Genomic DNA, 72,089 nt, shown 5'->3' on the forward strand with positions numbered 1-72,089 from the left:
AAAACATGGAGAAATATGTATATAGCTCAATGAATAAACTAGACACTTACTTCATTATCTGGAGCCGATGGATAGAGCTAGAAGAAGCTAGATCTTAGAAGTAACTATAGTATATCTTTCTATATCCCAGTTTCCCATCCCCCCCTTTTTTTTTTTTTGTCCCTTTTTCCTTATCTTCCCCCCCTCCCCCTCCTCTCTTTATCTATACACATTAGAATTCCTATCCTCTCCTACATATGCATATCCTCTCTAGACTAAGTAATTGAATACTACTCAACAAACAAAGGTTAAACTAATTTAGAAATGTCTACTTTAATACAGTATATTATATATTTAGGTCAATATGTAACTACAAGGTTCTCTTGAAAAATGCCTCGACACGAGAGACTGGAATAACAGTTACAATTGTTTTGTCGATATTAAAAATATATAAAAAGTTGTTTTTTTCTATCATATATAAATGGCTAACAGATATGAAACAGCTTTGAATTGTCTTACAGTACAGTGATTTCTTGTAAATGTAATATGCTACTGTTTGTGCCATATGTTTTGATTGTTATTGCAAAAAAAAACTTCAATAAAAAAGAAATTAAAAAAAAAAAAAAAAAGAAATACGCCAACCATAGGGCGATAAAATCCAATATTCTGTGAAAAGTGGTGCAGTGTACTAAATAAATGTTCTTTAGACCTTTTACTCCTGGTAATACAGGAAGTCACTGCACTACTATAACAAACTAAAACAGAAATACAATAGTATGAACTGCTTAAGCTGGAAATTATGCAACAGGATAAACAAGAAAACTGGCTGGATAAGCTGCAGACACAAATTACACAATATGAAAGAGACCTGATACAGTTTAAGAACAAAAAGCTGGCAACAGTAACAGAAGTCTACAGAGATAGACGCATCTACATCTGGCAATTATCATCACAGGATCGGCAGAGGATATACCAGGGACGTCAGAGGAGACAGAGATACAGAAAACCAACTACACTACAGACAATAGACACATCAGGTTCAGGTTCTGAGGGGGAGACCCCAAAACAAAGCACAATGAATGAACAGACCCGGGCAATAGGAGTGACTACTCGCTCAAAAAACGGGTCATGCAAAGACCACACCCCAGAAGGGGCGGCTACAAAGAAAAAGCCCCCATGTCCCCCCAACATATAGAGGACAACATAGTAGTGAACCTCAGTAACAGACAACTAACTAGTACTGAGGAATATGTGCTAAATAAGGGCCTAACCTTTATACCCACATGCAGCACAGATCACGGATTTGGACTGTACAGTATATAGACCTACAAAGATTTCAGAGGCAATTGAAACTTAAAGAAAAATTTGGCATAACAACAGATGAAGAATCTGCATATCCTAACTTTAAGAAAAAGTCCACATTTGAACCTCGAAGTCATAACGCGAGTATTCACACTTACCATAGATTAACCACAAAGGATATGACCAATCAGATTCAACAACAAAAAACTAAAGGGAATAACAACTTATCTAGAAAAGAATGTGAGGCCTTGCACAATCTGGCCAAAGACCCTTCTATCATCATATGGGAGGTGGATAAGGGCGGGGCTATAGTTCTCCAAAACTATAGTGACTACCAAGAAGAAGCCCTATCCCAACTAGAAGACCCCCAGACTTACCGTAAGCTACCTAGGGACCCTACGGGACATTTCAAGGACAAAATTGATAAATTCCTGGAACAGACCTACACAGAAGGTTATTTCACAAAACAAGAACTGGAATTCTTAAAGACACAACATCCAAGAATACCAGTGTTCTACACGGTCCCGAAGATTCACAAGAGGCTGGACCGGCCCCCGGGGCGACCGATTGTGTCAGCTATCCAATCCTTGCACCAACCGCTAGCAAAATTTATGGACTCATTTCTACAGCCTCTCGTTAGGCACATGAGTACCTTCCTATTGGACTCCAATATGCTGCTTACAATCATTGGCAATATGGGTCCTATATTAGCTACGGACATACTGGTAAAACTAGATGTTACCAGTCTATACACTGCAATCCCACATCATTTGGGACTAAGGGCTATAACAAGACAGCTTCAACGTTACCCATATGTGGGTCTACCAGCAGAAATATTGATAACATTACTTGAATTCTGCCTTACAATGAATTATTTCAAATTTGAACATCAGCTATACTTACAACTTATGGGCACAGCGATGGGGTCCAATGTGGCCCCATCCTATGCCAATTTATTTATGGCAGAGTTCGAAACAAGGGACACCGACCTCTTCCAGGATCCCAGAATATTGCTATTTAAGCGGTACATAGATGACTTGATCCTAATATGGCGTGGAACAGAAGAAGATCTACTTACATGGTTTAATCAACTCAACCAAATATCCACATACATCAAGTTCAAAATGAATCATAGTACCACAGCAATAGATTTTTTGGATCTACATCTATACAAAGAGGAAGATAACTTACAGTCCATGCTATACAAAAAAGATACGGACACAAACTCTTTATTGCATTATACCAGCTGCCATCCCCCTGCCTTAAAAAAGGCCTTGCCAAAATCCCAACTAATGAGAGTCATTAGGAACAATACACAGCAAAGGAATGTGGATACACAATTGGGGGAAATGAAAGAACGCTTCATTCAATGAGGATATCCAAAGACACAGCTCAAAAGAATTGAACAAGACCTTAGGTTGGAAAATAGGATTGTTAGAGAAGAAGTGATAAAACCAAGAATGACCTTCACAACAACTTATACTCAGGACAAACGGGGTTTGGTGACCAGTCTACAAAAAACCTGGGACATTCTGAGTACAGATACTACACTTCCCTTTAGACATCGAGCACCACCTAGGGTAGGCTACAAAAGGGCAAAGTCTCTCAAAGACTACCTGGTACACACAGACCCAGTACATAACTATGAAAAGAATAGTTTGCACAGGCAGGACACACGGTTAAAGACCTTAAATACACTCTCATTGATCATGTACCCCCCTCCCCTAGAGGAGGTGACAGGGGGAGAAGATTGCTACAACTTGAAGCTAAATGGACCTTTGAACTGCGTACTCTAACACCAGGGGGCCTGAACACTCACCTTGACTGGCGTAGCTACGTATGATTGGGCCACCTTTATTCTACTTCAAATTTTCTAATAGTAATTGGCCAACAGTTCCTAATTTTCTTATTGCCTCCATTATCAATTTGAGGAATTAATTTCCATTATTTAATGTAGATAACATCATCTCCCCATATCCCTAATATATCCTGACACTAGAGGAGGATCCAAGTTAATATACCATCTATGTGGCAAAAGTGTCCTTGTTCCTCACATATAGGTTACAACATATATATATATATTTTTCAAGCCCTAAATACAAACTATATTGGCTACATAGGAATATATTGGATATACCTAGCCAAAATATGTCCCCTTGTAGTCTGTCGTTGTTTTTAACACACAATAGTACACTTATTTCATATAATAAGTACTCCGCTATTACACTATTCACTAAAGATATACACTTAAATATACACTTATCCCCACACATTTGGCCTCTATTACCATATGGTATCTGATTAATAATGTATTGATGTTTATAAGCACCATTGTAACACTTGTCATGTATTTCACTATTGTTTATACTGCCTTACAGGAGCAGTCCGGGTGCTACTGGAACCAATGTGATGACGTCAGACGCCTAGGCGTCACTTCCGGGTTTCCGGTGCAGCAGCGGGGGGGGGGGGCAGTGGTGTCCAGGACAGCTCGTGGGCTATTTAGCCTCTGTCAGGTAAGTGCACGCTGCACTGTTTGTCATTTCAGGAGTCTGATGATGGGCATTACAGCCCGAAAAGTTTTACTCACATGAGATAAATAAAGCACAACTTTGACACAAGGCAAGTGCCTCTGTTCACTTGAACCACCAATTTATATATATATATATATATATATATATATATATATATAAAGAGGTATCAGCGCACATCCATTTTCCAAAGCACAACATATTTTTTACTGCTGCAAAAAATTGCCTGCAAATACATCAAGAGACAACTATTCTTTTTTAAATAATATTGGGAACTTAGTCACACAATATGGCCATATTCTGGTTAGCCAGTCACCACTTTCAAGGTGCCCCAATTCGACTGGTCCTACTCTACAGTCCTTTTGCCACAGAGGGCTGAAACATTCCTGCTTTTACTCTTCATAATAGAATGAGACTCCCTTGCTTTTTATTCACAACTCTATAACACTGTTATAAGCCCACAATATGGCCATATTCTGCTTAGCCAGTCACCACTTTCAAGGTGCCCCAATTCGACTGGTCCTACTCTACATTCCTGCTTTTACTCTTCATAATAGAATGAGACTCCCTGGCTTTTTATTCACAACTCTATAACACTGTTATGAGCACACCTGAACTTGGGTGGGGTGCTTAAACCAATGGGAGATGGTCAGTCTCCCTGGTAATTTTAAATACAAATACACAATTTGTTTTTTAGCACACCTTACAAAAATTTTAAATCCACATCTGGGAGTGCTGCCAATATGACCCAGTAATTACACAAACAAAGAGGTATCAGCGCACATCCATTTTCCAAAGCACAACATATTTTTTACCCAAGTTCAGGTGTGCTCATAACAGTGTTATAGAGTTGTGAATAAAAAGCCAGGGAGTCTCATTCTATTGTGAAGAGTGAAAGCAGGAATGTTTCAGCCCTCTGTGGCAAAAGGACTGTAGAGTAGGACCAGTCAAATTGGGGCACCTTGAAAGTGGTGACTGGCTAAGCAGAATATGGCCATATTGTGTGACTAAGTTCCCAAAATTATTTAAAAAAGAATAGTTGTCTCTTGATGTATTTGCAGGCAATTTTTTGCAGCAGTAAAAATATGTTGTGCTTTGGAAAATGGATGTGCGCTGATACCTCTTTGTTTGTGTAATTACTGGGTCATATTGGCAGCACTCCCAGATGTGGATTTAAACTTTTTGTAAGGTGTGCTAAAAAAACAAATTTTGTATTTGTATTTAAAATTACCAGGAAGAATGACCATCTCCCATTGGTTTAAGCAACCCACCCAAGTTAAGGTGTGCTCATAACAGTGTTATAGAGTTGTGAATAAAAAGCCAGGGAGTCTCATTCTATTATGAAGAGTAAAAGCAGGAATGTTTCAGCCCTCTGTGGCAAAAGGACTGTAGAGTAGGACCAGTCAAATTGGGGCGCCTTGAAAGTGGTGACTGGCTAAGCAGAATATGGCCATATTGTGTGACTAAGTTCCCAATATTATTTTAAAAAGAATAGTTGTCTCTTGATGTATTTGCAGGCAATTTTTTGCAGCAGTAAAAAATATGTTGTGCTTTGGAAAATGGATGTGCGCTGATAATTCTTTGTTTGTGTAATTACTCTGTCATATTGGCAGCACTCCCAGATGTGGATTTAAACTTTTTGTAAGGTGTGCTAAAAAACAAATTTTGTATTTGTATTTAAAATTACCAGGGAGACTGACCATCTCCCATTGGTTTAAGCACCCCACCCAAGTTCAGGTGTGCTCATAACAGTGTTATAGAGTTGTGAATAAAAAGCCAGGGAGTCTCATTCTATTATGAAGAGTAAAAGCAGGAATGTTTCAGCCCTCTGTGGCAAAAGGACTGTAGAGTAGGACCAGTCAAATTGGGGCACCTTGAAAGTGGTGACTGGCTAAGCAGAATATGGCCATATTGTGTGACTAAGTTCCCAATATTATTTAAAAAAGAATAGTTGTCTCTTGATGTATTTGCAGGCAATTTTTTGCAGCAGTAAAAATATGTTGTGCTTTGGAAAATGGATGTGCGCTGATACCTCTTTGTTTGTGTAATTACTGGGTCATATTGGCAGCACTCCCAGATGTGGATTTAAACTTTTTGTAAGGTGTGCTAAAAAAACAAATTTTGTATTTGTATTTAAAATTACCAGGAAGAATGACCATCTCCCATTGGTTTAAGCAACCCACCCAAGTTAAGGTGTGCTCATAACAGTGTTATAGAGTTGTGAATAAAAAGCCAGGGAGTCTCATTCTATTATGAAGAGTAAAAGCAGGAATGTTTCAGCCCTCTGTGGCAAAAGGACTGTAGAGTAGGACCAGTCAAATTGGGGCGCCTTGAAAGTGGTGACTGGCTAAGCAGAATATGGCCATATTGTGTGACTAAGTTCCCAATATTATTTTAAAAAGAATAGTTGTCTCTTGATGTATTTGCAGGCAATTTTTTGCAGCAGTAAAAAATATGTTGTGCTTTGGAAAATGGATGTGCGCTGATAATTCTTTGTTTGTGTAATTACTCTGTCATATTGGCAGCACTCCCAGATGTGGATTTAAACTTTTTGTAAGGTGTGCTAAAAAAACAAATTTTGTATTTGTATTTGTATTTAAAATTACCAGGGAGACTGACCATCTCCCATTGGTTTAAGCACCCCACCCAAGTTCAGGTGTGCTCATAACAGTGTTATAGAGTTGTGAATAAAAAGCCAGGGAGTCTCATTCTATTATGAAGAGTAAAAGCAGGAATGTTTCAGCCCTCTGTGGCAAAAAGACTGTAGAGTAGGACCAGTCGAATTGGGGCACCTTGAAAGTGGTGACTGGTTTAGCAGAATATGGCCATATTGTGTGACTAAGTTCCCAATATTATTTAAAAAAGAATAGTTGTCTCTTGATGTATTTGCAGGCAATTTTTTGCAGCAGTAAAAAATATGTTGTGCTTTGGAAAATGGATGTGCGCTGATACCTCTTTGTTTGTGTAATTACTGGGTCATATTGGCAGCACTCCCAGATGTGGATTTAAACTTTTTGTAAGGTGTGCTAAAAAAACAAATTTTGTATTTGTATATATATATATATATATATATATATATATATATATATATATATATGTATACACATACATACATACATACACACAGACACAAAATTTATTTCATTGCCTTACCTGTGTTGTAGAACAAATAATGACTACAAGGCAATGTGCATCGGGACTGTCTTTGGTCATATGAGGAGAAAATAGAAGATAAATGAAAATGTAATGTGACATTTTTATTAAAGCCCCAAGCTACTTACTAACTTTGCCTTAATCTACTTAGCAACCACTGTACAAAAACTGCATAATGATGGTGACAAAGCAAATGATCACAGGAGATACACAAAGTAGCACATACCAAGTGCTGTGCTGGAGTTTGCTATGCGTCCTGCTTTTGCTACTGTAATTGGTTGCCAGCTCACTAAACAATGTGTGACACTAACATGGTGATCACGTGCCACTTTAAACCCATGTACACATAACAATATTGTAACATGCACTACCATAACAGTTGATAAATTCATACTGAACCTTTGTGCCAGCAAGCAGATCTGATGAGTCTGCTACGTATTTTCTTAGGAACCAGGCAAGGGTGTGTCAATAAAAATATACAAAGAATAATTGGGAAAAAAATAGAAGCCAGATATAAATTTTGCTAAGTTGTGGCTCCCTGGTTCCTGGCAAATGTCAAAAACGATGTTATTCACCAGCATTAAAAATGCTATTTCTTTCCTATGAAATGCGATGAAAAACAATGCAATTTTCAAAAGACCAATATTCTTTTCTACACAGTAATAACTATTAGGGGAAAAACTGGTGCTTTAATATTATAAATTTACATTTCAAAAATGTACCCCACCTATTTGTTCTTAAACACAGGCTCCAAAAGCCTGAAGGCCAATTCTTATTGGTAAATTGGTATTGATTTTCATTAAAGTATACTGGAATAAAATCATTGTTAGCAAAGCTGAAACCTATTTGGGAACTATGTGATGGGTGATGGGTTTCATATTGTCCAAAATGTAAGTGTTCAAAAAAGATCTCGGAAAATCTAATGTCGAAGAATTAGCTATTTAAATATTTATATTTCTTAATTAAGTTGTACTGATATGAAGGTTTTTCCTTAGTGTCAGGCTCCTTCTCCTCTTGTAAATATCCCAGGTATATACACAAATGTTTTACCTTGAATGCCAGACCTATTTTAATGTGTTTCTGGGCCTGGATAACCATAATAACAGAAACCTGAGCTGAAGTTTTCCAGTCAAACAACAATTACTAGCAAGTTGTTTTAATCTTATTGGCTGATTTGAGTTTTCAAATCAACCAGTAGTATTAATAGCCACTCCTATTGGTTTATTTTAACAGAAAATAACAGCTGAAAAAGTCTATAAAAGCAGGAAAATTGCAGAGAAGAGCTAGGCCGTGGAGAGAGGCCCCAAGGAAAGGACACTGTGGAGCACTGGATAATTGCCTACTAATTTTTCAATAAGTTATGGGGTCTTAGGCTAGATGGGGGGAGTTAGGCTATGCATTACTTTAGGGTAAAGATAACTGTAGGGAGTTAGCTGGGGTAGAAGTGGTTAGCATGGGGTCTGGTGGTGTGGGGATTAATTCTGATAATGGAGTCTGGCAGTTAGCAGATTAGTTGCAGTGGGGCAGTCGGTTAGGTTTGTTAGCTCCAATTAAGGACTTGCAGTTTGGGGATTAGTTGCATTGGGTGGGCATAGGGGCTACAGGACAAGTGCACTGTGCAAGGATTTTGGGTGGTGGAAGGCAGAGTAGGGTTAAGTGCAGGTTAGTTAGGTGGCTAATCTAGTGTTTTTCTTTGTTATGGTTATTTAAAGATCAACAAATGAATCAAACAATTTTGTTGATAAATCCATTAATGCTTCCTTCAAAGTATGTAAGTAGCAGTTTGTTATTTATTGTTGTACAAATACAATGAATAATGGAAAATTTGTAAAATTTAGCATTCAACCGAAAATGAATGCACATCTTTAGTAACTAGCTATTCCAACAGATGAAAAACACAAAGAAAACAAAACTACTATTTAAAAAAATAATTTGATTTTCTTGTTATAACCCTACCTATCCTACTTTGATGTCCTAGAAAATATTTCCGTATACTGGAAAAAATGTAATTTTATTAAACATTGTTCATTCATTGTTTATTTTAAACCTATTTTTAAACTGTGTGAGATGTTTTTTTTTTAAATAATATAATAATAAATGGAGACTCCAATTAGAAATACTGTCATATGACCATTGAGAATGTCAGTAAATCTAGCACACTCCAAAGTATAGAGTAATCTAAAAAATGCAATATTTATTGGCAAGTATTTGGAAATAATGGACAGAGACTTAAAGAATAGAAACAGTAATCAGCCTCTTGCATTATTTTGTGCCTTCATAAGCTTAGTTTTATTTTTTTGGATCAGAGAAGTATATTGGCTGACAACAAAACACTTGCATACTTAGTCAATTTGATTTATGATGCAATTGTATTGAAAACGTTCACATTTGCATTTCAACCACCAAGTAGAAATTAATCAGGAATATATTAAACAATATGTTTTGAAAATATTCATATTTAAGAAGCTCAAGTAGATGTTAAAAACCATGTTGACTCCAAAAAGAAAATGGGAAAGTGAATACTATCTTACAAAAATGGTTATCAATATGACATTTTCTTTAGGCATAACATATACATGTACAGTATGTGTGTATATATATATATATATATAAATATATATATATATATATATATATATATATATATATATATATATATATATGTATATATATATGTATATATATATATATATATATATATATATAGCTAGCTACAGTATATATATATGTATATATCTATTATCTATCTATCTATCTATCTATCTATCTATCTATATCTATTCCAAATACCCAGGGTTCACATTGCTGGGGAGCATTGTGCTCACAAGAGCACACTTTTATAGGCTCCAATTGGAACTTCGTTTTGATGCAGACAGAGGCCTAGTTTCCATTGAGGTGGTAAAGTTTGGAAACTGTTGGTAAAACATTTATCTCCATTAAAGTCTATGGAGATATTTTATGTTACCACCAGTTACCAAACTTTACCACCTCAATGGAAACTAGGCCAGAGATGGCATCAGAACCTATAAACAGCTAAGGCAGCAATATTAAATATTTATTTTCATTATTATATACATATATATTTACAAGCAACACACAGTTCCCATTGACCGCAATGTAAAGGCACTTTTTTTTGCGTTTTCTTTTCTAACACCCCACACCCGCCAACTTTAGCCCTGGTTAATTTTATAACCACAAGCTCACGGTAGCAATTACCAGCCACTTGTAATGGGTGATTAATTCTCGCACCCCCACACAATTAGACTGTTTGGGGGCGCGTGATAATTTAGCGATCCACTTGTAATCTAGCCCTTTGTGTCAAGAAACTGCTAGATCCTATGCAATCCATTACAATTAAATCACTTTACAAAAAGTAAAAATGCAGATTTTTATTATTATTTTTAATTATTTATTTTAAAAGAGGGCATCTCTATTTTAGAAGCTTTTCAAAGTAACCAGTGATTAGGGAATGTCTAACAGAAGTTGCTATAACTTTGGTTATATATAGCCAGTGGAATATAAAGGGCCATGAAACCCCAAATTTTAAACAGTTGTGTAGGTCTCGTAAAACATGGTAAAATTTAAATATAACAACCTAGGCTCAATAAAACTCATATGTGAAACTAATATCTCACTGAAACTGTAGTGCTTGAAAATTGTGGCATTTTTACCCAGTCTTGCTCATAGCAGCGGGCTCTATTTAAGAAGCTATAAAGCTGTGAATGCAGCTTTGGAGTACCTTCAGCTACAGGAATCAGACCGCTATTTCTTTACCTAGTACTCCAACTCTAAAGTGGTGTTTCTCAAACCCCCGGATTTGTCCAAGCAGGGTGATTGACAGACCCTGAAGGGGGTGCCATTGCACAAGTATCTGCTTGTGCAATAATAAATGCAGGCAGCAAGAGGTGGAGATGTCCTCCTGGCATTTGGTAAATATAGGCCAATGAGTGGACACTTAAGTTTAATTGATAAAAAAGATACATTTTTGAAAACTTTAACGAGGAAAGAAATAATATAAAAAAGAGACATCCAAATCAGCTTTAAAGACAAGATGCTTTGAGACTAGAGATTCTTTATGAATCACGCATGCTTGAACTAGGTTTAGGAAAATTCCCTGAGCGCTCTTCCAGAACACGTTGGAATGCCCAATAACACTCACAGCTTGCCACTTATTTGAGTCTGCATGGTTTCAGTAAATATGTGAAAGCATAGGTTTGCTTTAGCCTAATATAGTGCAGTGACTTTAAAGAATCATGAAGCACAAAATGATCATTTCATGATTCAGATAGTGCATGCAATTTTAAACAGCTGTCTAGTTTACTTCTATCATCGATTTTTGTTTGTTCTCTTGGTATCTTTTGTTTAAAATCAGGAGTATGCACGTGTCTAGAGCACTATATGGCAGCAGTTTTGCAAAAATGTTATCCATTTGCAAGAGCACTAGATGCAGCACTATTTCCTGCCATGTAGTGCACAAGACACCTACCTATGTATTTCTTCAACAAAGAATACCATGGAAAAAAAAAACAAATATATTGATAGAAGTAAATTGGAAACTTTTTTAAAATTGTAAACATTTTCTGAATTATAAAAAAATATTTTTGGGGGGTTTCATATCCCATTAATAACCTTTTTTTGCCTGCTTGACTTTTTTTTTTTAGCAGGGTGCTCTATCAATATTGCAGACTCACACTAAGGCATCTATTTATCAACCCGTCAAATTACTTGCATTCAACGGCACCAATACGCTCTCCTAAGATCACCTAACATCGCTGCTGCGGCGCGGACCTGAATACGTTCGCCAAAGTTACCAAAAAAGCTGTCAAAAAGCCACGCACCAAGTACGGGGCGATGAGCAGTGGACTGTTGTTAACTAACGGTCATCGATCTCGCTGCTCTTTGGCTTTTTCACAGCTTTATTGGTACCCTGTGACTAAACACCCACACTATACTATACAGCTTTACCCCCTATACCGCCGCTCCCGGAGCCCACCGCAACTCTAATTAATGTGTTAACCCCTAAACCGCCGCACACGGACCCCACCGCAACTAAATAAAGTGTTTAACCCCTAAATTGCCACTCCCAGAGCCCACCGCCACCTACATTATATTTATTAACCCCTAATCTGCCCCCCTACACCGCCGACACTATATTAAATTTATTAACCCCTAAACCTAAGTCTAAACCTAGCCCTAACACCCCCTAACTTAAATATAATTTAAATAAATCTAAATAAATATTCCTATCATTAAATAAATTATTCCTATTTAAAACTAAATACTTACCTATAAAATAAACCCTAAGCTAGCTACAATATAACTAATAGTTACATTGTAGCTAGTTTAGGATTTATTTTTATTTTACAGGCAAGTTTGTATTTATTTTAATAGGTTATTAACTATTTTATAACTTCCAAGTTAAAATAAATACAAATATACCTGTAAAATAAAACCTAACCTAAGTTACAATTACACCTAACACTACACTATAATTAAATAAATTATCTAAAGTACAAAAAACCCCCCACTAAATTACAGAAAATAATAAACAAATTACAAGATTTTTAAACTAATTACACCTAATCTAATCCCCCTAACAAAATAAAAAAACCCTACCCTACACTAAATTACAAATAGCCCTTAAAAGGGGCTTTTGCGGGGCATTGCCCCAAAGTAATCAGCTCTTTTATTTGTAAAAAATATAACAACGCCCAACATTAAAACCCACCACCCACACAACCAACCCTACTCTAAAACCCACCCAATACCCCCTTAAAAAAACCTAACACTAACCCCTTGAAGATCACCCTACCGTGAGAAGTCTTCACCCAACCGGGCTGAAGTCCTCAACAAATCCGGCAGAAGTGGTCCTCCAGATGGGCAGAAGTGGTCCTCCAGACGGGCAGAAGTCTTCATCCAGATGGCATCTTCTATCTTCATCTATCTGGCGTGGAGCGGCTCCATCTTCTAGACATCCGACGTGGAGCATCCTCTTCATCTGACGTCTTCTTGAACAATGATGGTTCCTTTAAATGACGTCATCCAAGATGACGTCCCTTCAATTCTGATTGGCTGATAGAATTCTATCAGCCAATCGGAATTAAAGTAGGAAAAATCCTATTGGCTGATGCAATTAATAACTATTGTACCTAGTTAAAATAAATACAAACTTGCCTGTAAAATAAAAATAAACCCTAAGCTAGATACAATGTAACTATTAGTTATATTGTAGCTAGCTTAGGGTTTATTTTATAGGTAAGTTTTTAGTTTTAAACAGGAAAAATGTATTTCATGATAGGAATATTTATTTAGATTTATTTAAATTATATTTAAGTTAGGGGGTGTTAGGGTTAGGGTTAGACTTAGGTTTAGGGGTTAATACATTTAATATATTGGCAGCGGTGTAGGGGGGCAGATTAGGGGTTAATAAATATAATGTAGGTGGTGGCGGTGTAGGGGGGAAGATTAGAGATTAATAAGTGTAAGATTAGGGGTGTTTAGACTTGGGGTTCATGTTAGGGTGTTAGCTGTAAATGTTACCATAGGAATCAATGGGATATCGGGCAGCAGCGAACATGAGCTTTTGCTGCTTTCAGACTCCCATTGATTCCTATGACATCCGCCGCATCCAGGGCGGCAGATTGAAAACTAGGTACGCTGGGCCGGAATAGTGGCGAGCGTACCTGGTAGAAATTTGATAACTAGAAAAAGTAGTCAGATTGTACCGAATTTGCATTCGGAACATCTGTAATGACGTAAGCATCGATCTGTGTCTGACTGAGTCTGGCGGATCGTATGTTACGTCACAAAATTCTACTTTTGCCGGTCTGTAGGGTTTGATAACTATGGGGAATCAGGCTCGCCACAAATATGCTGCAGATATATAGATGCCTAAGAATAGAGCATAACCTGATATTACAAACTTATAGCAAAAAAAATTTGCAAGTAAATGTTAGCACATAGCGCCCAATACTTTCAATAAATAGCGCGGTAAACATTGATGTAATCTATATCAAATCAGTCAATAGGAAAAGCTTTCATTCTACTGGCTTCATTGAAATTGATTTGAAAATCAGCAAATAGAAATGCAAGGCACCCCTATATAAAGGGAAACCTCACATTCAAGCTTCAGTGTGCTGCTTGACAACATGAAGTGGATATCAGACAGGAGATCAGAAGAAAAGAAGATCGGATGGAAGAGGACAGCTCCAGAGTAGCACCACCTTGGAAGAAGAATGAAGAGTGCCACAATGGACCCATACCTGCTCACCTTAGGAGCCGGATTTAAGTTTGGTGAGTACCATCTTTGGGGTATGGCGATAGTTTTTTTTAGGGGGGTTAGTATAGGATTTTTGTTTTTTTTCCTGGCAAAAGAGCTAAATCACTTATGCCCTTTTCAGGCCATACTTTTTTGCCAGATAGGATTTTTTTTAAAATAGGATTAATACAAAAGAGTTATGATTACTTTAGGGGACCGCTCCACAAATACCTTTCTCAGGGCAATTTTCTTTAGAATACGTTTTTTTGGTATATAGATTTTTTTTTATGTAAGAGTACTAATCATTTCAAATAGGGCACTATTTTTAGAGTAGGTTTTAGTGTTTAGGGTTTTTTAGGGGTTGACTTTTTTAAGGGGACTTAAGTATTAGAATAGGTCTTATTAGTTAAAGTTTTTATTTTTAGTAATGTATTTTTTGTTTTGTTAATGGTAGTGTTTTTTTATTTTTTACTTAGGGAGTCTTTTAGGTTAGGGGTCTTGAGGTATTTTGCAATAGGGGTTGTGGGCTTAATATGTTAGGGGGTAGTTTGCAATGGGGTAAAGGCAGTTTAGATGTTAAAATGTTAGGAGGTAGTTTTCAATGGGTGTTATGGAAGTTTAGGGGTTAATAGAATCGAATGTAATGTGCAATGAGGTGTGGCAGTTTAAATGTTTATAGGTTAGGAGGTAGTTTGCGATGGGGTAATGCAGCGGTTTAGGTGTTAATAGTGTAGCAGGGTAGTTTGGGATGGGATTGTGGTGGTTTAGGCATTAATAGGTTAGGGGATAGTTTGTATCAGGTTCCTTGGTTATTTGAATCACAACTGCAGAGTCTACATAAATTATTTTTGTTTCACAACTGAAGTACAGGCTATTATATCAGCATAGACTGTTTTATTCAGAGTGATTTTTATAAGTAATGGCAGTAAGTCTTTATATGGTTATATAATATCGTTATACCATATAAATATTTAGAGGCTGAAAAACAGAATTTATGTTTACCTGATAAATTACTTTCTCCAACGGTGTGTCCGGTCCACGGCGTCATCCTTACTTGTGGGATATTCTCTTCCCCAACAGGAAATGGCAAAGAGCCCAGCAAAGCTGGTCACATGATCCCTCCTAGGCTCCGCCTACCCCAGTCATTCGACCGACGTTAAGGAGGAATATTTGCATAGGAGAAACCATATGGTACCGTGGTGACTGTAGTTAAAGAAAATAAATTATCAGACCTGATTAAAAAAACCAGGGCGGGCCGTGGACCGGACACACCGTTGGAGAAAGTAATTTATCAGGTAAACATAAATTCTGTTTTCTCCAACATAGGTGTGTCCGGTCCACGGCGTCATCCTTACTTGTGGGAACCAATACCAAAGCTTTAGGACACGGATGAAGGGAGGGAGCAAATCAGGTCACCTAAATGGAAGGCACCACGGCTTGCAAAACCTTTCTCCCAAAAATAGCCTCAGAAGAAGCAAAAGTATCAAACTTGTAAAATTTGGTAAAAGTGTGCATTGAAGACCAAGTCGCTGCCCTACATATCTGATCAACAGAAGCCTCGTTCTTGAAGGCCCATGTGGAAGCCACAGCCCTAGTGGAATGAGCCGTGATTCTTTCGGGAGGCTGCCGTCCGGCAGTCTCGTAAGCCAATCTGATGATGCTTTTAATCCAAAAAGAGAGAGAGGTAGAAGTTGCTTTTTGACCTCTCCTTTTACCGGAATAAACAACAAACAAGGAAGATGTTTGTCTAAAATCCTTTGTAGCATCTAAATAGAATTTTAGAGCGCGAACAACATCCAAATTGTGCAACAAACGTTCCTTCTTTGAAACTGGTTTCGGACACAGAGAAGGTACGATAATCTCCTGGTTAATGTTTTTGTTAGAAACAACTTTTGGAAGAAAACCAGGTTTAGTACGTAAAACCACCTTATCTGCATGGAACACCAGATAAGGAGGAGAACACTGCAGAGCAGATAATTCTGAAACTCTTCTAGCAGAAGAAATTGCAACTAAAAACAAAACTTTCCAAGATAATAACTTAATATCAACGGAATGTAAGGGTTCAAACGGAACCCCCTGAAGAACTGAAAGAACTAAGTTGAGACTCCAAGGAGGAGTCAAAGGTTTGTAAACAGGCTTAATTCTAACCAGAGCCTGAACAAAGGCTTGAACATCTGGCACAGCTGCCAGCTTTTTGTGAAGTAACACAGACAAGGCAGAAATCTGTCCCTTCAGGGAACTAGCAGATAATCCTTTTTCCAGTCCTTCTTGAAGGAAGGATAGAATCTTAGGAATCTTAACCTTGTCCCAAGGGAATCCTTTAGATTCACACCAACAGATATATTTTTTCCAAATTTTGTGGTAAATCTTTCTAGTTACAGGCTTTCTGGCCTGAACAAGAGTATCGATAACAGAATCTGAGAACCCTCGCTTCGATAAGATCAAGCGTTCAATCTCCAAGCAGTCAGCTGGAGTGAAACCAGATTCGGATGTTCGAACGGACCCTGAAGAAGAAGGTCTCGTCTCAAAGGTAGCTTCCAAGGTGGAGCCGATGACATATTCACCAGATCTGCATACCAAGTCCTGCGTGGCCACGCAGGAGCTATCAAGATCACCGACGCCCTCTCCTGATTGATCCTGGCTACCAGCCTGGGGATGAGAGGAAACGGCGGGAACACATAAGCTAGTTTGAAGGTCCAAGGTGCTACTAGTGCATCCACTAGAGCCGCCTTGGGATCCCTGGATCTGGACCCGTAGCAAGGAACTTTGAAGTTCTGACGAGAGGCCATCAGATCCATGTCTGGAATGCCCCACAGCTGAGTGACTTGGGCAAAGATTTCCGGATGGAGTTCCCACTCCCCCGGATGCAATGTCTGACGACTCAGAAAATCCGCTTCCCAATTTTCCACTCCTGGGATGTGGATAGCAGACAGGTGGCAGGAGTGAGACTCCGCCCATAGAATGATTTTGGTCACTTCTTCCATCGCTAGGGAACTCCTTGTTCCCCCCTGATGGTTGATGTACGCAACAGTTGTCATGTTGTCTGATTGAAACCGTATGAACTTGGCCCTCGCTAGCTGAGGCCAAGCCTTGAGAGCATTGAATATCGCTCTCAGTTCCAGAATATTTATCGGTAGAAGAGATTCTTCCCGAGACCAAAGACCCTGAGCTTTCAGGGATCCCCAGACCGCGCCCCAGCCCATCAGACTGGCGTCGGTCGTGACGATGACCCACTCCGGTCTGCGGAATGTCATCCCTTGTGACAGGTTGTCCAGGGACAGCCACCAACGGAGTGAGTCTCTGGTCCTCTGATTTACTTGTATCTTCGGAGACAAGTCTGTATAGTCCCCATTCCACTGACTGAGCATGCACAGTTGTAATGGTCTTAGATGAATGCGCGCAAAAGGAACTATGTCCATTGCCGCTACCATCAAACCGATCACTTCCATGCACTGCGCTATGGAAGGAAGAGGAACGGAATGAAGTATTTGACAAGAGTTTAGAAGTTTTGTTTTTCTGGCCTCTGTCAGAAAAATCCTCATTTCTAAGGAGTCTATTATTGTTCCCAAGAAGGGAACCCTTGTTGACGGAGATAGAGAACTCTTTTCCACGTTCACTTTCCATCCGTGAGATCTGAGAAAGGCCAGGACAATGTCCGTGTGAGCCTTTGCTTGAGGAAGGGACGACGCTTGAATCAGAATGTCGTCCAAGTAAGGTACTACAGCAATGCCCCTTGGTCTTAGCACAGCTAGAAGGGACCCTAGTACCTTTGTGAAAATCCTTGGAGCAGTGGCTAATCCGAAAGGAAGCGCCAAGAACTGGTAATGCTTGTCCAGGAATGCGAACCTTAGGAACCGATGATGTTCCTTGTGGATAGGAATATGTAGATACGCATCCTTTAAATCCACTGTGGTCATGAATTGACCTTCCTGGATGGAAGGAAGAATAGTTCGAATGGTTTCCATCTTGAACGATGGAACCTTGAGAAACTTGTTTAAGATCTTGAGATCCAAGATTGGTCTGAACGTTCCCTCTTTTTTGGGAACTATGAACAGATTGGAGTAGAACCCCATCCCTTGTTCTCTTAATGGAACAGGATGAATCACTCCCATTTTTAACAGGTCTTCTACACAATGTAAGAATGCCTGTCTTTTTATGTGGTCTGAAGACAACTGAGACCTGTGGAACCTCCCCCTTGGGGGAAGCCCCTTGAATTCCAGAAGATAACCTTGGGAGACTATTTCTAGCGCCCAAGGATCCAGAACATCTCTTGCCCAAGCCTGAGCGAAGAGAGAGAGTCTGCCCCCCACCAGATCCGGTCCCGGATCGGGGGCCAACATTTCATGCTGTCTTGGTAGCAGTGGCAGGTTTCTTGGCCTGCTTTCCCTTGTTCCAGCCTTGCATTGGTCTCCAAGCTGGCTTGGCTTGAGAAGTATTACCCTCTTGCTTAGAGGACGTAGCACTTTGGGCTGGTCCATTTCTACGAAAGGGACGAAAATTAGGTTTATTTTTTGCCTTGAAAGGCCGATCCTGAGGAAGGGCGTGGCCCTTACCCCCAGTGATATCAGAGATAATCTCTTTCAAGTCAGGGCCAAACAGCGTTTTCCCCTTGAAAGGAATGTTAAGTAGCTTGTTCTTGGAAGACGCATCAGCTGACCAAGATTTCAACCAAAGCGCTCTGCGCGCCACAATAGCAAACCCAGAATTCTTAGCCGCTAACCTAGCCAATTGCAAAGTGGCGTCTAGGGTGAAAGAATTAGCCAATTTGAGAGCATTGATTCTGTCCATAATCTCCTCATAAGGAGGAGAATCACTATCGACCGCCTTTATCAGCTCATCGAACCAGAAACATGCGGCTGTAGCTACAGGGACAACGCATGAAATTGGTTGTAGAAGGTAACCCTGCTGAACAAACATCTTTTTAAGTAAACCTTCTAATTTTTTATCCATAGGATCTTTGAAAGCACAACTATCCTCTATGGGTATAGTGGTGCGTTTGATTAAAGTGGAAACCGCTCCCTCGACCTTGGGGACTGTCTGCCATAAGTCCTTTCTGGGGTCGACCATAGGAAACAATTTTTTAAATATGGGGGGAGGGACGAAAGGAATACCGGGCCTTTCCCATTCTTTATTAACAATGTCCGCCACCCGCTTGGGTATAGGAAAAGCTTCTGGGAGCCCCGGGACCTCTAGGAACTTGTCCATTTTACATAGTTTCTCTGGGATGACCAACTTGTCACAATCATCCAGAGTGGATAATACCTCCTTAAGCAGAATGCGGAGATGTTCCAACTTAAATTTAAACGTAATCACATCAGGTTCAGCTTGTTGAGAAATGTTCCCTGAATCAGTAATTTCTCCCTCAGACAAAACCTCCCTGGCCCCATCAGACTGGGTTAGGGGCCCTTCAGAACCATTATTATCAGCGTCGTCATGCTCTTCAGTATCTAAAACAGAGCAGTCGCGCTTACGCTGATAAGTGTTCATTTTGGCTAAAATGTTTTTGACAGAATTATCCATTACAGCCGTTAATTGTTGCATAGTAAGGAGTATTGGCGCGCTAGATGTACTAGGGGCCTCCTGAGTGGGCAAGACTCGTGTAGACGAAGGAGGGAATGATGCAGTACCATGCTTACTCCCCTCACTTGAGGAATCATCTTGGGCATCATTGTCATTGTCACATAAATCACATTTATTTAAATGAATAGGAATTCTGGCTTCCCCACATTCAGAACACAGTCTATCTGGTAGTTCAGACATGTTAAACAGGCATAAACTTGATAACAAAGTACAAAAAACGTTTTAAAATAAAACCGTTACTGTCACTTTAAATTTTAAACTGAACACACTTTATTACTGCAATTGCGAAAAAATATGAAGGAATTGTTCAAAATTCACCAAATTTCACCACAGTGTCTTAAAGCCTTCAAAGTATTGCACACCAAATTTGGAAGCTTTAACCCTTAAAATAACGGAACCGGAGCCGTTTTTAACTTTAACCCCTTTACAGTCCCTGGTATCTGCTTTGCTGAGACCCAACCAAGCCCAAAGGGGAATACGATACCAAATGACGCCTTCAGAAAGTCTTTTCTAAGTATCAGAGCTCCTCTCACATGCGACTGCATGTCATGCCTCTCAAAAACAAGTGCGCAACACCGGCGCGAAAATGAGGCTCTGCCTATGATTTGGGAAAGCCCCTAAGAATAAGGTGTCTAAAACAGTGCCTGCCGATATTATTATATCAAAATACCCAGAATAAATGATTCCTCAAGGCTAAATATGTGTTAATAATGAATCGATTTAGCCCAGAAAAAGTCTACAGTCTTAATAAGCCCTTGTGAAGCCCTTATTTACGATCTTAATAAACATGGCTTACCGGATCCCATAGGGAAAATGACAGCTTCCAGCATTACATCGTCTTGTTAGAATGTGTCATACCTCAAGCAGCAAGAGACTGCTCACTGTTCCCCCAACTGACGTTAATTGCTCTCAACAGTCCTGTGTGGAACAGCCATGGATTTTAGTGACGGTTGCTAAAATCATTTTCCTCATGCAAACAGAAATCTTCATCTCTTTTCTGTTTCTGAGTAAATAGTACATACCAGCACTATTTCAAAATAACAAACTCTTGATTGAATAATAAAAACTACAGTTAAACACTAAAAAACTCTAAGCCATCTCCGTGGAGATGTTGCCTGTACAACGGCAAAGAGAATGACTGGGGTAGGCGGAGCCTAGGAGGGATCATGTGACCAGCTTTGCTGGGCTCTTTGCCATTTCCTGTTGGGGAAGAGAATATCCCACAAGTAAGGATGACGCCGTGGACCGGACACACCTATGTTGGAGAAATAAGTATTATTATTAATAACAACTTTTGACAATAATTGTGCTCAAACCCAAATGTGAGAGATAGTGTTCATTGTAATAAGCACTGAGGCATGAGAGATGTGAAACACACAGACTGCAGCTGCTGACAGGGGCGTGACCTGCTGCGAGACACAGCACACAGAGTAATGCTTGCAGCGTGGAAATCTGAACACAGACTAGTGATTGCAATTGGTGCTGTGAGACACGCTGAGTTGTAAGGAGCTGTATGGCACGCTGAGATGTATGAAGCTGTGTGACGTCACATAAAGTCCGTTACTGTCCGGTATGAGAATGTATCAAAGGAACTTCATAGAATTAAATAAAACATACGTTGCAATCAAAGTAATTTCTGAGAGACAAAGTCAATTTACAAAAGTTCAAAAGGAAATATGAAATTTGTAATTAGCCGTTACTTAAGGCATCCAAGGTAAATTAGATTTGATACTAATACCGTAGTAGTAGTTGGTAGAATCCTCCTGTTGGAAATTAGATAGCAATTCCTGTAGAGATGTGGAGTTGAATAACTTAATACTTCTTGGAATAGCAATCTTCAGGATGAATGAGACTAGTTGTTATTAGTCCCTTTGTGACCAAACTGCAGCTGGTATTTGTAAATCCAAATGTTAAAGTAGTAGAAGTAAATCTTCTTTTGATAAGTATATAGCTTATAAGAAAGAGAGCACTGGTTTCAGCAAACAATACTCAACAACTAAGCACTTGTTTGGGGCGGGGTGATGCCTTAAGTACAGGTGAGGAAGGTGAGTTGAGGCAAAAAGTAAAAGCAGGACTGGAATCCTTACAGATCCCCCCCTCAAGCAAGCCGACCACGGGTTGGAATTTAGGTCTGTTTGGATATCGTCTATGAAAACGAGCAATAAGCTTTGGAGCATTAATGTGTGCATGAGGTTCCCAAGTATCATCCTCTGGGGCGAACCCTTTCCATCGGACCAGATACTGTAATTCCCCATTATAAAATCTTGAGTCCAAAAGATCATAAACTTCATAGACATCAGTGCCCAATTGAATAGGAGAAGGGGGTAGAAGAGGTACATCAGGTTTATCTCCCAAGTAGGGTTTCAATAATGATACATGGAAAGTTGGGTGGATGGGTAAAGAATCAGGTAGATCAAGCCTGACGGCATTTTCATTGATGATGTGTAGAATTTTGAATGGGCCAAGGAACAACCCAGCCAATTTTTTACTTGGTAAGTGCATTTTAATGTTTTTGGAAGATAACCAAACATAGTCCCCTATAGAATATTTCGGAGAAGCTCTACAACGTAAATCATAACATTTCTTCTGAGAAGCCTGAGCTTGTTTGATGTTATCTCGTAAATGTAGGAAATTTTCAGCTATGTTTTGTGTTAGCACATCAACAGATGGTGAGTCATGTGTAGAAGTCGTTTGGATAGTGAATCTTGGATTAAAACCATAATTGGCGAAAAAGGGAGAGTAATTTGTAGTGCTGTTAATGGTATTGTTATAAGCAAATTCAGCCATGGAGAGAAAGGAAGTCCATTTACTTTGATTATATGAGCAATAGCAACGTAGATATTGCTCAAGCCACTGATTGAGTCTCTCAGTTTGGCCATTAGTCTGAGGGTGGAAGGCTGTGCTTAACCTTTGATCGATTTGGAGTGCTTTAGTGAGTGCTTTCCAGAAGCGTGAGGTGAATTGGGTTCCTCTATCAGTAGTTAAAATGGATGGTAACCCGTGGTATCGTACAATGTGGTTTAGAAATAAATATGCTGTTTCAATGGAAGTGGGTAACTTATGAAAAGGAATAAAATGTGCCATTTTAGTAAAATGATCGGTAACAACTAAAATGGTGGTTTGTCCAGAACTAGGTGGTAGATCAACTATAAAATCCATTCCCAAATGAGACCAAGGAGATTCCGGTACTTCCAAAGGAATTAAATAGCCATAGGGAGGTCTCCTTTCTGGTTTTGATACTGTACAGGTTGTACAATGTTGTATATATTCCTTTATACTGGTTTTCATCGATGGCCACCAGTAACTTCTGGAGATGAGCTCATGTGTACGTTTGATTCCTGGATGACCAATTAGTGGAGGGTCATGATGATCTTTGATTATTTTCTGTCTGAAACGTTCTGGAATATAGAGTTTAGAACCATGGAAGTAAAAACCATCCTGGAGGGTTAGGCTATCTAGTAGGGTTTGGTCTTCTGAAGAAAGATCAGATTGGTATTCTTTATCCTGTTGAGATAGGATAGCAAGGAATCGAGTAGGGGGAAGAATGCTAGTAGGAGAGTCTTCCTGTATAGGTCTTGGATCTCGTCGAGAGAGTGCATCTGCCTTCCCATTTTTTGAACCCGGCCTGTACATGATTTGGAAATTGAAACGACTAAAGTAGAGACTCCATCTCACTTGACGTCCAGATAAAGTTTTATTATTTTGTAGATATTCCAAATTCCGGTGATCCGTATAAATCACTATAGGTAGGGAGGTACCTTCAAGGAGATGTCTCCAGAATTCGAAGGCTCTTTTAATGGCTAGAAGTTCCTTGTCCCCAATGGAATAATTGATCTCTGCTGGAGTCATAATTTTTGAATAGAACCCAACTGGGTGTAGTGGTTCTGTAGGAGACTGTCTTTGGGAGAGGACAGCGCCAAGAGCATAATCTGAAGAATCCACCTCTAGGGTATATTGAAGGTTTGGATCAGGATATTTCAGAATGGGGGCAGATGAAAAGGAATTCTTTAGGAAGTTGAAGGCATCATCCTGTTCTTTAGTCCACTGGAAAGAGCAATTAGCACTAGTTAATTTAGTCAGAGGTTTTGCAATTTTAGAAAAATTGCGAATGAACTTTCTGTAATAGTTACTGAAACCAAGAAACTTTTGTAGTTCTTTCCGTGTTGAAGGTGTGGGCCATGATTTTACTGCTTCCACTTTGTTATCTTGCATTTGAATCCCATTTGGGCTGATGGAGTAACCCAGGAACTCTATTTTGTTGGTGTGGAAAATACATTTTTCCAATTTGGCGTATAGCCGATGGACTTGGAGTCTTGCTAAAACCCAACTAACATGTTTGATATGTTCTTCTAGATTTGTGGAATAGATTAAAATGTCATCTAGGTAGACAACAACACATGTGTCAAGGAGATCATGGAAAATGTCATTAATAAAGAACTGGAAAGTTGCGGGTGCGTTAGTTAAACCGAAAGGCATAACTAGATATTCAAACAACCCATACCTAGTTCTAAAAGCGGTAAGCCACTCATCCCCCTCACGGATACGCACTAAATTGTACGCCCCTCTCAAATCTAATTTAGTAAAAATCTGAGCATGCCTGAGTCTTTCTATGAGTTCAGGAATGAGGGGGAGAGGGTATCGTTTTTTTATGGTTATTTTGTTCAATTGTCTGAAGTCAATGATAGGCCGAAGAGATTGGTCTTTGTTCCGCACAAAGAACATTCCTGCACCAGCAGGAGAAACCGAAGGACGGATAAACCCTTTCTTTAGATTTTCGTCTAGGTAAGTTTTTAGATGATCCAGTTCCGGTTGACAAAGTGGGTATAAATGTCCAATAGGTGGCGTGGTTCCAGGTTTTAGTTCAATAGGGCAGTCGTAGATTCTGTGTGGGGGAAGGGTATCTGCTTCCTTCTTACTGAAGACTTCAGAGAACTGCTTATACATTTCTGGTATCAGAGTTTCTGATGTGGAGGATAAACTGTGAAAAAAGGTTCTATGGCAAGTCTGTTGACAGAAATCAGAATTTAATTGAACTTTTAAGGATTTCCAATTAATATCAGGTTCGTGTAGCTGTAACCAAGCTAGCCCAAGTACTATTGGGAATAATGGAGAAGTGATTACATCAAAAGTGAGATGTTCATGATGTGTTTTTAATGTAGTGACAGAGAGCGGGATGGTGTGATGTGTAATTGGCCCTGATGATATCTCAGAGCCATCAACCACACGAAGGAAAATAGGAGACAACTTTTTTATCAATGGTATTTTATTTTTAGAAACCAGAGAACTGTCAATGTAGTTTCCTTGTGCTCCTGTATCCAAGATGGCTGGAATGGTCAGTTGCTTATTTGCCCACTGTAGAGAAAGAAGTAAAGAACAATGAAGAGGGTTGTTATGCTTTGACTGGAGAGAAAGATTGGTATGGTACTTACTCTTCTTGTTCTGTGGCAAAGATGGGCAATCCTTTAAAGTATGAGAAGAGGATGCGCAATACATGCAGAGGCCTCTAGTCTTCCTTCTGATACGTTCTTCAGGAGTTAGAGGTCCTCTAAAAAAACTTATATCCATTGCTTCAGCACCAGTTGAACCAGTATGAGGACTGTTAGAAGTGGGATGGTTTAGAACCTTATCCTTCTTATAAACAATTTCAGGGTATTGACGTTCAAATCTTCTTTCACGTAATCTCCTATCAATTTGCCTGCTGAGCTTCATAAGGCCTTCCAATGTTTCAGGTAACTCAGTTCGGGCTAATTCATCTTTTACTGCGTCAGAGAGTCCAAGCCTGAACTGGTTTTTTAAAGCAATGGCGTTCCACTGAGAGTCAATAGAATATTGCTTGAATTCTGTTATGTAACATTCAACAGGTTTGGTACCTTGTTTTAAGTTCCTCATCTTTTTCTCAGCAGTATACTGTAGGTTAGAATCATAGTATAATTCATCCATGATATCCAGAAAAGATGAAAAAGATGAAAGAACAGCATTATTTGTCTCAAAGAGAGTGTCTGCCCAAATGCGAGGTTCACCTCTTAAATAGCTTATCATTGTAAGGACTTTAACCCTATCATTTGGGTATGTTTTAGGTTTAAGGGTGAAATTAAGCAGACAAGCATTTTTGAATTGACGGTATAAATTCCTATCTCCATTGAAAAAATCTGGAGGTGCAATAAATGGTTCTGACAGATTGTCAGGAAGGCTCTGTTTAATAGAGACAGTGTCTTTTATTACTTTTCTTAAAGTTTCATTTTCTAATTGTAACTCTCTAAAGGCTTGACTAAGTTGGTCAACTCTTTGTGTTAAATTATAAACAATTTGAGGAAGCTCTGCTGGATCCATATTTTATGGCTTAGTTGTTATATCAGGTTCCTTGGTTATTTGAATCACAACTGCAGAGTCTACATAAATTATTTTTGTTTCACAACTGAAGTACAGGCTATTATATCAGCATAGACTGTTTTATTCAGAGTGATTTTTATAAGTAATGGCAGTAAGTCTTTATATGGTTATATAATATCGTTATACCATATAAATATTTAGAGGCTGAAAATAAGTATTATTATTAATAACAACTTTTGACAATAATTGTGCTCAAACCCAAATGTGAGAGATAGTGTTCATTGTAATAAGCACTGAGGCATGAGAGATGTGAAACACACAGACTGCAGCTGCTGACAGGGGCGTGACCTGCTGCGAGACACAGCACACAGAGTAATGCTTGCAGCGTGGAAATCTGAACACAGACTAGTGATTGCAATTGGTGCTGTGAGACACGCTGAGTTGTAAGGAGCTGTATGGCACGCTGAGATGTATGAAGCTGTGTGACGTCACATAAAGTCCGTTACTGTCCGGTATGAGAATGTATCAAAGGAACTTCATAGAATTAAATAAAACATACGTTGCAATCAAAGTAATTTCTGAGAGACAAAGTCAATTTACAAAAGTTCAAAAGGAAACATGAAATTTGTAATTAGCCGTTACTTAAGGCATCCAAGGTAAATTAGATTTGATACTAATACCGTAGTAGTAGTTGGTAGAATCCTCCTGTTGGAAATTAGATAGCAATTCCTGTAGAGATGTGGAGTTGAATAACTTAATACTTCTTGGAATAGCAATCTTCAGGATGAATGAGACTAGTTGTTATTAGTCCCTTTGTGACCAAACTGCAGCTGGTATTTGTAAATCCAAATGTTAAAGTAGTAGAAGTAAATCTTCTTTTGATAAGTATATAGCTTATAAGAAAGAGAGCACTGGTTTCAGCAAACAATACTCAACAACTAAGCACTTGTTTGGGGCGGGGTGATGCCTTAAGTACAGGTGAGGAAGGTGAGTTGAGGCAAAAAGTAAAAGCAGGACTGGAATCCTTACAGTTTGCGATCGGGGTGTGGCAGTTTGGGGTTAATAGTCTAGCGTGGAAACTTGTGATGGGGGTGATTGTTTAGGGGTTAAAAGTGTGGGGAGTGGATAGAAGTGTAGATGGAAACCCTTTTTTTTTGTTTTAGTGCAACATTTTTCTCAGTCCAAACTCTTTACGCAAACTTTCATGTAATTCCACTCCACCCGTAATCTAGCCATATATTAGTGATGTCGTGAACCTAAAATTTTCGGTTCGCGAACGGCGAACTTGAACTTCCGGTATTGTTCGCGAACCTGCGAACAGCGCAAACCGCCATTGACTTCAATAGGCAGGCGAACTTTAAAACCTACAAGGACTCTTTCTGGCCACAATAGTGATGGAAAAGTTGTTTCAAGGGTACTAACACCTGGACTGTGGCATGCTGGAGGGGGATCCATGGCAAAACTCCCATGGAAAATTACATAGTTTATGCAGAGTCTGCTTTGAACCCATAAAGGGCCTAAATCAACTAACATTCCCAAATTGTTTGCAGTAACGTGCTTTAAAACATCAGTAGATGTTTTCTAAACTAGAATTCTCTAAACTTTTCTAAACTAGAATTGGTGGCACTAATTAGCTAGTTTGTGACTGGCACACAGGCTGGCAGGCAGGAGGAAACTGCAATTCAATGGCACTAGTAGACTGAATATTTGCACTCCAAACAATTATAAATTTTAATTTTTTTTATACTGTTACAAGAATTATGATTGGTGCCACTAATTGGCTTGTTGGGCCTGGCACACAGGCTGGCAGATATGAGTCGTGGATGGTAGGTAGGTCAGCAATTTAACACAGTATGCTGTGTAAGTGACAAAGCACAGGCCTGATAGAAAATTAAGTTAGATTACACTAGCAAAATATTTTAAAATTTTAGATTTTAATATTAAAATAATGTTAAGAAGTACAATGCACATATGAGTGGTCGCACTGGCTGGCTGCTACGTAGGGCAGCAATTAACAACAGTATGCTGTGTAAGTCAGATAGACAGTTAGACACAGGCCTGATAGAAAATAAAAATAGATTACACTAGCATAATGATTTAAATACTTTTTTTTTGGCAATTTAAAGAAAAAGGTTAAGCACATACATATGAGTCGTGGCTGATAGCCTTGGAAGGGCAGCTATTAAAAAAAGTAGGATCTGTAAGTCAGATAAACACACACGCCTGATAGAAAATACTATTAGATTACACTAGAAAAATGATTTAAATTATTTTTATGGGGGGGGGATTAAAAAAAGGTTAAACACATATGAGTCGTGGCTCATAGACTAGGGAGGGCAGCAAGTAAACACAGTAGGCTCTGTATGTCAGCAAAACACACAGGCCTGATAGGAAATTATATTAGATTAGACTATCAAAAAAAATTTAACTTTTTTTTTATAGTTAAATTAAGGTGAAGAAGATATGAGTGGTGGCTGCCTGGCACAGACCAATTAACCAAAAGACTGAAAAAATGAGGTATATTAATGCTGTTGAGCCTGACAGGCACAGGCCTGATAGAAAATGTAATTAGATTACACTAGCAAAATATTTTTTTTTTTTTTTTTTTATTTAAAATAATGTTATAAACGGATATTAACACTGGTGGCTGGCACAGAGCAATGAACCAGAGTATATGCTGTGTGACACAGGCCTGATAGAAAATGAAAAAAAATTACACTAGCAAAATAATTAAAATTTTTGGTTAGTTAAATTTAAACTAATGTTGTTAGGGAGATATCAGTGGTGGCAGTAATCACAGCATATGCTGTGAGCCTTAAACACACAGGCTGAAAGCCAGGCAAATGCTAATAAAAAAAATACGAAAAAAAAAAAAACGGCACGAAATATAGCCCTAAAAAGGGCTTTTTGGGGTGCTGTCCTTGCAGCAGAGATGAGTGGACTGTAGTGGACACTAAATACACTAGCCTAGCTATGTTTTTCCTATTAATGTCAGGAGCAAAAACACAACACGTCCTCTCATTAAGAAAGCAAGGTCATTATGAGTCTAAAATGGCGGATTCCGAGTAGCTGGGAGGGTCTGTGAGGGAGTGTCTGATGTTGATTGGCTCTAATGTGTCAGACGGCTGTGACATACAGGGTCAAAGTTTCCTCAATGATGACACATAGGGGCGGATCGCCCGCAGACGCGAACGCGAACAAGCTATGTTCGCTGTGAACCGTTCGCGGGCGAACAGTTCGGGACATCACTACCATATATGTGCTAAGCTAACAATCTCATTTAAAATAAAAAAAAATACCTGTTAAAACAGCTAATCTAAAATTCCTACAAACTTTAAAGCAAAAACAAACAAAAAAGGAAAACCTATTCTGTGACATTACCTTGAACATATAAAAGATTTCAATAAATAGAAAAGGAGCCAGTGAATAATTTTAAGAGTACCCTTTTATAACTGTTGTCAATAAGCAATGCATAATATGGTAAGAAACAAGGATTTTTTTTTTTTTTAATATTTCACTAGTGGGCTTAGGAAATAGAGGGGGCTCGCCAGAAACAGCAGTTATGAAGCAGCGGTAACAAAGACTGCTGCTCCATAACCTGTCCGACTGCTCTGAGCAGGCGGACAGACATCGCCGGAATTAAACCCGATTGAGTACGATCGGATTAATTGACACCTCCCTGCTGGTGGCCCATTGGCCGCAAGTCTGCAGGGGGCGGTGTTGCTCCAGCAGCTCTTGTGAGCTGATGGTGCAATGCTGAATATGGAGAGCATATTGCTCTCCATATTCAGCGAGGTCTGGCGGACCTGATCCGCACTGTCAGATCAGGTCCGCCAGACTTTGTTAAATAGAGGCCTTAGTATCTTCCAGTAAGGGTTAATTGTGCATGGGGGATCTCTTTATTCTGCTAAGGTTTCAGGGTAAAGGATTAATTGTCACAGGCCAGTAGAGTTCATAGTTAGCATTAAATACCACTTAGGTTTGCAAATAAGTTGAGTTTGTTTACTTTATTTTTAACATTTTTCCTTTTCTTTTTTTTTTCTTTGCTTTAGAACTCATAAAACCTATTGCACAACAGTTAGTCCAAGTAGCAATAACAATGGAATCTAGGCCTTGATGTTTAATATCAATATAACTTGTCAATCAATTTATTTTTCTTCAAAAATGTCAACTTTCTTTGAATATAATATAACATAAAAACAAAAAAAGCATTTGGACATATTTCTCATTTATAATGAGCTCATATTGTGGTCTACATAAAGCTTTGTTACTCTGAAACAACATGACAGCATTTCAATACGGCCTCTTGTAGTTTCTGTTCAATAAAGTCATCATAAATTTTATCAGACATTAGACCTCCCCATAAATATTCACATTTCTATTACTTTGTACTTTGTTCTGTATCAATGTATGAAGTTGCAACTCTTTGTATTATTATATTATAAGCAAACTTGAACTACTTCACAAGAAAATAAATAAAATAATAATTCATTTGAATAATTAATTCTTTTTGTCAACTATAAAATAAAGTAATATTATGAACAACTTGTGTCTCAGGCTCCTTAACGCTGACATGATGATCCAGTAAAAGGTATCACAGACAATCTAATTTATGCCATAGGATTATAGTTTTATTTGGATAAATAATCTTCTTTATAACACACATACAAAGGGAGCAAAACATCCTCTATAGGGCTATGTGTCCTTTGAGAACAACCGCACTTGCTGTGTACAGGACCATATATTTTCATTACCACATCATTTCTTTTTATGCTTCCAAGTTAATAACGATGACCTCCACTGCTTTCATATCAAGAACACTCATTTACAGCCAAACTACCCATTTGCAGACTTCATACAATTTAATGGGTGACGTTTCCTATGTCTACTAAACACTCTGCATTCTAGCAATTATTTACAGCTCGTTCTGCAAGAAGCAGATGTGAGGTGCTTATGAATGAAGTAGAGACAAAAGGGCTGTGGTCACCTTATGGGAACTTATATATATATATATATAAATAGTTTACATTATATATACTTTTGTACATATAATGCCATGATTAGATAGACAGGCAAATAAATAGATAGATAAATAAATAGAAGGATAGATAGATGATAGATAGATAGACAGATAGATAAACAGATGTGTATATGTGTGTGCTTGTGTATATGTGTGTTTTAGTGTGTGTGTATATATGTGTATATAAGTGTGTGTGTGGGTATGTGTTTGTGTGCATATATGTGTGTGTTTGTGTATATATGCGTGGGTATGTGTTTGTGTGAATATATATATATATATATATATATGTGTGTGTGTGTGTTCATAGGTCTGTGTATATATATATATATATATATATATATATATATATATATAAATATATATGTACTTTATGTATGTGTGTGTGTATATATATGTGTGTGTATGTTTGTGTATATATGTATATATATACAGTATATATATATATATATATATATATATACTGTATATATACATATGTATGTGTGTCTGTACATATGTATGTGTGATTGTACATATGTGTGTATGAGTGTGCTTATATATGTGTTTGTATATATATATATATATATATATATATGTGTGTGTATATACTGTAAATGTGTCTGTATATGTGTGCATATATATATGTGTAAGTGTAATAATAATCTTGAATAGTAGACAAAATCTCTTTATTTAAGGTGACATATATGTGTGTGTGTATATGTGTGTGTTTGTGTGTTTGTATATATATATATATATATATGTGTGTGTGTGTATCTATATATGAGTATGTATAAGTGTGCATATATATGTATATATGTGTGTGTGTTTATATATGTGTGGGTGTGTATATATATATATATATATATATATACATATATACACAGTATATGTGTGTGTGTGTATGTTTGTGTTGTGTGCTTATATATATATATATATATATATATATATATATATACATACACAGTATTTTTGTGTGTGTGTATGAGAGTAAGAGAAACAGTGTGTATATTTGTTTGCATTATTATAATAACCAATGAGCCATATTTAGTATATGCAAATTTCCAGCCATTCTATATGCAAGGTAATGAGGCCTGGCGCATATATACAAATCAAAATAATGTTGCTACATATATGCACAGATAGTAACCTTTATCAGGTACTTACAGGCAGATGTCTAAATTTGCCTTAAAAGTCAAAGAAACAAAATTATAAATAGCAGAGTTCCTCAAATTTTACATCTAACCAACTGACATATTGTACTTAGTTCTGCTGGCATGTCCTCCTCCACATTAAAGTAATGCATCTTGACGTATTTAACAATAAATTAACAATTCCTTTTCATTCCATTTTTTAGTAATATTCTGCCTTTAGATATATATATATATATATATATATATATATATATTACTTTAAAAAGTATAATATGTATTAAACATTATTATAGATAATGTAATATATATATATATATATATATATATATATATATATATATATATATATATTAATATTCTATGGATTATTTAGTACATCTATAATCATTAATGAATATTATTAATATATTTTTAATGTTAAATATTTACTATCTCAATAATGCACCTTAAGATAACTAATTTTGCGTGCTAACGCAACACTTCGTTAGACCTGAAGTGCGAAACTTAAAGCGCATTATGCTTATTTTAAATTCCTGTTCTTCATATAGAAAAAATGTTGTTAGCTCCTTTGCTTCGTGCTCAAAGTAAATGTTAAGCATTTTTGCTCTCACTCTGATTAAACAGAAATAGACCTTTTGATTTTTCCATTTACCTATGAAAACTATATATATTTTTAAAGTAGACAACCAAGTGGGTAGATTTATCAAGGAGTGGATGCTGCATTCTACGCCTATCATTTCAGGCTCAACTGAAACAGTTAAGAAGCAGTTTTAGATGGCTGACTGAAATCATCCCAATCCGATATAATTGGGATGATTAACACCCCCTGCTAGCGGACGATTGGCTGCCGGTGAGCAGGGGGGCGGCATTGTACAAGCATTTCACTAGAAATGCTTGTGCAATGTTAAATGCCGGCAGCGTATGCTGTGTGCATTTGGCGAGGTTGAGAGGACATGACTCGCTACAGCAAATCATGTCCGCTCAACCATAAATAAATCTATCCCACAGTATTAATCAAAGCCCATTTTGGCATATTGGATGCCACTATTTGACCCTTAAAAAAAATGGTTAACTTTTTCGCAAACTTTGGGTTTCTCACTGAAATTATTTACATACAACTACTGTAGCCATGTGACAAATGGTTATAAAAGCTTCCCTGGAATCCCCTTTGTTCAGAAATAGCAGATATGCATGACTTTGCCATTGTTTTTTGGCAATTAGAATGCCACTAATTACAGTTGAGCCTTTACGTAAAATTCCTGGCAGTAAAGGGGTTAATCAGTTAGCTTGTACCCTCCCACCTGACACCTTCCACTCCCTGAACCCTACCTTATCCCTCCCAAACAGCTCTCTTCCTCCCTCACCCCCCACTGGTCACCACCATCTTAGGAACTTACAGACAGTCTGCCAGTATTCAGGTTAAGGATTTATTTATTTATTTTTTTCTCAAAGGGAAGTGATCCCATCTCAACCCCCCTCCTCCCTGATTTGCCTAAATGCTCACCTCCCCCTCCTACTAGTGGCAGCCATATTAGGTACTGGTAGCTGTCTGCCAGTACCCAGTTTATATATTTTTTATTATTTATTTTATTTATTTATTAATTTATATTTTTTCTGTAATGTAGTGGTGCCCCATATGCCCCCCTCCCTGTGATCAATAGTGAGGGTGCCCCACTTCCAATTCCCTCCCTCTCCCTTCTGTAGTGTAGCAGTTGATTGTTATAGACCATTCGTGCTCCAGTTCCATTTGCAGACAGATGCCTGGAGCTCAGGAACTCTAACTCTCGGCTGTAACTTTACAGCCAAGATTATTGGAGCTTCCTGCAGTTCAAATGTGTATATATACGTTATGCGGTATGATGAGCAAAGTACCACATGACATATATTCATCTTTTTGGATTAAGTGGTTAAAAATATATGTGATAATTAGGGATAGGCACTGACCAAAACTGTGGTGGACATTTTCCAAAGTACAGACCTTAGTGAAGGACACCAAGGTACATTTCAAATTAAACACATCAAAAAACACTCTCTTTACAGAGAGAGGGTAGTGGATGCATTGTGGTATAGTCATCCAGCAGAAGTGGTAGAGACAGTGAAGGAGTTTAAAAATGCATGGGATAGTTATAAGGCTATGTTAGGTATAAGATAGAGCCAGGAACTAATAAAAGTATTCAGAAAATTGGGCAGACTAGATGGGTTCCTATCTGCCAGCACATTCTAAGTTTCTATAAGTCAGGAGAGCGGCACTTTGCTGTCAAATGGGCTGCTTGTTGGTTGCCCCTGGTCTTGTTCCACAAGTACAAATTAGTCATCTAATCAAAAAAGTTTAAAATAACATTTATATAAAGACTGCTTGTGGTATACTATTATAAAATGTTTTCAAAATTCTGACCTTTCTTTTTTATTTTGTATTGAGAGTCTGCGACTCCTAACTAAACTCACCCAGCTTGATGTTAATCACATGATCATCATGGTTGATTACCTATTTGGGTAGGTAAGGTTTATCAGAGTAGGTGGCGGTCTTCTACACACAAGGAATCGGGACGGGTCACGGCTCACAGGTGGTTAAAGGGACAGTCTACCATAGAATTGTTATTGAAATCCCTTTATTACCCATTTCCCAGTTTTGCATAACCAACACAGTTATATTAATATACTTTTTACCTCTGTGATTACCTTGTATCTAAGAACCTTCTTCCAGCCCCCTGATCACTTGACTGTGACTGTTTATTATCTATTGACTTGCATTTAGTATTGTCTTGTGCTAACTCTTAAATAACCCCCTGTGCCTGAACACAGTGTCATCTATATAGCCCACGTGTACTTTCTGTCTCTTTGTGTTGAAAAGAGATTTAAAAAGCCTGTGATAAGAGGCAGCCCTCAAAGGCTTAGAAATTAGCATATGAGCCTACCTAGGTTTAGTTTAAACTAAGAATACCAAGAGAAAAAAGCAAATTTGATGACAAAAGTAAATTGGAAAGTTGATTAAAATTACAAGTCCTATCTGAATAATGAAAGTTTAATTTATACTAGACTGTCCCTTTAACACAGTCTGCACTGCATGCAGCTTGCTTCTTCCCTCTCTCACTTTCCCACTACTAGGTGGCGTCCCGTTGATGCGGCCCCAACCCCGCAAAACTTGGTGCCGCCTGCGTCAAGGAGGAGTCAGCAACAGCATTCATCTGTCCTACTCTTCCCTCCCCAATGCAAAACAGGTGGCGGACACTGCAAGGGCCAGTCACAGACACCAGTATCCCTGGTGATAATGTTAATGACAAATTATCTATACCTATATATCTATATGAAAATATATAACGGTACATATATATATATATATATATGTATATATGTTTGTGTGTGTTTGTTTAAAATAACATTGTCTTGTATGTAAAGAACTTTAAATGTGAAATATTAACTCCTTTAGGGTTAGCTCATGTTAGGTTTTTTTTTCTACGCTTTCCATTAAAGTATAGAGGGAGAAAAAATTAGCGCTGTTGCAATATCTGAGGTCCTGAAGTTAGCGCACATCAGATTTCACTTGCGCACAAAACGTTTACTTTCACTTACAAGCAAAAAGATTACTTCTAGAGGTGTTTACATTTGAGCGCACACAACTTGTAATCTAGTGCTTCATCTTTTTTTATGCCTCTAGGTACAAAGTACCTCTTAAAGGGACATAAACCACATTTTTTTAAAATTGTATTATTCAGAGAGCATGTAATTTCAAACAACTTTGCATTTGACTTCTAATTTGTTTTGTTCTTTTGGTATCCTTTGTTGAAAATGATACCTAGATAGGTTCAGGAGCTACTGATTGGTGGCTGCATATATATGCTACATGTTATTGGCTCATTTAATGCATATAGCTAGCACCCAGAAGTGTTGCTTCTTCTTCAAAGGATACAAAAAGAACAAAACAACAAAAATAATAGAAGCAAATCTTAAAGTTGTTTAAAATTGTATGCTATATCTGAATCATGTAAGAAAGAAAAAAATGGGTTTCATGTCCCTTTAAGTTAAGTTACAGAAAAAAATAATGACTACAAATTAGAAAAAAAAATGCTTAACATAAAAAAAAAAATATGTGAAAGAAACCAACTCGCAAAATTAAAATACCCACATTTCTCTTGTTGTTTTTTTGTCAAGCACTGCTTGTTTTTTATTCAAGTGGTGATTGAAGACTCGCTGTCTATCACATGAATATTTGCAGTCTATTTTTCCTTTTAGAATACCTGTGAAAAGCCTAGATTACAAGTGAAGCACTATTTAGTTTCAACTTGTAATACCAGCGCAAGAAAAAGAGTGCTATTGATTTAACTTGAGCGCTCTTAGCGATCAATAGTTCTGATATTTTTGCGCTCCACTTGTAATCTAAGTCAAAATGTGACATGGATTAAAGAGAACCTGCTTCAAAATATGCGCCATCTTAAGATGCCTATTTTTACAAATGATTTTGCTCACAAACAGATTTGTTATACAGCAAAAATTCCTCAGTGCTGCAGTCAGTGTCCAGGCAGTAAAAACTCATTGTGCCCATGCTTGTCGTTTGTTTAGCTTTAAAGAATATTAAATATAACAGAACTGCAAAATCAACAGATGCATAATAATGCATAATAAAAATACAATGCAAATATTACTTTCAATTTCAAATGAGTAGTAGGTTTTTTTCTGACAAATTTCAGTTTTTCCTTCCCCTTGCATTTTATGACAGTCATCAGCCAATCTCAATATGCATATATGTATACACTGTGAAGTCTTGCACATACTCAGTAGAAGCGGGCACTTCAAAAGTGTGCATATAAAAAGATTGTGCACATTTTATTAATAGAAGAGAATTGGAAAGTTGTTTAAAATTGTGTGCTCTATTTGAATCATGAAAGTTTAATTTCTCTTGTTAAGTGTGTTCAGTCCACGGGTCATCCATTACTTATGGGATATATTCTCCTCCCCAACAGGAAGTTGCAAGAGGATCTCCCAAGCAGAGCTGCTATATAGCTCCTCCCCTCACATGTCATATCCAGTCATTCTCTTGCAAGTCTCAACAAAGAAGGAGGTCGCGAGAGGAGATAGGAGTTTTTTACCTAATTATTCTTCAATCAAAAGTTTATTATTTTAAAATGGCACCGGAGTGTGCTGTTTTTTTCTCTCAGGCAGTATTTAGAAGAAGAATCTGCCTGCGTTTTTCTATGATCTTAGCAGACGTAACTAAGATCCACTGGCTGTTCTCGCACATTCTGAGGAGTGGGGTAACTTCAGAAAAGGGAATAGCATGCGGGGTCCCCCGCAAATGAGGTATGTGCAGTAATATTTTCTAGGAATGGAATTGACTAAGAAAACACTGCTGTTACCCATATGATGTAAGTACAGCCTTTAATGCAGTAGTAGCGACTGGTATCAGGCTGATAAATGTATGCGCAGTTGAGTTATTTTCTAGGGACTAGAATTTGACTGAGAAAATACTGTTAATACTGAAATAAATGTATGAGCCTTAACTGCAGTAGAAGCGACTGGTAGCAGGCTTAGTGATAACTTTGCATAACACTGGAAAGTTGTTTTTAAAACGTTTACTGGCATGTTATTCGTTTTGTGAGGTACTTTGGTGATAAATCTTTTTGGGCATGATTTTTTTCCATATGGCTAACGTGTATTTCTGCATAGAAACCGTTGTAACAGGTCTCCCACTGTTGTAATATGAGTGGGAGGGGCCTTTTTTAGCGCCTTGTTGCGCAGTTAAAATTCTTGCACAGTCTTCCTGCTTCTTCCTCCTTGATCCAGGACGTCTACAGAGAGCTCAGGGGTCTTCAAAATTCATTTTTGAGGGAGGTAATCAGTCACAGCAGACCTGTGACAGTGTGTTTGACTGTGATAAAAGCGTTAAATCTTAAATTGATTATCCGTTTTTGGGTATTGAGGGGTTAATCAACCGTTTGCTAGTGGGTGCAATCCTCTGCTAAATTCATACAATTACTGTTAAAATTGTTGGCTATAACTGAATTAGTTCATTGTTATTTCAACTGTGACAGTTTTTTGTGTTTTTAAAAGCGCTGCAGCGTTTTTTCAATTGCTTGTAAATGTATTGACAGATTTTTTCCAAGCTTGCTAGCCTTCATTGCTAGTCTGTTTAAACATGTCTGATACAGATGAATCTACTTGTTCATTATGTTTAAAAGCCAATGTGGAGCCCAATAGAAATATGTGTACCAATTGTATTGATGTTACTTTAAATAAAAGTCAGTCTTTACCGGTAAAGAAATTATCACCAGACAACGAGGGGGAAGTTATGCCGCCTAACTCTCCTCACGTGTCAGTACCTTCGCCTCCCGCTTAGGAGGTGCGTGAGATTGTGGCGCCAAGTACATCAAGGCCCTTACAAATCACTTTGCATGATATGGCTATGAAAGAAGTATTATCTAATTTGCCTGAGTTAAGAGGCAAGCGCGATAGCTCTGGGTTTAGGACAGAGCGCGCCGATGACACGAGAGCCATGTCCGATACTGCGTCACAATTTGCAGAACATGAGGACGGAGAGCTTCATTCTGTGGGTGACGGATCTGATCCGGGGAGACCGGATTCAGAAATTTCAAATTTTAAATTTAAGCTGAGAACCTCCGTGTATTACTAGGGGAGGTGTTAGCGGCTCTGAATGATTGTGACACGGTTGCAATCCCAGAGAAATTATGTAGGCTGGATAAATACTATGCGGTACCGGTGTGTACTGACATTTTTCCTATACCTAAAAGGCTTACAGAGATTATTAGCAAGGAGTGGGATAGACCCGGTGTGCCCTTTTCCCCTCCTCCGATATTTAGAAAAATGTTCCCAATATACGCCACCACACGAGACTTATGGCAGACGGTCCCTAAGGTGGAGGGAGCAGTTTCTACTTTAGCCAAGCGTACAACTATCCCGGTGGAGGATAGTTGTGCTTTCTCAGATCCAATGGATAAAAAATTAGAAGGTTACCTTAAGAAAATGTTTGTTCAACAAGGTTTTATATTACAGCCCCTTGCATGCATTGCGCCCCTCACTGCTGCAGCGGCATTCTGGTTTGAGTCTCTGGAAGAGGCTATTCGCACAGCACCATTGGATGAGATTATGAACAAGCTTAAAGCCCTTAAGCTAGCTAATGCATTTATTTCGGATGCCGTTGTGCATTTAACCAAACTAACGGCTAAGAACTCCGGATTCGCCATCCAGGCACGCAAAGCGCTATGGCTTAAATCCTGGTCAGCAGATGTAACTTCTAAATCTAAATTGCTTAATATTCCTTTCAAAGTGCAAACCTTATTCGGGCCCGGCTTGAAAGAAATTATTGCTGACATTACTGGAGGTAAGGGTCACACCCTTCCTCAGGACAGGGCCAAATCAAAGGCCAAACAGTCTAATTTTCGTGCCTTTTGTAATTTCAAGGCAGGAGCAGCATCAACTTCCTCCGCTCCAAAACAGGAAGGGACTGCTACTCGTTACAGACAGGGTTGGAAAGGCAACCAGTCCTGGAACAAGGGCAAGCAGGCCAGAAAACCTACTTCTGCCCCTAAGACAGCATGAAGAAAGGGCCCCCTATCCGGAAACGGATCTAGTGGGGGGCAGACTTTCTCTCTTCGCCCAGGCCTGGGCAAGAGATGTCCAGGATCCCTGGGCGTTGGAGATCATATCTCAGGGATACCTTCTGGACTTCAAAACTTCTCCTCCACAAGGGAGATTTCATCTGTCAAGGTTATCAACAAACCTAATAAAGAAAGAGGGATTTCTACGATGTGTACAAGACCTCTTAGTAATGGGAGTGATCCACCCGGTTCCGTGGACAGAACAAGGGCAAGGTTTTTACTCAAATCTGTTTGTGGTTCCCAAAAAAGAGGGAACCTTCAGGCCAATCTTGGAGCTGAAGATCTTAAACAAATTCCTAAGGGTTCCATCGTTCAAAATGGAAACTATTCGAACCATCCTACCCATGATCCAAGAGGGTCAGTATATGACCACAGTGGACTTAAAGGATGCCTACCTTCACATACCGATTCACAAGGATCATTATCGGTACCTAAGGTTTGCCTTTCTAGACAGGCATTACCAGTTTGTAGCTCTTCCCTTCAGCTTGGCTATGGCCCCGAGAATTTTTACAAAGGTTCTGGGCTCGCTTCTGGCGGTACTAAGACCGCGAGGCATAGCAGTGGCTCCGTACCTAGACGACATCCTGATACAAGCGTAAACTTTTCAAAATGCAAAGTCTCATACAGAGATAGTTCTAGCATTTCTAAGGCCTAGATTTGGAGTTCGGCGGTAGCCGTCAAAACCAGCGTTAGAGGCTCCTAACGCTGGTTTTGGCCGCCCGCTGGTATTTGGAGTCAGTGATTAAAGGGTCTAACGCTCACTTTTCAGCCGCGACTTTTCCATACCGCAGATCCCCCTACGCCATTTGCGTAGCCTATCTTTTCAATGGGATCTTTCTAACGCCGGTATTTAGAGTCGTTTCCGAAGTGAGCGTTAGAGCTCTAACGACAAGATTCCAGCCGCCTGAAAATAGCAGGAGTTAAGAGCTTTCTGGCTAACGCCGGTTTATAAAGCTCTTAACTACTGTACCCTAAAGTACACTAACACCCATAAACTACCTATGTACCCCTAAACCGAGCTCCCCCCACACCGCCGCCACTCGATTAAAATTTTTAACCCCTAATCTGCCGACCGCCACCTACGTTATATTTATGTACCCCTAATCTGCTGCCCCTAACCCCGCCGACCCCTGTATTACATTTATTAACCCCTAACTTGCCCCCCACAACGTCGCCGCCAGCTACTTAAAATAATTAACCCCTAATCTTCCGACCGCAAATCGCCGCCACCTACGTTATCCCTATGTACCCCTAATCTGCTGCCCCTAACATCGCCGACCCCTATATTATATTTATTAACCCCTAATCTGCCCCCCTCAACGTCGCCGACACCTGCCTACACTTATTAACCCCTAATCTGCCGAGCGGACCTGAGCGCTACTATAATAAAGTTATTAACCCCTAATCCGCCTCACTAACCCTATCATAAATAGTATTAACCCCTAATCTGCCCTCCCTAACATCGCCGACACCTAACTTCAATTATTAACCCCTAATCTTCCGATCGGAGCTCACCGCTATTCTAATAAATGGATTAACCCCTAAAGCTAAGTCTAACCCTAACACTAACACCCCCCTAAGTTAAATATAATTTAAATCTAACAAAATAAATTAACTCTTATTAAATAAATTATTCCTATTTAAAGCTAAATACTTACCTGTAAAATAAATCCTAATATAGCTACAATATAAATTATAATTATATTATAGCTATTTTAGGATTAATATTTATTTTACAGGCAACTTTGTAATTATTTTAACCAGGTACAATAGCTATTAAATAGTTAAGAACTATTTAATAGTTACCTAGTTAAAATAATAACAAATTTACCTGTAAAATAAATCCTAACCTAAGTTATAATTAAACCTAACACTACCCTATCAATAAAATAATTAAATAAACTACCTACAATTACCTACAATTAACCTAACACTACACTATCAATAAATTAATTAATTAAACACAATTCCTACAAATAAATACAATTAAATAAACTAGCTAAAGTACAAAAAATAAAAAAGAACTAAGTTACAGAAAATAAAAAAATATTTACAAACATAAGAAAAATATTACAACAATTTTAAACTAATTACACCTACTCTAAGCCCCCTAATAAAATAACAAAGCCCCCCAAAATAAAAAATTCCCTACCCTATTCTAAATTAAAAAAGTTACAAGCTCTTTTACCTTACCAGCCCTGAACAGGGCCCTTTGCGGGGCATGCCCCAAGAATTTCAGCTCTTTTGCCTGTAAAAAAAAACATACAATACCCCCCCCCAACATTACAACCCACCACCCACATACCCCTAATCTAACCCAAACCCCCTTAAAGAAACCTAACACTAAGCCCCTGAAGATCTTCCTACCTTGTCTTCACCATACCAGGTTCACCGATCCGTCCTGGCTCCAACATCTTCATCCAACCCAAGCGGGGGTTGGCGATCCATAATCCGGTCCAGAAGAGGCTCCAAAGTCTTCCTCCTATCCGGCAAGAAGAGGACATCCGGACCGGCAAACATCTTCTCCAAGCGGCATCTTCGATCTTCTTCCATCCGGAGCGAAGCGGCAGGATCCTGAAGACATCCAGCGCGGAACATCCATCCGGACCGACGACTGAACGACGAATGACTGTTCCTTTAAGGGACGTCATCCAAGATGGCGTCCCTCGAATTCCGATTGGCTGATAGGATTCTATCAGCCAATCGGAATTAAGGTAGGAATTTTCTGATTGGCTGATGGAATCAGCCAATCAGAATCAAGTTCAATCCGATTGGCTGATCCAATCAGCCAATCAGATTGAGCTCGCATTCTATTGGCTGTTCCGATCAGCCAATAGAATGCGAGCTCAATCTGATTGGCTGATTGGATCGGCCAATCGGATTGAACTAGATTCTGATTGGCTGATTCCATCAGCCAATCAGAAAATTCCTACCTTAATTCCGTAGGTGGCGGCGGCTTACGGAGCGGCAGATTAGGGGTTTAAAAAAATATGCAGGGGTCAGCGATAGCGGGGGCGGCAGATTAAGGGTTAATAAGTGTAAGGTTAGGGGTGTTTAGACTCGGGGTACATGTTAGAGTGTTAGGTGCAGACGTAGGAAGTGTTTCCCCATAGGAAACAATGGGGCTGCGTTAGGAGCTGAACGCTGCTTTTTTGCAGGTGTTAGGTTTTTTCAGCTCAAACAGTCCCATTGTTTCCTATGGGAGAATCGTGCACGAGCACGTTTTTGAGGCCGGCCGCGTCCGTAAGCAACTCTGGTATCGAGAGTTGCATTTGCGGTAAAAATGCTCTACGCTCCTTTTTTGGAGCCTAACGCAGCATTTGTTTGAACTCTCGATACCAGAGTTAATTTTATGGTGCGGCCAGAAAAAAGCCCGCGGAGCGTTAACAGCCCTTTTACCGCCGAACTCCAAATCTAGGCCTAAGGTTACATGGGTGGAAAGTGAACATGGAAAAGAGTTCTCTGTTCCCACTCACAAGGGTTCCCTTTCTAGGGACTCTTATAGATTCTGTAGAGATGAAGATTTACCTGACGGAGTCCAGGTTATCAAAAATCCTAAATGTTTGCCGTGTCCTTCATTCCATTCCAAGCCCATCAGTAGCTCAGTGCATGGAAGTAATCGGCTTAATGGTCGCGGCAATGGACATAGTGCCATTTGCGCGCCTACATCTCAGACCACTGCAACTATGCATGCTAAGTCAGTGGAATGGGGATTACTCAGATCTGTCCCCTTTACTAAATCTGGACCAGGAGGCCAGAGATTCTCTTCTCTGGTGGTTGTCGCGGGTTCATCTGTCCAAAGGAATGACTTTTCGCAGACCAGATTGGACGATTGTAACAACAGATGCCAGCCTACTAGGCTGGGGTGCAGTCTGGAACTCCCAGAAGGCTCAGGGATCGTGGACTCAGGAGGAGAAACTCCTCCCAATAAACATTCTGGAATTAAGAGCAATATTCAATGCTCTTCTAGCTTGGCCTCAGTTAGCAACACTGAGGTTCATAAGATTTCAGTCGGACAACATCACGACTGTGGCTTACGTCAATCATCAAGGGGGAACCAGGAGTTCCCTAGCGATGTTGGAAGTCTCGAAGATAATTCGCTGGGCAGAGTCGCACTCTTGTCACCTGTCAGCGATCTACATCCCAGGCGTGGAAAACTGGGAGGCGGACTTTCTAAGTCGCCAGACCTTTCATCCGGGGGAGTGGGAACTTCACCAGGAGGTGTTTGCTCAACTGATCCTTCGTTGGGGCGAACCGGAGCTGGATCTCATGGCATCTCGCCAGAACGCCAAGCTTCCTTGTTACGGATCCAGGTCCAGGGACCCGGGAGCGGTGCTGGTAGATGCACTAGCAGCCCCTTGGGTTTTCAACATGGCTTATGTGTTTCCACCATTTCCATTGCTACCTCGTCTGATTGCCAGGATCAAACAGGAGAGAGCATCGGTGATTCTGATAGCGCCTGTGTGGCCACGCAGGACCTGGTATGCAGACCTAGTGGACATGTCGTCCTGTCCACCATGGTCTCTGCCTCTGAGGCGGGACCTTCTAATTCAGGGTCCTTTCAACCAGCCAAGCCTAATTTCTCTGAGGCTGACTGCATGGAGATTGAACGCTTGATTCTATCAAAGCGTGGTTTTTCAGAGTCGGTTATTGATACGTTAATACAGGCTCGGAAACCTGTTACCAGAAAAATTTACCATAAGATATGGCGTAAATATTTATATTGGTGTGAATCCAAGAGTTACTCATGGAGTAAGGTTAGGATTCCTAGGATAATGGCTTTTCTACAAGAAGGTTTAGAAAAGGGTTTATCCGCTAGTTCGTTAAAGGGACAGATTTCTGCTCTGTCTATTCTTTTACACAAACGTCTGGCAGAGAATCCAGACGTCCAGGCTTTTTGTCAGGCTTTGGCTAGGATTAAGCCTGTGTTTAAAACTGTTGCTCCTCCGTGGAGCTTAAACTTGGTTCTTAAAGTTCTTCAGGGTGTTCCGTTTGAACCCCTTCATTCCATTGATATTAAGCTTTTATCTTGGAAAGTTCTGTTTTTGATGGCTATTTCCTCAGCTCGAAGAGTCTCTGATTTATCTGCCTTACATTGCGATTCTCCTTATCTGATTTTTCATTCAGACAAGGTAGTTCTGCGTACTAAACCTGGATTTTTACCTAAGGTTGTTTCTAACAGGAATATCAATCAAGAGATTGTTGTTCCTTCATTATGTCCTAATCCTTCTTCAAAGAAGGAACGTCTTTTGCATAATCTGGATGTAGTCCGTGCCCTGAAGTTCTACTTACAGGCAACTAATGATTTTCGGCAAACTTCTTCTCTGTTTGTCGTTTATTCTGGTCAGAGGAGAGGTCAAAAGGCTTCGGCCACCTCTCTCTCTTTTTGGCTTCGTAGCATAATACGTTTAGCCTATGAGACTGCTGGACAGCAGCCTCCTGAAAGAATTAAAGCTCATTCCACTAGAGCTGTGGCTTCCACCTGGGCCTTTAAGAATGAGGCCTCTGTTGAACAGATTTGCAAGGCTGCAACTTGGTCTTCACTTCATACCTTTTCAAAATTTTACAAATTTGACACTTTGGCTTCTTCGGAGGCTGGTTTTGGGAGAAAGGTTCTACAGGTAGTGGTTCCTTCTGTTTAATGTTCCTGCCTTGTCCCTCCCATCATCCGTGTACTTTAGCTTTGGTATTGGTATCCCATAAGTAATGGATGACCCGTGGACTGAACACACTTAACAAGAGAAAACATAATTTATGCTTACCTGATAAATTTATTTCTCTTGTAGTGTGTTCAGTCCACGGCCCGCCCTGTCTTTTTTGAGGCAGTTCTAAATTTTTATTAAAACTCCAGTCACCACTGCACCCTATAGTTTTTCCTTTCTCGTCTTGTTTCAGTCGAATGACTGGATATGACATGTGAGGGGAGGAGCTATATAGCAGCTCTGCTTGGGTGATCCTCTTGCAACTTCCTGTTGGGGAGGAGAATATATCCCATAAGTAATGGATGACCCGTGGACTGAACACACTACAAGAGAAATAAATTTATCAGGTAAGCATAAATTATGTTTTTGACTTTAGTGTTTCTTTAAATATTTAAATAGATACTAAACCCATTTTTTATTTCATGATTCAGATAGAGCATGCAAATTTAAACAACTTTCTAATTTACTCCTATTATCAAATTGTCTTTGTTCTCTTGCTATCTTTATTCAAAAAGTAGGAATATAAAGCATAGGAGCAGGCCTATTTTAGGTTCAGAACCCTGGAGAGTGATTGCTTATTGGTGGCTACATTTTGCCACTAATAAGCAAGCATAACCCAGGTTCCGAACCAAAAACGGGTGGGTAGGTTCCTAAGCTTTACATTCCTGCTTTTAAAATAAAGAAAGCGAAAGAACGAAGAAAAATTGATAATAGGAGTAAATTGGAAAGAAAATAAAAAATGTGGGTTTAGTATCCATTTAAGCTGAGCTAAATTGTTTAAAATGTATAAAGTTTTACAAAAAATATGGCTGCTAAATTGCAAGCCTGTACTGTTTTTCTTCAATATAACATGCATCCAAGGAAGCATCACAAATGCAACCCAGGTATGTGTGTTACTTCTATTGTATGCATGAATTTAAACTCTTAACGCCCAGCAAAGTATAGCCTTTTAATGGGGCTTTGCTCCTGATAGCGCAACTCTCGCTGGTTGAAGCAGTGGTGGGATTTCTTCTGCCATCCTTCAGTGGCTAAAACAGATTTGTCCATTTTGATGCCATTTTCTACATCATACCAAGGTAAACTAGGGTTTTCTTCACTTAATAACATTAAACGCAAAAAAAAGAGAGAGACTCCTTTGTGCTGTATATGAAATGAGGGCATGTTTGTCTCATATAAGTCCCAATATTGAAAAAGTCCCCAAAAACATTAAAGGGACATGAAACTCAAAATGTTTATTTTATGATTCAGATAGTTCCTACAATTTTAAACAATTTTCCAATTTACTTATATTATCTAATGTGCTTCATTCTCTTGTTATTCTTTGATAAAGGAGGAGCAAAGCACTACTGGGAGTTATCTGAATGCCAATGAAAAGATGCATATATGTGCAGCCACCAATGAACAGCTTCTGAGCTTACCTAGGTATACTTTTCAGCAAAGGTTACAAAGAGAACTAAACAAATTAGATAATAGAAATAAATTGGAAAGTTATTTTAAATTACATGCTCTGAGGCCGAATTATCAAAGGTCTTGTGGACCTGATCCGACAGTGCGGATCAGGTCCGCAAGACCTCGCTGAATGTGGAGAGCAATACGCTCTCCGTATTCAGCGTTGCACCAGCAGCTCTTGTGAGCTTGATAAATGGGCCCCTCTATCTGAATCATGTCCCTTTAGGTCACTTTTCACATGAGCGCGCTGAAAGGGACATTCCGGTCAAAATTGAAATGCACATAGATGAATTACATCTTTGAATAGAACCTTATTTACAATATACAAGTATTGACAAAAATGCTTCTAGTAAAAGCTCTCACAGTTTTAGGCTTAGCATTTATCTCTGCATGTGCATGTGAAGCATAGCTAGGTATCGTCAGTGCACCAGCATTTTAAATATTGCAGCTGCTCAGAAGGCAAGTGGGGCTTTTATTGTGTCAGCAATTAAAAAATTGGTTAATTACCAGATGGTACAAGCACCTGAGGCTCTCTGCGCAAATGTTGTGTTTAAAATGCTGATGCACAGTACATACTTAAATACAAATCTATAGATTTTATTAGAAGCATTTTTGCTTATACATGTATATTACAAAAATGCTTCTATTTAAAACTTAAAGGGGCAGTAAAAAATAATGTTATATAATTCTGCAGTATGTGCAGAATTATATAACATTATCTTAGCGCAAACTTTATGCAACATAATTTTGCTGCTGAAATTTGATTAAAAAAGAGGGTTTTTCAGACCGCTGCTCTATGCTCTACAGAGCGGGTCTAGTTTTCCCCCTGAGCGCATCTGGGCAGCTGTCTAGTCAAAGCCCAGCCCGATCGCACCATTACACTCAATGTAGCTCGGTCCTGCTCTGTTTGATAGCGGGAGTGAGCTACATTGAGTGTAATGGCGCGATCGGGCCGGGCTGTGACTAGACAGCTGCCCAGATGTGCTCAGGGGGAAAACTAGACCCACTCAGAAGAGCATAGAGCGGCGGTCTGAAAAACCCTCTTTTTTAATCAAATTTCAGCTGCAAAATTATGTTGCATAAAGTTTGCGCAAAGATAATGTTATATAATTCTGCACTATGTGCAGAATTATATAACATTATTTTCTAGGTTTACTGTCCCTTTAAATGAATCCATGTGGTTTCCAATTTTGGCTGGTCTATCCTTTTAATGTACAACAAGATAAGACAAGTAATAGCTTTATATAGTCTGTTATATTTTTTAATAGTTTGAAATTTTTTAACATACAGTAATTTCTTTTATTATGTCCTCAACGTGTGCCGGAAAATGTATCAAATGTTTTACAGTGCCCCACTAATGAAACAAGTTTGAGAACCATTATTTTAACATAAAAAACAGGCATTTGAATATTTAACAAGTACTCTTATTTACAGAATCTGTTTTGTGACAATGTTTCCAAAGTGTTGTGGTTGTAACTATTGTTTGTTTGTGTTGCTAGTGGTTTTTTGTGTGCCGCGTAAGATACTGTTCACTGGGCCATTTAACAGAATTATATATGTTAAGGGCAGGAACGTCAACTGGCCATTGGCTTGAGATGATAGATGAAGTGAGCATTATTTTATTTTGATCATGATATCTCTTTAACCAGAAATTCCCAGCAGAATAATAAAAATCTATGAATCTAGTCCATTCTATTAAAACATCACCCCCACTACAACCACCTTGCCAAAGCCCCTCCAGTAATGAATACTGCGCATGCTTTTTTGCTTTCCCCAATCTATCCCTTGTAGCTGTCTCCAGGATTCTTCAAGACAGCATCGGTACCCAATTTCACTTCACTTCTCTAGGGCATTCTGGTTCCAAATCACTGCCCTTCAGTATCCACTGATTAATTTTACCGGTTAGAGCCAAAGGCTTCAAAAGTAATATAATTGTATCTAATGAGACTTTGTCATAGTGGCTACATACAGGGAACAGTAGAGGAGTTTTTTTTTATCATTTTTTATTTGACATTCAATATTATAGATAGGTTCATTAATAATACGCTGCATATGGGGGGGAGATATCAGTATTTTAGGGATTCTGGGCATATACTACTTAAATGGACAGTATTTTGTAAAATGTTCTACCCTTTAAATTGTCCCCAATTATGCATTTTTAAAGCTAGAGTGTATTATATTGTTTACAGATAAATTATTTACCTCTATACTGGCATTTGAAATAGCTGCTTTTGTCTGTGGTATCCCCACAATTTCAATACTTAAGTATTGGCTGTAAAAAAGCTTTTTAAACATAGCCAGCAGAAGAAATTATTCTCCCATCGGGAGGTAGGAGAGATAAGTTATAAAAAGTTAATTTTCAATAGTTCTCTCTAAGGTCCGGATATTCAAAACATTAACAAAAGAAAAGGAAAGTGGCCAACCAGTGCCAGCGATTGGCGATGTCTCTCCCATAGAAGTCAATGTTAGTGTGACGTCACCATCACCACTTGCATTGCTGACATTACTGTTCATTAGCATTTTGAAGTGGGCCTACACGGCGCAGACAATGTGCTCAATGAAACTAAAAATAGTTTCAATGAAGCACACTCCAATTGCAATGGGAACCTAAGTTTTAATACACCTGCTCTAACTACCTCAGGTGATGTAGTCTCACCAGCGGATTGCTGGCCTCTACCCTCCTTGCAACCTACACTTCACTGATTTAAACATATAGTTCTGGTGTTGATGTGTCCAAACAAAAGTGCAACCTACTCCCACTAGCACACCCCACTAACTCTCCCTGAATACCTATAACTATGTCACACCTAAACTACACTCCTCCTGCACTGCTTCTCTACCTCCCACCAGCCGTCTACACCTATGTCAGAGCTAACCTACACTCCCCTGCACAGCCCAGCTAACCCCCCCCTGACCACCTACACCTGCATGCATAGCCTACACACCCCTGGAATGCCAAGCTAAGTCCCTAATACCACCTACACTTACGTACTGTCTAACATACACTCCCTTGGAATGCCCCAGCTAATTCCCACATACTGCCTACTGTCAGAAAAATACCTCACTATAATAAATTATACTAAATAGTAAACCTTCCCATTATAACTAGCTATGTTGCTAAAATTATAATCAATGTTTAAATGATGTGTCACAGAGATGCGCTAAAATGCAGACGGCCAACCGGCCTTTCCGCTCTCATGGAACTGAATGCATGACTGGAATTATTATTGTTATTATTGGTTATTTTTAGAGCGCCAACAGATTCCGCTGTGCTTCGGGTGCCCTTTTAGTATGTTGTCAAGAATTTTATGTTGCACCTAGGGATACCACTTGTTTGGGGGTGCCACCTTCTGGGAGGAATGGGGAACTGGAATTTAATTGTCCACCCATCGCTTTTATTCTATTGGCTGATTTGAATTTGAAGATTCAAATCAGCCAATAGGATTGCAAGGGTAACCCAATATAAAAGGGTACCTTTCATTTACAATTCATTGTGTGGCTGGGGTCTACATGAAGAGGACCTCCATGTGGAGCATCTGAAGCACTAGTTCACCGCCACCATCACCACCATTGCCGGAATGAAGATAAGAAGAAGGACCACCTGAGAAGAATAAGGACCACCGACGAAATGAAGATGGAGCTCCACCACCATCATCTTCGGTGAGTACCATCTAGGGGGTTAGTGTTAGGTTTTGGGGGGTTTGGGGGATTTAAAGATTAGGATTTTTTTTTTTTAATGGGCTTTTAAGGGCAACTTGTAGTTTAATTTTAGAATAGGATTTTTTTATTTTGGGGTGGAGTTTTTTATTTTGAGGTATTAGAATAAGTGTAAAAACGTTGTTATTTTTGGTAATTACTTTATTTTGTTTTGTAAAGTTAGGTTTTTTATTTTTAGTAATCTAAGGTTTTTTTATTTGTATTAGGTTGTTGTTTTTTTAGTAATGTTATTTTGTTTTTTAAGTAATGTTAGGTTTTTATTTTTAGTAATGTTAGGTTTTTTTAATTTTTAAAGTTTTTTTTAAGGTAGTTAGGATTTTTTGGGGGTAAAGTTTGGGGTAGTTTATTTTTGCTTAAGTTAGGGGGTGTTAGGTTAGGGGGTTTAGATGTTAGTGTATTACTTTTTTATTTTTTGGGATGGTGGTTTAGAGGTTAACAGTATAATTTAGACATTGCAATGTAGGGGGATGGCGATAGGGATTAATAGTGTAGTGGGGACTTTGTGGTGGGCTATGTGGCGGTTTAGGGGTTATTAGAGTAGGAGCTTATGGTGATTTGGGTTAGTGCGCGAGTAGGGTGTATAGCTATACCGCAAGCATTTTAGCCTGTAACGCAACGTTCATTCCGCATTCAAAAAAATTACATTTGAGTGAGGGATTTTCCAAAGCACCATATTACAGATTGTGCGGTCCGGCTAAAATGCTTGCATTACAGCCTATACCGACACAATCCATACCGCCATCTGAGAGCAGTAGTTATGGATTTTGCAAAACAAAAATGTTTCACAAAACTAATAACTAAAATGTTACAAAGTACACTAACACCCATAAACTACCTATTAACCCCTAAATTGCCACCCTCCTGCATTGCAAACACTATATTAAATTTATTAACCCCTAATCTGCAGCCCACCCACATCGCGACTAATAAATAAACCTATTAACCCCTAATCCACCCCCCCCCCAACATCACTGACACTATATAAACCTATTAACCTCTAAACCGCCGGCCCTCCATATCGTTAACACTATAATAAAGTATGAACCCCTAAACCTCCAGTCCCCTGCATCGTAACTAATAAACTAAACCTATTAACCCCTAAATCTCCAGCCCCCCACATTGTAACTACTAAAATAAACCTATTAACCCCTAAACCGCAGGCCCCGCACATCACAAAACACTAAATTAAACTATTTACCCCAAAACCTAACACCATTTACCCCAAAACCTAACACCCCCCTAACTTTAAATTAAAATTACAATATAACTTTTTAAATAAATAAAAACTTACCTGTAAAATGAAAATATATATTAACCTATAAATTAACCTAACATAACTATTTTAATAAAATAAAATAAACTACAAATTAAAAACCTAAATTAAAAATGTAAAGGGCATTCAGCTCTTTTACTGTGCCCATCCCTAATCTAAAAAAAAAGCCCACCCAAACCCCCCCCCCAAAAAAACCTAACACTAACCCCATAAAATCTACTCACTGTTCCTGTAGTTCGAACATCCATCTCCATCCAGGACATGAGAAGTCTTCATCCAGTCAGCGAGAATTCTTCATCCAGGCGGCGACACCTTCATCTATCTCAGGGATGTCTTCTATCTTCATCCCGGTGGCGCGGAGTACACTGAAGTTGAATGCAGGTACCCATTTCAAAATGGCGTACCTTGCATTTCATATTCTTCAAATTCAAATCAGCCAATAGGATGAGAGCTTCTGAAATCCTTTAGGCTTTTTAAAACAGCCAATAGAATGAGAGCTACTGAAATCCAGACGCTCTAATCCTATTGAATAGCCAATAGGATTTCAGAAGCTCTCATCCTATTGGCTGATTTGAACAGCCAATAGGATTTCAGAAGCTCTCATCCTATTGGCTGTTTTGAAATTGAAGGATCAAATTAGCCAATAGGAATACAAGGTACGCCATTTTAAAACAGGTACCTTGCATTCAACTTCAGTGTACAACAGTGATTATATGAAGAGGACGCTACGCGCAGGATGTCATCGCCGCAGGATGTCATCAGCCAATAGGATTGAGCTTGCATTCTATTGGCTGTTCCAATCAGCCAATAGAATGCAAGCTCAATCCTATTGGCTGATTGGATCAGCCAATAGGATTGAAATTCAATCCTATTGACTGACTGCATCAGCCAATAGGATTTTTCCTACCTTAGAATTCTATCAGCCATTCGGAATTGAAGGGACGCCATCTTGGATGACGTCACTTAAAGGAACCGTCATTGTTCAAGAAGACGCTGGATGAAGTGGATGTTCCACGACGGATGTCTAGAAGATGGAGCCGCTCCGCGTCGGATGGATGAAGATAGAAGATGCCGTCTGGATGAAGACTTCTGCCTGTCTGGAGGACCACTTCTGCCCGTCTGGAGGACCACTTCTGCCGGCTTCGTTGAGGACTTAGGCCCGGTTGGGTGAAGACTTCTCCCGGTAAGGTGATCTTCAAGGGGTTAGTGTTAGGTTTTTTTAAGGGGGTATTGGGTGGGTTTTAGAGAAGGGTTGGTTGGGTGGGTGGTGGGTTTTAATATTGTGGGGGCATTTGTACTTTTTTTTTTACAGGTAAAAGAGCTGATTACTTTGGGACAATAGAATGCGAGCTCAATCTGATTGGCTGATTGGATCAGCCAATCGGATTGAACTATATTCTGATTGGCTGATTCCATCAGCCAATCAGAAAATTCCTACCTTAATTCCGATTGGCTGATAGAATCCTATCAGCCAATCGGAATTCGAGGGACGCCATCTTGGATGACGTCCCTTAAAGGAACCGTCATTCGTCGTCTAGTCGTCGGAAGAAGAGGATGGATCCGCGCTGGAGGTCTTCAAGATGGAGCCGGTCGTCATCGGATGGAAGAAGATAGAAGATGCCGCTTGGAGAAGATGTTTGCCGGTCCGGATGTCCTCTTCTTGCCGGATAGGAGGAAGACTTTGGACCCTCTTCTGGACTTCTTCAGTGGATGTCTAGCCCCCGCTTGGGTTGGATGAAGATTTTGGAGCCAGGACGGATCGGTGAACCTGGCATGGTGAAGACAAGGTAGGAAGATCATCAGGGGGGTAGTGTTAGGTTTATTTAAGGGGGGTTTGGGTTAGATTAGGGGTATGTGGGTGGTGGGTTGTAATGTTGGGGGGGGGGTATAGTATGTTTTTTTTTACAGGCAAAAGAGCTGAAATTCTTGGGGCATGCCCCGCAAAGGGCCCTGTTCAGGGCTGGTAAGGTAAAAGAGCTTGTAATATTTGTATTTTAGAATAGGGTAGGGAATTTTTTATTTTGGGGGGCTTTGTTATTTTATTAGGGGGCTTAGAGTAGGTGTAATTAGTTTAAAATTGTTGTAATATTTTTCTTATGTTTGTAAATATTTTATTATTTTCTGTAACTTAGTTCTTTTTTATTTTTTGTACTTTAGATAGTTTATTTAATGTTATTTATTTGTAGCAATTGTGTTTAATTAATTTATTGATAGTGTAGTGTTAGGTTAATTGTAGGTAATTGTAGGTAGTTTATTTAATTATTTTATTGATAGGGTAGTGTTAGGTTTAATTATATCTTAGGTTAGGATTTATTTTACAGGTAAATTTGTAATTATTTTAACTAGGTAACTATTAAATAGTTCTTAACTATTTAATAGCTATTGTACCTGGTTAAAATAATTACAAAGTTGCCTGTAAAATAAATATTAATCCTAAAATAGCTATAATATAATTATAATTTATATTGTAGCTATATTAGGATGTATTTTACAGGTAAGTATTTAGCTTTAAATAGGAATTATTTATTTAATAAGAGTTAATTTATTTCGTTAGATAAAAATTATATTTAACTTAGGGGGGTGTTAGTGTTAGGGTTAGACTTAGCTTTAGGGGTTAATACATTTATTAGAATAGCGGTGAGCTCCGGTCGGCAGATTAGGGGTTAATAATTGAAGGTAGGTGTCGGCGATGTTAGGGAGGGCAGATTAGGGGTTAATACTATTTATGATAGGGTTAGTGAGGCGGATTAGGGGTTAATAACTTTATTATAGTAGCGCTCAGGTCCGCTCGGCAGATTAGGGGTTAATAAGTGTAGGTAGGTGTCGGCGACGTTGTGGGGGGCAGATTAGGGGTTAATAAATATAACATAGGGGTCGGCGATGTTAGGGGTAGCAGATTAGGGGTACATAGGGATAACGTAGGTGGCGGCGATTTGCGGTCGGAAGATTAGGGGTTAATTATTTTAAGTAGCTTGCGGCGACGTTGTGGGGGGCAAGTTAGGGGTTAATAGATATAATACAGGGGTCGGCGGTGTTAGGGGCAGCAGATTAGGGGTACATAAGTATAACGTAGGTGGCGGTCGGCAGATTAGGGGTTAAAAATTTTAATCGAGTGGCGGCGATGTGGGGGGACCTCGGTTTAGGGGTACATAGGTAGTTTATGGGTGTTAGTGTACTTTAGGGTACAGTAGTTAAGAGCTTTATAAACCGGCGTTAGCCAGAAAGCTCTTAACTCCTGCTATTTTCAGGCGGCTGGAATCTTGTCGTTAGAGCTCTAACGCTCACTGCAGAAACGACTCTAAATACCAGCGTTAGAAAGATCCCATTGAAAAGATAGGCTACGCAAATGGCGTAGGGGGATCTGCGGTATGGAAAAGTCGCGGCTGAAAAGTGAGCGTTAGACCCTTTAATCACTGACTCCAAATACCAGCGGGCGCCCAAAACCAGCGTTAGGAGCCTCTAACGCTGGTTTTGACGGCTACCGCCGAACTCTAAATCTAGGCCTAAGATAGCTACAATGTAACTATTAGTTATATTGTAGCTAGTTTAGGGTTTATTTTATAGGTAAGTATTTTGTTTTAAATAGGAATAATTTAGTTAATGATAGGAATATTTATTTAGATTTATTTAAATTATATTTAAGTTAGGGGGTGTTAGGGTTAGGGTTAGACTTAGGTTTAGGGGTTAATAAATTTAATATAGTGGCGGCGATGTTGGGGGTGGCAGATTAGTGGTTAATAAATGTAGGTAGGTGACGGCGGTGTAGGGGGGGCAGATAAGGGATTAATAAGTATAATGTAAGTTGCGGCTGTGTAGGGGGGGCAGATTAGGGGTTAATAAGTATAATGTAGGTGGCGGCGGTGTAGGGGGGCAGATTAGGGGTTAATAAGTATAATGTAGGTGGCGGAGTTGTAGGGGAAGCAGATTAGGGGTTAATAAGTATAATGTAGGTGGCAGTGGTGTAGGGGGGCAGATTAGGGGTTAATAAGTATAATGTAGGTGGCGGCAGTGTAGGGGGGCAGATTAGGGGTTAATAAGTATAATGTAAGTGGCGGCAGTGTAGGGGGCGGCATATTAGGGGTTAATAAGTATAATGAAGGGGGGCTCTGGGAGCGGCGGTTTAGGGGTTAAACACTTTATTTTGTTGCGGCGGGGTCCGTGAGCGGCGGTTTAGGGGTTAATACATTTATTAGAGTTGCGGTGGGCTCCGGGAGCGACGGTATAGGGGGTAAACAGTATAGTATGTGTGGGTGTTTAGTTACAGGGTACCAATAAAGCTGAGAAATATCCGAAGAGCAGCGAGATCGATGACTGTTAGCTAACAACAGTCTGCTGCTCATTGCACCGTACTTGGTGTGCGGCTTTTTGACAGCTTTTTTGATAATTTTGGAGAACGTATTTAGGTGCGCGGCAGCGATGTTAGGCGATCTTAGGCGAGCGTATTGATGCCGTCGAATGCAAGTAAGTTGACGGCCTAGGTGTTTATGTTAGGGTGTTAGGTTTAAATGTAAACTTTCTCTTCCCCATAGACTTCAATGTGGATTGCGTTACGGTGTTTTTTTTCTAACACTTTCTCCTCATTGATGTCTATGGGGGAAAGCGTGCATGAGCACATAAACTCATCCCTTGGCTGTTGTCCGGTATGGAGCTTAACGCACCATACCGCACAGCACAAGGATGCTTTTCAGTAACTCGTAAAGGCAGCGGTATGGAGAGTGCAATAGCACAATTTATTGGTGTTATTTTCGCACCCTGTTTAGCGCAAAACTCATAATCTAGGTGATAACAAGTAATTGGCAAATCATTAAGGGGAAACTAATGTTACAGCAAACTGTTCTTTTCATCATATAATCGTATGTATGTTCCTGTTTTTTTTCTCCCTAATGCAGCCTTTACTTGCACCTTTAGTTTTGTTTTTCCACCTTTCCTTGATAAACTATTTTTTTTCTTTGCTCTTTTTCCCCTCACTGTCTTTGCCCTCTCTTCTTTTTAATGCCTTATCTCCCTCTACTCCCCTCATTTTGTTTATTTCCTCAAACACCAATAGTTTTGTCTCTCCTACATTCCTTGGTAAACTATTTTCCATTTTTGCATTTGTTCACTCTGCGTCTTTCCGTTCTATTTTTCATTCCTCCTTTCCTTCTACCTCCCCCTCTCTTTTCTTTGACTTTATTCCTGTATCAACAGTCCAATGACCTCAATTTTCTCAGCAGAGAAAAGAACAGGTCAAGTGGAAAGTACTTAAGAAGGTAGATGTTTTTTGGCCGCAGATTGGCGCACTGGCCAGTTGGTAGCTTTCAAACAATAATAAAAAGCTAATGAATTTTACACACTGTTGGCAATCACAGAAATCTTTCAGTGCAGGTAAACAAATACTGTGTTTGTTTTAGCAACAAATCCCACATAAAATATGGTTTGAATAACATATCTGCTCTAGTCCTAAGCTTTTTAGAGGCTAGAGAGAAATATACAGAAACACAATTTTTACAGTGTAGCTGTACCACATAAATATGTATTTACAACTATATGCACATTATTTACATAAGAAAATGAAATTTCACACCATCCTCCAATATGCCTTAATTAAAAAGTGTATATAAATGAATCTGATAGTAAAGTAGGAAGGATGTTTTACACACTGAATTAGATTAAATAAATCTCACAGCCTCACGTTACAGGCTACTATGAGATTGATACAGATAAATTGGGTACAACCTCACAGGAGCTTCACCTGTTTCAGGAATCCAACAGTTGCATCCACTCTTTATTCAGAGGGTGCCTGGCACAACTTAACATTTAAAAAAGAAACAGGTATACATGATATATTACAAAAAATATCCATTAGTCTATATTGAAATGTTTTCATCTGCTTGATACTAAAATAATTACAGGAGCCAATATTAATGGGTTTGAAACCAGCAAGGTTAAATCAAGAGTTTTTCTTCCACTAATTTCTGATAGATATTTTTTTCTTCTTTTTTTTCTTTTGTTATTATTGTCTTTTCTTTTTTTTTTTTTTTTATGTTTCACTCTCCCTGTAAAAAAATACTAAACATGTTCAGGGACCCTGTTGTTGTATCCCCTCATCAACACTGCAGGGCACATTTTACACAGGAAAAGCTTTGTTGTACAATTGCAACTATTTGAATTTATTTTCCTACCTTGCAAATAAAATGTAAATTGGCACTATAAAGTGAATTACCTTTACATGTCATTATCTGTAATAAAATTTGCATTAGGAATGTAAGTTTAATTCTGTTTACATTGCAAATTTGTATTTTATTTGCAAATACTTAAAGATAAAAAAAAATTTTTTAAATGGTAACAATTATAAACACAATGTGGTGAGCTAAAATACAATACTCAAGGTAAAAAAAAAAATGCATCCTTTTCAATTGCAAGTGATAACCCAAGCCTTCTTGTCCTGAACAGCAGTGAAAGATCCACAAGCAAACTTCTGGTGTTTTTTGTTGTTGTTTTTGTAAGTTACCTGACAGATCTCTTTTTGCAGGCTAATGAAATTTGTCCTCTATACTTGTGCTCTGTTTTACCTAAGAGTAAAAGATATATGCTATTGGTATACTGATTTATTCTGATGGTTAAAAGGACATTATACACTAGATTTTTCCTTGCATAAATGTTTTGTAGATGACCCATTTACATAGCACATCTGTGTGTGTTTTGGTAAAAATGTATAGTTTATTTTTAAATAATATTGTGCTGATTTTCAGACCCCTAACCAAACCCCTAAGTGTTAGGGGTATTCTGATGTATACAGACTGATTCTGTTTGTATAATGGGTCTTTTCATATGCAGGGGGGGTTCTACTAATAGCCCCTTTCATTCGGTGTCCCAGGCTTATCTCATTAACAGTGTTAAATTCGGAGCTTCTAAGTAAGTTTTTAAAAGGTTTTACATCAGTAACGGTGCATATTATTCTTTATAGTAGTGTCTATTACATGCACTTAAATGAAATTGGTGTATACTGCCCCTTTAATTGGTTTGTTGACCTCAGTGCAGTTGTTGTTGTGTTTAGAACTAATGCTTTTGGGTAGTGGAGGGGAGATAGATAGTGAAAGTTAGTAAAGAAATGGTTAAGAAGAGTTTGGGAGATGAACATAGAGATAAACAGGTGTATGAGAAGTGATTGACAGGCAGATAAAGAGACCTATGGATGAGAACGGAAATGAAGAAAGGAAGAGAGATGTATAGATGACAGAAGAGATGGATGGGAAGAGATATGTAGTATCCCAAGATAGAAATAAAGAGGAAAAGAGAGAGATAACCAGAAGAGAAAATGGACAGGGGAAATTAAAAATGGATAGTTGAAAAGAGATATTAGCAGAATAGATGTAGACTAGGGGAAAACAGGCTAAATTATACACCCACCTGTTACAGCCCTCCCCTATAATTAAATTTTGTAAATGTTACCATCGCATGTTACCTACGGCCAAATCGTAGTATGTTGGTGCTTTTAATAAATGGATTATACTAGTAAAAGATGGACAGGGGAAGAGGAGGTTAAACTTTGAAAAATGAAGTGTTTGTAGATTGAGATAGAAGAGTTTATGCTACGACTGAAAGGGCAGAAGCATGCAAAAAATATGAACAAGTTCTCTATGGTTAGCAGTTAACATCTCACCCCCACTGCTCTTGCTCTGATGTACATTTTTAAATTCATTATTATTTTTTTTTAAAATAGTGCACCGTCTATTGCTTGGTATGTCTAATCGTGCTTTATTTTATGTGGTGCACTATACAGATGTGATACAAGTGAAAATTTGTTTAATCTGAAAGATATTTTCAGATTTTCCCTAACGTTCGCTTTGGATGATATTCTCGCAAATGGATATTGGCCTCTAGTTATCAAGCCGTCAACCTCAAATACGCTGGAATTCCGCAGCGTATTTGTGGCGAGGCTGATTCGCCTAAGTTATCAAGCCCTGCTGCACGGCAAAAGTAGAATTTTGTGACGTAAGCTTCGATCCGCCGGACTCAGTCCGACACAGATCAATTCTTACGTCACTACAGATGTTCCGCACACAAGTTTGGCACAATCTGACTACTTTTGCTAGTTATCAAAAAACTACCAGGTACGCTTGGCACTTTTCCGGCCCAGCGTACCTGGTTTTCAATCCGCCGCCCTGGAGGTGACGGATCCCATAGGAATCAATGGGATGACCATAGCGAAAGTTCATGTTCGCTGCTGCCCAACATCCCATTGATTCCTATGGGAGATGTCTTCACCTAACACCCTAACATGTACCCCGAGTCTAAACACCCCTAATCTGCCCCCCTACACCGCCGCCACCTACATTAAACATGCTAACCCCTAAACCGCCGCTCCCGGAGCCCACCGCCACTATAATAAATGTATTAACCCCTAAACCGCCACTCCCGGACCCAGCCGCCACTATAATAAATGTATTAACCCCTAAATTGCCGCTCCCGGACCCCGCCGCCACCTACATAATACCTATTAACCACTATCCTGCCCCCCTATACCGCCGCTATCTATAATAAATTTATTAACCCCTATCCTGCGGATCCCGGACCCCGCCTCAACTAAATAAATTGTTTAACCCCTAAACCGCCGCTCCCGGACCCCGCCGCCACCTATATTAAATTTATTAACCCCTAATCTGCCCCCCCTACACCGTCGCCACCTATAATAAATTTATCAACCCCTATCCTGCCCCCCCTACACCGCCACAACCTATAATAAAATTATTAACCCCTAAACCTTAGTCTAACCTAACCCTAACCCCCCCTAACTAAAATATTAATTAAATAAATCTAAATAAATATCACTCTTATTAAATTAGTTATTCCTATTTAAAACTAAATACTTACCTATAAAATAAACCCTAATATAGCTACAATATAACTAATAATTATATTGTAGCTATTTTAGGATTTATTTTTATTTTACAGGCAAATTTGAATTTATTTTAACTAGGCACAATAGCAATTAAATAGTTATTAACTATTTAATAGCTACCTAGTCTAACACTAAACCTAACACCCCCCAATCAGCCAATCAGATTGATCTCGCATTCTATTGGCTGTTCCGATCAGCCAATAGAATGTGACCTCAATCTGATTGGCTGATAGGATTTTATCAGCCAATCGGAATTAAGGTAGGAAAAATCTGATTGGCTGATCCAATTAGCCAATAAGATTGAGCTTGCATTCTATTGGCTTATCGGAACAGCCAATCAGATTTTTCCTACCTTAATTCCGATTGGCTGATAGAATCCTATCAGCCAATCGGAATTCGAGGGACGCCATCTTGGATGACGTCACTTAAAGGAATATTCATTTGGCGAGTAGGCATCGGTGGATGAAGATGGCTCCGTGTCGGCTGCTTTGAAGATGGCTCCGCTCCGGATGGATGAAGATTGAAGACGCCGCCTGGATGAAACTTCTATCGGATGGAAGACCTCTTCAGCGCCCCTTGGATGAAGACTTCGGCCGCTGCGGATGTCCTCTTCTGTTCCATCAGTGGTCGGCTGGCTGAAGACGGCTAAAGGTAGGATGATCTTCAGGGGGGTAGTGTTAGGTTTTTTTAAGGGGGGAATGGGTGGGTTAGAGTAGGGGTATGTGGGTGGTGGGTTTTAATGTGGGGGGGGGTTGTATATTTTTTAACATGCAAACGAGCTGAATACTTTGGGGCATGCCCCGCAAAAGGCCCTTTTAAGGGCTGGTAAGGTAATAGAGCTGTTAACTTTCATAATTTAGAATAGGGTATGGCATTTTGGGGGGCTTTGTAATTTTATTAGGGGGCTTAGATTAGGTGTAATTAGCTTAAAAATATTGTTATATTTTTTTTTTTGTAACTTAGTTTATTTAATTGTATTTAATTGTAGGTATTTGTAGATAATTAATTTAATTTATTTAATGATAGTGTAGTGTTAGGTTTAAAGGGACAGTCTACACCAGAATTGTTATTGTTTTAAAAGATAGATAATCCCTTTATTACCCATTTCCCAGTTTTGCAGCAGTTTTATAACAGTTATAATAATATACTTTTAACCTCTGTGACTACCTTGTATCTAAGCCTCTGCAAACTGCCCCTTTTTTCAGTTCTTTTGACAGACTTGCAGTCTAGCCAATCAGTGCCTGCTCCCAGATTACTTCACGTGCACGAGCACAGGGTTATCTATATGAAATATGTGAACTAACACCCTCTAGTGGTGAAAAACTGTTAAAATGCAATATTAAAGAGGTGGGCTTCAAGGTCTAAGAAATTAGCATATGAACCTCCTAGATTAAGCTTTCAACTAAGAATACAAAGAGAACAAAGCAAAATTGGTGATAAAAGTAAATTGGAAAATTGTTTAAAATTACATGCTCTATCTGAATCATGAAAGTTTATTTTGGCCTAGACTGTCCCTTTAATTGTAACTTAGGTTAGGATTTATTTTACAGGTAATTTTGTATTTCTTTTAGCTAGGTAGTTATTAAATAGTTCATAACTATTTAATAACTATTCTACCTAGTTAAAATAAATACAAAGTTACCTGTAAAATAAATATAAATCCTAAAATAGCTACAATGTAATTATTAATTACATTGTAGCTATCTTAGGATTTATTTTACGGGTAAGTATTTATTTTTAAAAAGGAATAATTAATTTAATGATAGTGTAGTGTTAGGTGTAATTGTAACTTAGGTTAGTTTTTATTTTACAGGTAAATTTGTCTTTATTTTAACTAGGTAGCTATTAAATAGTTAATAACTATTTAATAGCTATTGTGCCCAGTTAAAATAAATTCAAATTTGCCTGTAAAATAAAAATAAATCATAAAATAGCTACAATATAATTATTAGTTATATTGTAGCTATATTAGGGTTTATTTTATAGGTAAGTATTTAGTTTTAAATTGGAATAACTAATTTAATAAGAGTGATATTTATTTAGATTTATTTAATTAATATTTTAGTTAGGGGGTGTTAGGGTTAGGGTTAGACTTAGGTTTAGGGGTTAATAATTTTATTATAGGTTGCGGCGGTATAGGGGGGGGGCAGGATAGGGGTTAATAAATTTATTATAGGTGGCGACGGTGTAGGGGGGCAGATTAGGGGTTAATAAATTTATTATAGGTGGCGGCGGTATGGGGGGGGGCAGGATAGGGGTTAATAGGTATTATATAGGTGGCAGTGGGGTCCTGTAGCGGTGGATTAGGGGTTAATCAGTTTATTAGAGTGGCGGTGGGCTCCGGGAGCGGCGGTTTAGGGGTTAATACATTTATTATAGTTGCGGCAGGGTCTAGGAGCGGCGGTTTAGGGGTTAATAACTTTAGTTGCGGGGGGCTCGGGGGGCGCCGGTATAGGGGGTAGAACAGTGTAGTTTAGTGTGGGTGCTTAGTGACAGCTTATCAATAAAGCTGTAGAAAAGCCGAAGAGCAGCGAGATCGGATGAGTGATAACTATCACAGTCCGCTGCTCATCGCCCCATACTTGGTGCACAGCTTTTTGACAGCTTTATTGATAACTTTGGCGAGCGTATTCAGGTCAGCGGCGGCGATGGTAGGCAAGCTTAGGCGGGCGTATTGGGGCCAGCGATGGCAGGTAAGGAGACACGTTGATAACTAGAGGCCATTGTCTTCATTTAAATATTGGATTTGTATGTGTTACCATTTGTATTTAACATAAATCTTTCATTATAGAATTTAAACAATTAATAGAATCTTTCAATGCTAATGAAACAAAGACTAGCTCAAAGAGACACAGATATCACACAACTGCATGTTCCAGTTGCTCTAGTCAATGTCATTCTTTAATTAAACAAATATTAAAATAAGAATATTAATGAAATATAGCTACTGCAATAAATCACCTTTCCAGTGCTTTATATCATGTTTAAGATAATAAGAACTATAGTGTACGCTACGGACAATACAGATATGAATTCACCTATGTGTACTCTGCAGGATTTAGCTTCTTTATCACTTCAAGACAATTCCCTCATGCTACTTAGACTTTATCAACCTCAAGGTACTAAATTCTCATAAGATATTGCTGACTTAAACTACTGCAGCAGTTGAGACAGTGACAATGTTCTATGTGATCGAGCAAGGAGTGGATGGATATCCCAAGGACCATAATAACACTCTTCCATTTCAAGCACCTTTTTTCTTGTACCTTGTTTATTTTTATTTTCTTTAATCCCTGCAGGTATCTTTTGTTTAATAAATATTTCTGAAACTGAATTCTCAAACTGGATTAAAATCTGTCAAAGGTCAAATAATATGAGTTGTTCAATTGTACATTTACTTAATAATAAAGTCTGATGTAGTAGAGTTCTAAGTGAGACTACTCTGAGTGCAATAAAATGGACTCCTGGAAACAACTATACTAACATGGCTATGACTCACCGTGCTATGGTTCTCTCCTCTTTCTCTTATTTTAACCTTTTAAGTAAAGTTTTGCGTCTTTATACTGGGTGCTACTACCTTGGAGCTTAGGTTCTCACACCCTTTGACAGAAACAGTGTATATTCACAGATCAGTGGTAAGTAGTAACCATTCTACTGTAGTTGTTCCTAGAAGTTTAATATCTTTATTTCTCAATCAATAGTCTAGGTGAGCTCAATCCCTCACATAAAATTGAGTTCTATGAAGGACCACAGTAAAATTCATGTCAGATATCTGAAATATAAAGTGATATGATAAAATTAATATAAATTGCAATATAAAGGAAATATTTATATGAGTATCAAGTGTCGCTTTTTATAAAATACTTCAGTCTGATCTTTGTACAGAAGAAAAAAAACCTGATGCCTCAAAAACAGAAAAAGAGAAAAAAGGTACTATAGTGTAATTTTGTGAAATCATAATATAGGTGATACACTTGTCAATTTCTTATGTTTAACAGAGCTACGCAAGCTCTATGATGGACTGTTTTTATACGGACAGGCAAACAGTTCTTCTTGTATTAAATATAAAAATAATTTATTAAAAATAAATATGTATTAAAACAAAGTCAGTGGGCTCCATTTACCAAGTAGCAATTGCTGCGTTGCAGGCCCATCATTTTCAGGCTGAAATGATAGTTAAGTAGCAGCGGTCTTAAGATTGTTGCTCATTAATCTGCCCGCTACCTAAAAGGCGCCAGATTGAAATAATCCAGATCCGATCCAATTTGGATGATTGACAGCCCATGCTAGTGACATTGCACAAGCATTGGTGGTGCAATGCTTGTGTAATGTTAAATGCGGAGCTAGTGAGGTCTGGCGGACATGATTCATTGTAGCAAATCATGTCTGTCCGACCAATAGTAAATGGACACAAAAAGAATTACAGCCAACTATGTATATATTTTTTAATTTTCAGCCCTTAAACTAGATTTAATTGATTATGTTCAAACAGCATGCATAAACCAACAAAAAATATTTTTTTTTCTTCTTAAAAGGGAGCCATTGACCAAGATAACTAGCATAATGCTAGCACGCACTGATTTATTTGTGAGTCACTATGTTACAGCCATCTTAAAAAGGAAGCTGTGTGTTTCCATAGTATGAAGCATCTGACTGAGCAAGCTAGATACTATATTGTAAATGTGCTGTGTCATAGAAACATAGAAACATAGAAACATAGATATTGACGGCAGATAAGAGCCATAGGCCCAGCAAGTCTGCCCCACCTTACCTAACAGTATAAACTTATCTAGTTCGTAGGATAGCCCTATGCTTGTCCCATGCATTTTTAAAGTCCCCCACAGTGTTTGTTGCTACTACCTCTTGAGGAAGTTTATTCCATAAATCAATCACTCTTTCTGTAAAGAAGTGCTTCCTCAAATTACTCCTGAATCTACTACCCTTTAGCTTGAGCTCATGACCCCTTGTTCTTGAATTTTCCATTTTATGTAAAATACCCACAGCCTCAGTTTTACTAAACCCTTTAATGTACTTGAAAGTTGCTATCATATCACCTCTTTCCCTTCTCTCCTCTAAGCTATACATATTTAGGTCATTGAGCCTATCCTGGTAAGTTTTATTTTTTAGACCATGTACCATTTTGGTAGCCCTCCTTTGCACAGATTCAAGTTTGTTAATATCCTTCTGAAGATATGGCCTCCAGAACTGCACACAATACTCAAGATGAGGCCTAACTAATGATCTATAAAGTGGCATAAGAACCTTACTATTTCTGCTGCAAATACCTCTACCAATACATCCAAGCATTCTGCTAGCCTTACTCGCTGCCTTACTACATTGTTTACTAAGTTTTAAATCATCTGAAATAATAATTCCCAAGTCCTCTTCCTCGTCTGTAACAGTCAGTAAAGTGTCATTGAGTCTGTAATTAACATTTGGATTTTTCTTCCCTAAATGCATTATTTTACACTTTGCTGTGTTAAACTTTAGATCCCAGTCGTTTGTCCAATCCTCCAATTGTTGTATATCACTTCTCATTTTGTCTACCCCCCCTGGAACATCCACTCTGTTGCAAATTTTTGTATCATCTGCAAAGAGACATACTTTCCCCTGTAGCCCTTTGCTGATATCGCAGATAAATATGTTAAACAAAACAGGCCCCAGAACTGACCCCTGAGGAACACCACTAGTAACAGCCCCCTCTGCTGAATGAACTCCATTTACTAAGACACTTTGTTTTCTGTCCTTAAGCCAGCATTCCACCCAGTTCACAATTTTTGAATCTAGACCAAGGAGATATAGTTTGTGAATAAGTTTATTGTGTGGGACGGTGTCAAATGCTTTGCTGAAATCTAGATATGCTACATCAACTGCTCCTCCCTTGTCTAATACTTTTGTTACATAATCAAAGAAGTCAATTAGATTAGTCTGACATGATCTCCCTGAAGTAAAACCATGCTGATTTTGGTCCTCTAAATTGTTTGTCTTTATGTAAGTCATAATTCTTTCCTTTAAGAGGCTTTCCATTAATTTCCCTACTACTGAAGTTAAACTAACTGGCCTGTAGTTGCCAGATTCTTCTCTACTGCCCTTTTTATGAAGAGGTATTACATTTGCTATTCTCCAATCATCTGGGACAGCTCCTGTTAATAGTGACTGATTAAACAGATCAGTTAATGGGACAGTTAGCACTGAACGAAGTTCTTTTAAAACCCTTGGATGAATATTATCAGGACCCACTGCCTTTGTAACATTTATTTTTGATAATGCTAACAAAACCTCATCCTCTGTAAAAAGATTACTGTTAAGCTTGTTTCTATTTTGCATAGCATCCCTTAATGTAGACATTGTATCTTCACAATCTTTAGTGAAAACAGAACAGAAGTAATCATTGAGACAGTCTGCAATCTGCTTATCTCCTTCTATTATTCTACCATCAACTGATTTCAATTTTACTATTCCTACCTTATTTTTTCTTCTTTCACTGATATATCTAAAGAATGTTTTGTCCCCATGTTTTACTGACTGTGCTATCTTCTCTTCTGCATCAGCTTTAACCTTCCTAATTAACTGCTTAGTCTTTTTTTGTTGGAGTCTCCATATTTTCATATCATCATCTGCTTGTGTGTGTCTGTAATTTTTATAAGCTATCTTTTTTGTCTTTACAGCATGTCCTTTTACTTTTCCAGCAATCATCTTGTAAAGGCTGCCACCATATTTATAAAGTAATTAATACTAAGTACATATGTCCACATTCTCTTCTCTTGTTTTTTGTCTCCTTTCTTGTGTACCATCTACAACTGTTCTTTTCTTTTTCAATCCGTCCTTCTTCCCTGTGTCTCTTGACCTTTTTTCACACTCTTTTGTATTGTTTCTATTCTCTATAGCTTTCCTGATTCTTCATCTCTCTTCCCTCCTCCTCTCCCTTGCTACTCCTTTCCCCTCCTCCCCTCCTCCTCCACCATGCTCTGTCTGTAATAGCGGTATTCCCTGGCAGAGGTAGAATTAAATGGAGTTATGGGATGAGTTTCATCTTCATCCTTTTTTTTAATATAACAGTGCAATAAAACGCAGACAACTGTTTCCAGTCTCAGTGCCTGCTTGTCTTGTAAGAGGCCGTTGTTTATTGTAATATCTAGAAGGCTTACACATGCTGTAGGTAAAATATTACATTATTATTTTATTAAATGAAACCGCCGACTTGTACCAGGGGAAAACAGAGCAGGTAGAGTAAATTACATAGATATCTCTCTCTAACTTGCCGTCTGATATCCCCGAGAATAACTCATTCCGCTGAGTGGAAGCCAAAGGTTCTCTTGATTGTTTTCAGAACTGAAATCTTACCTATGGGATGCATTGCAAACTTACATCTCTGAAACATCATTGGCTTTAACATTATAACCTTGCTTTTGTTGCTGCCCAAGGACGTGTTTTATGTGATTTATTTACTGGAGTTAAAACCACAATGATTTTATTCATTCTTAATTAGTTAGCTGCATTTTGTTATTCCTTTTTATTGACCAGAAAGGGCTTGTCTTGTTTATAAGATTTTCTATACATGCATTTTGCATAACACATTACAATTTGTAAAAAGTTGTTTTTTTCTGAATAGGTTATAGTCCATTCACAATGAAAAAAAGTATTCAGACAGATGATGGAACATAGGTAACTGTGCTTGTAAGTGAAAGCCTTCTAGGTGTATGCTTCTTCTGCTAGAATTATTGCAATACCTCTTGTCATCACAATTTATCCTTCTGCTTTGTATTAGTCAAAAAATCTTTTATACAAACATTTATATAAATGCTAAACAAATAAATGTAGTTATAAATAAACTTCAAATGAATAACGCCAATAACACCCCACGTAAAATTAAAATATACTGAGTAAAACAGGCCTGAATTGATTTTTTAAGACAGTAAGGCTGTTGTCCATCTGCTCCGGAAAGGAGTGGGAAGAAGGATTAAATAATTTTCCCCATCAAATTTCACTCCTGTTTGAATGCCAACGAGCCACCCTTTTTTTGCATCATATGCCAAAAACTAGCAATTGCCCACTGCACATGTAGTCACTGATATTATTACATCTGAGGTATTATATTATTTATCCCCACCCCTCGGTAAAAGGTTCTGCGACCCCCATAATGTTGACCTATATGAAGCCAAAAATGATTTCATTAGGAATCCTCACTATCAGTATTCACAGGAATTGTGCATATTAACAGTGAAGATTCTTGATAAGTTTTTGAAGCTCAGAGTCATTTAGAACCAAACGCACAAAGACATATTTTTATAATTGATTGGATAAGCTTTAATTTAAAAGTGGATTATTGCACTGAAGAAGAGTTCTTTAAAGAGATTGTAACAGAGCCCATTGTGATTATAATTGCATTAGCTCATTAAATTATTATAATGCTTTTAATAGATGAGTTTGAGGTGGGTCTTGAAGGTAGTGAGAAAAGTGGGTTAACCAGATATTCAGTGGCAGAACATTGAAGGTATTACGGCAATATGCAAGACCAAATATATCTGAAAGTCTGTTTCAGAGGACACTTGAAACACAGGGGACAAACAAGGGTACACTGAGAGATGAGATCAGAACTATAAGAGGATTGACAGCCTTGAAGAAATGAAGGAGATGTTTTATAATTAATGCTTGACTTAATCATGTGCCAACATGGGGATTTCAGCTCTGAAAGAGAGAAAAAACAAACAAATAAAAAAACTGTTTCTTCTCAGAAATGAACCACTTTACCATGTTTGTTCTAGTTTTATTGTGGTTTTAGAAGGTAATGATTTTTGTTTAATTATTGTTTTAAAATAGTTTCAATAGGATTTTAATAGTGTTAGCATATTGTTGTTTTTTTTTCTAATTAAAAATGAGGTAATTGTAACTTATTAACATCTATGTACCAAACAAAAATAAAACAAAGTCAATTTTTTCATAAATATATCAACAATGTAAGCTTGATCACAATCTTGCGCTTGTTTCTGTAAATAATAATTCAGCTCCTGTGATCACAATCTTAAAATACCTCTGCAGTTAATAACCCTGAATTTTAAAAAATGTATCCTCCAGAAAACAACAGGAAATCATCATCTTCCTCATTAATCTTCCCATTTTGTAATTCAAAAACGAAATGCACATGATTAATGGCAAACAAAATGTTGATTTTGCAGGTTTAGCTATTTCCTCACAGGTTGAAGGGCCTCTTGGTTGAATGACACCTTTAAATAGTGTGTAGAGATGCTAATAAATTATGTGTAAAACCAAAACCATAGAGATATGGGTGTATTTCTTTCTAAGAGATTTAAAAGGAGCATCATTGGTATAGTGGGCATATGTGTTGGTTTACTAATTGATTTACCTAATTGTTTTTTAGTAGACATGTGCATGGGCAAAATATTTGGCTTGTCCAAAAGATTCGGTATGGAATTTTTGTCCGTTTTGTGTTTCTTTAAATTCTGTATTGCATTTCTATTTTTGTTTCGTGAAAACGAAACAAATATATGCTTTTCAATAAAAAATTTGAAATTCATAATGAAATGTATGCGCATGTCTTCTGACTACCAGTATAATTACATTCATAAGTCTTGCTCTGGATACACTACCCATGGAGGTGATAATTGGCAACATGGGTAGTGGTTGACACTGATGCTCTAACTGGTTGCTCTACAACTGGAGATGATGGCGATGGAGAGAATCACTGGAGGTGGAGACTACTGGCCTAAAACAAACAATGTTCAGAATCTGTAGTAGAATCTTCTCCCTCACTATCTCCTCAGGCTCATAATCACCCTCATCCTCATCAACAATACATCCTAATCAGACAAAGCAGAGACTGGTGAAATCTGCCTAATAATTCCCTCTTTTCTCTGACTACGTTGCACAATGGGGTCATTTACTTCCCCTGCCAATGTTTCTCCTGCTGCTGCTGCAGCTTGGAGACAACCTTCTGATTCTTATAAAACGACTTGCGTTAAAATATAGAGTAAATTGGGAACTGGCAGTTATAGAACTGGGTGTGTCACTGGGGTTGTGAGAGTATCCTAAAGAGTTGATGTGTACATGGGGGCTGCTTGGTAAGGTCAGACCCCCTCGCTATCATCCAACTAGGCTCAGAGCCAAACTATGTTAATTCAGCACCTACACATCCAGTTCCCCTCATTGTCCAATTTACTGTTATGGGTGGACATAGATGGCCCTTACTGCTACCCAGAGGCATAATTAGGAATCCCAGGGCCCTGGTGCAAGAATCCATCCAGCCCCCCCCCCCCCAGGAAAAAAATCATTATAAAACACTAAGCACCTTTATGCTGGGAGGTAACACTGCTGTTTATAATGATTGTGACTATCTATACACAAATAGTAAGAGAGCTGCACATGAGCTGCATAAGGATCCTGTATAATTTATATTATATATATTCAAAAATAAGTTCAAATATATTGTGCATAACTATGTATATATATATATATATATATATATATATATGTATATATACAGTATATACAGTATATGTGTATATATATATATATATAGATGTACACACACACACACACAATGTAGTAGTATTTATTTAAAATGTATTAAGCGAACGCTAATAACTCACTTGACTGTAAACCCCTCTGGCAGCCAAGGAGTTAATAAAACTTTGTTGGTAAAGATGGATCATGAAGAGAAAGGTGATGCATAGCTTTGTGGCCATCTATCACTATTCAGCAAGAGGATTTTTAGATGCCAATTTGTGTGTGATACTCACCGGACCATAAAAAGCTGCACATGCTGATTCTAGCAGGGAGAGGGGAAAAACAAAGTTCCGTGCCGGTCAGCAGCACTACTTGTAATGTCAGGCTGCTGAACAAGCAAAACTTTGAAGAGCCACATAAGTGCAGTGTTTCCTCCAAATCTTCAAAGCCCGCTCTAAGAACATAGCGCACATTAAAAAGCTCAACTCTCTGCTGGACCCACACTAAATATATATATATATTGTACTATAAGAAAAAAAGAGAATTCACAAACTGGTAAGATTCCGTGTATGTAGCATAAGGGTCACAGGACAAACAGTCAGTGGTGGTGCAGTGGGGTGCGATAGCTTGGTAACTCAAATTGGAGGCTGTGGATACTGGAAGAAGAAAAACAAGAAACAAAAACACTCATAGACTTAACCATGGGGACATTC

Source organism: Bombina bombina, chromosome 4 (assembly GCF_027579735.1).
Source record: "Bombina bombina isolate aBomBom1 chromosome 4, aBomBom1.pri, whole genome shotgun sequence".
NCBI lineage: Eukaryota > Metazoa > Chordata > Amphibia > Anura > Bombinatoridae > Bombina > Bombina bombina.